The sequence below is a fragment of the Benincasa hispida genome, chromosome 6 (assembly GCF_027475165.1).
Source record: "Benincasa hispida cultivar pf3 chromosome 6, pf3_genome.v1.1, whole genome shotgun sequence".
Taxonomy (NCBI): domain Eukaryota; kingdom Viridiplantae; phylum Streptophyta; class Magnoliopsida; order Cucurbitales; family Cucurbitaceae; genus Benincasa; species Benincasa hispida.
Genome location: NC_143483.1, coordinates 47,774,399 through 47,846,487, shown reverse-complemented (window position 1 = coordinate 47,846,487; position 72,089 = coordinate 47,774,399). Strand labels below are relative to the sequence as shown.

Here is a 72,089-nt window from a genome sequence, read left to right as displayed (position 1 = left end):
TTAAATGGTAATTAGACTCTGATTTTTTATGTAAATTTTTTAAAAAATTGAACATTCTTGTAAATAATAAAAACTTAGATATTAATGAAATATAGGACCCTTCTTAAGGTCTTATGTGTTATTATCTCTAAATTTAATTGTGGGATTTTTGATAAATGGTTGAACATCTTTGTTATTATTGGATATATGACCCAGTGTAATATTTAATATGAAATCAAATTTACTAAACGATAAAGATATGTACGGAAGTGATTTTAAAATGATTAAAAATATTTTTGTTATTTTTAGTGTCACTCTAATACATGTTTTTAATCATACAAAACAAATTTTGAACTTGTATTTAAGAGTGTAAAATTAAATATTAAATTAAATTAATGATTAAATACATGTTTTTAAGTGATTTTAAACTTGACAAAAGTGACCAAACATGCATTAAAATTGTCCGAATTAAATGAAGTCTTGCCCAGGGAGTTATAATTAGAGAGTCATTGATTTAAGGCCATGTATACCAATCCGTAATGAAAATTGGTATAATCATAATGAGATTCCATTTATGGATCAATCGTAATGGATCTCAACAATTGAATTGTTTTTTATCACGTTTACTTAGGCAATTTGGAAACATAATCTGGTTATGATTGTTTGATTGAGGTTGTTTACTTTGCAATGTCTTGTATCATTTACTATTACCATTACCATTTAGGACCAATCTATAACGGTATGGTAACAATAATTATGATAAATTCATAATGCTCATATTATAACAATAACAACATTTGTAATGATAACGATAGCTGTAACAATATTGACTAGTGAGTCCCGCATAATTTTCAAATGTAATAAGATTGATCACCTTCTACTCCGCAATCTGAATTGTGTTTGTTGATTATAGACTTGAGAGTGAGCCTCATATTTAATTACATAGAAAGCATTGGTAATAACAAATCCATTTGAAGGGTCTTTTTTATTTAAATTTTTTTTTTTTAAATGACTGAAAATCGAATTTTTAACTTTTTAAAGAAAAACGTGTAATTGTCTTTAACATTGAGCTATACTCAAATTGGTAAGAACAAATCTTTTTATTTTTATTATTATTATTATTTGAGATTAACATGTGTGAATGGAGGATAGAATCTTTGACCTCTTACTCGACGAAATATGTCTAACGTTGAATTATACTTAAATTGGTAATAACAAATCCATTTAGTCCAAATGTCTTAGCATTGAGCTATAGTTATTATTATTATTACTACTACTATTATTATTTGAGATCAATAACATGTGTGAAATGGAGAATTAAATCTTTAACTTTTTAACTAACGATATATGTCTTAAGTTGTTTGAATATGTTTAGATTGGTAATAATAATAATAAATTTGAGTAAAAAGCTCGTGTTTATTGGTATATTTGATAACTTTATGTTTGATTTTATGCGTAACAAGTTAAACATGTATCTTAATCATGATTAGTGAAATTATGAAAAAAAATATGTGCAAAAAATTAGTAGATACATTTTCTACTAATTTTCTAATTTAAGCTCGTTAAATCAAAATGTGACAAATGCAGTTCATTAGTATTTGTGTAGATACATAGATATGTATGTTTGTATGCATGTTTACTACATACATAATATTTCACAATTGTTTAGTTTACGAATTTCGATCAGTTTTAACATTAATCTTTTTCGCTCAATTACAAGTTATACGTACGTTATTATTTTCAAAACAAAATAATTTTAAAATGAAACAATAAATAAAATATTTTTTATGTTTTTAATTAAATAAATCAGGTTAAATTAAAAAAAAAATTTGACCACATCTTAACTAAAATTTAAAAATAAAAATATGAGTTCTAAAAAAACCCATTTATCTTTTCAAATTAACTATTATTTAATAAATAATAATAATTTAAACGCATAAATTTATGATTAAGTAAACTTTTTAAATGGATAATTCAAACTTTTTAAATCGGTAAATGTATTTGTCTATATTAGGGGTGGAAATGGTTCGGTTCGATTCAGTTTGGTGGTTGAATCGAACCGAATTTTCTAATATGTGAAATCGAACCAAACCGATTTATTGGTTGAAACCAAACTACATATATGCTGTTCGGTTTCGGTTTCGGTTTCAAATTTGGTTTTGGCATTTTTAAAAAATCTATGTTATATTTTTTTAAATTAAAAATGGTTCGGTTCGGTTTGGTTTTAAATTCGGTTTTATTCTTTAAATTAAAAACGGTTCGGTTTTAAATACGGTTTTACTCTTTTTTAAATATATAAATATATACATAAATAAATATATTAGTTAAAAACGATTCGGTTCGTTTCAAAATCGGTTTTCGAAATTGAAAACGAACCGAACTGAATTAATTCGGTTTAAAAAATTTCTTCAAACTGAATCGAACCATATTTTTCAGTTTCACTGAATTATTGGTTCGGTTTTTAAAAACGGTTCGATTTTTGCTATGCGAATGACCACCCTAGTCTATATGTATAATAAAATTCACTAATTTTTTTTGAAGTATATGTATTAAGTTAGAAAATTTTATATGATAATAGTGGAATTGAACCCATGTTGACTCACTCATTCATTCACATCGATAAAATTGGATTACAGAAGATTCCATGTCTCACCTCACTAGTTATCAACTTTGACGAATTTATTTTTATAATTTTTGGTATACCTTTTTCCTTTTGATTCCACGAGTCAACTCGGGCATTTGGGGATTGACTGATTTAGTTATGAAATTACTATACCAAATTAAATTAATTGATTTGAAAATATAAAATATTTAAATAACTCAAATTAACATTGAAGTAATGCAATGGACTGAATAATGGGACACAAAAATAAAATTACGTATATATTTATCTTCTAGATAATAATATAACTATGTGTAACCCTTTTTTTGTGTAACTTCATAGTGCTTAAAGTTGCATTTAGTAGTTCGAAAATTTGATTTTACCGAATTTATTCAATTTGTTAGTAAAATATATTAAACAGATTTTGTTATAAGCATCCTCTTTATCATTCAAAAGAAAGAAAACATTCATTTTACCAACATTTTGTTACTATGCCAAGCGCAATGCATTGGAATTGACATTAGTACTTGTCCACTCCAAAAATAACACATTAGATTTTAATTTTAATTTTTTAAACAAACACATCAAAGTTAGATTTTTACATATTTTAAATGTGACATATATAGTTGACATGTATATAGGTAAAAACAAATATGTATCGACATGTCGATATTTTTAACGATATTTTTATGTTTTCATGGTTTCGATATCGACATGAGGGGAATTGATATTTTCATTATATCGTAAAAAAGTCCACGAAACATAAAAAAAAATAAAAAATAAATAAGCATCAAAATGTCACTTATATATATACAACATAAATAATAGATATGTTAAACTTGTTTGAAATTCATAAATGTTTATTTAGATATCAGTTGGTAATGTTTTTGTTTTTTATTTTTGCTATTGAAAATTAAGCATATAGACATTATTTTCCCCTCCAAATTTCTTCTTACTCTTATTCATTGCCATTTTTTATGATTATGAAATCTGGAAAATGGATGTCAAGATAACTTTTTTGAATGACCATCTTGAAGAGAGTATCTATATGTCTCAAGCAAGGGAGTTTATTGAACAGAGTCAAAAGCAAAATATAACAGTTTAAGAAATCAAGTCAAATTTTGAGGGAAAAAAAAAAGTAGCTCTCAAAAAGCTGCATTTGGTTTTGGAATTTGGTTAAGAATTCAACTATTGTACTTAAAAAAAATGAAAATCATCGTAGGTAAATGTGGATGAAATATGATTAATTTTTAAAACAAAAAACCAAATGGTTAGGCCTTAATAATCCAAATTTATTTTTAAAATATTTTATTTTATAATTTTTAAAAATATCCATCAAAATCGACATTTTGTCAATATTTTTATCAAAATTTCTATAAAATCAAAATTCTTATATTTCCGTCGCTATCAACATTTTAAAGCTTGCATACATATGTATGTATTTCTAAAAAGTAAAAACATATGTATGTATATATGTATGTATGTATAATAATATATATTTATGTTACATACAGAATATTTTACAATCGTCAAATGTATGAATTTTCAATTAATTTTAATATTAATTTTTCCTCCTTTTGAACCGTGATTATTTTTTAAATAAAATAAATTACAAATGAAACAATAAATTAAATATTTTAATATTTTTTATTCAAATAAATCATGTAAATAAAAAAGTATTGATCACTATCTTAACTAAAATTTAAAAATGAAAAATATGGGTTCGAAAAAAATAAATTCGCTTGTTGTATGAAGTCTTAATCTAAATTCTTTCAAACTTAGATTAGCTTTAGTTAGAACAATTTCTCAATTGATTCAGGCAACAAATATAAACAAATATAAAACAAGTTGATCGCATGATTCCTCCAGTTATTTAGTCTGTTAGCTACAATCTTCTCAACCCATAAAGTGATTTAGCTACGCATGATGTTGGTCAAAAAGATAGACAAGATATATAACAAATACGTATTCATACTGCCAATTTGAATTTGGTCAATACAATAAATACAATACAAATATACAAAACAAAGAGAAAGGGTCAGAGAGTCAAGCTGTGGTTCGCAATGTCTTGCTTCCTCTGGCTCGTTTTACAGTTGCTTCACTTAGATGATTGAACAGTATTATCTTTTTCTCTCCCTAGAATCCTAAACTCTCACTAAGGAGTTTCTATCGAAAATTGATAGGGATTTCTAGTAGAATCTCTTCTCAAGGTATTCTTCTCATCTCTCACAATGTATCCCTCGATATATGTCATGATGTATATTAACGTCTCTTTTGCATGGCATTTTCATGGGTATTTATAAGCGTTCGCGAGCACTTCTTTTCTCAAACTCATGATTGCGTTGATGGGGCGCATTAAATTCCATATCCTACCGCGTTGTTTGCAACGTGTCAGTGGTTCATTGAATCTTCAACAAAGTTTTCCTGTCAAACACCAATGCAACTTGTGATGTGACACCCACCACCCATGTCATGTCTGTTGGGATTGGTGTCCTAATTCTCCCGGTGGTCTCATAGTTTGTAAACATTTTGTACACATTGTTATTAATAAAATAAGTGTTATTTTATTTGCATTTACTCATATCTAATAAACTAAAATTCATGATTATTTCATGTAACTTAAGTATGTATGTGAGACATACAAGTGGATTATGCCTTAAGTAATAACCTAAATGGTCTGTAGTATAAGGATAAAGGAGGGATACCTTATTCTAGTGACACTACGAAGACGACCCGCTTTGTAGATATTTACAAGTGTTGTAAAGTGCTACAAATGGTATAATCCTGACTATTCTTATGGAGACATGCGAGCGGGGATGTTCTATACAAAGAGTTTGTATAAGACCAGGCCACGAGATGATTAGTCTCTTTATATAACGTTGTTGATTATTGAGACTTACATTTCACTAAAATGACCATAGGTGACATGACCTTAATCTTAAGTGAGTTGGGAACTCTTGCCTATGAGGGCGGTCCTTTGATTAGTATGGATAAGAGTGGCCAGATTGTCAACTCAACAAGCCTACCTTTTTGGGGATTTGGGAGCTGGGAACTCAGCTATACAGACGGAATTCACTTCTTCCCCAAAGTAGGGTTAAGTAGATAAATTGTTCCCTTAAGGGCTGATTCTGGATCTTGAACATAGTGGCTACACCCTCTATGTGGAAGAGAGAACTCAGTCATAGTAGGACTATGACTTATTATTCATTAGAGGAATCAGTGGTACTTAAGAAGTTAGATGTATCTACAGGGGTAAAATGGTAAATTGGTCCAATTGTACTTACAAGCGATTTGTGAAGGATTATCGCACTGTTGATTGGTCATATGGACACAGAAATATATCTGTAGTGCGAAGAGTGCAGTTGTCGATCTTTAGTGGAGTCACCAACAATTAATGGATGATGGATCTTGTGACTAAAGAGTTTAGTCAGTTGTTCACATACCGTTGGAGCTTCAAGCAACAGGTCCATGAGTCCCCTTAGTAGCTTAATTGGTTCGAGTTGAGAATAAAATTTTGGGTTAGTTTGAAGTGTTCAAATTAACAAGAAGAAATTCAATTATATATGATAATTGATATGATGTATTAGATACATTAATTGGAGGAATTAATATAAATATGATTATATTAAGTACCATAAAATAGAAAAGAACTATGGTTTATATGTTTCATATGATGAAATATTAAAACTATAGGTTATAAATATAATATGATAAGTTGGTTATCATATTTATTTATAATATATTAATTATATGATAATTAATTATTTTTCTCTTATAACCGAATTAAGTGGGAGGCTATTGAAAGTTTTATGGTAACTGTGAGATAAAAGGAAAATTGTTTTCCAAAATTAGTAGTTGATTCATTTCGGAAAATTCTCACGAAGAAGGCTATCAAGTAAAAAGAGTTTTTACTAAGCGATAGCCATTGAAAGCATAGACGATCGAGCTAAGAGTTGACTATACGATAGTTACTCGTTGATCGTTGCTACACGATTGAGTAGCAAAGTCTATATGATAGGCTTCCATTTTCTAAACGATCAAGTACATCGTCTATACGATAGACAGTCTTTATCTCCCACTTACTCGATCGCCTACTCGATCGTATACCTCCTGTCTTCCTCAATCCAAGATCATACAGAGTCCACAACTTTTGCATTCTCACATCAAGAATACCAAGGTAACACTTGTGGTAGTGTCTAACTCAGTTCGTGGGTCGAGTTGGACTCAATTGGGTTCGAGGTGCATTCAGACGTTCGTGAAGGCCGTGTTCTGTTCATTGTGTTCGAGTGCTATTTTGGACGCATTGGAAACTGATCGAGGGATATTTGAAGAATAGTTCTTCAAAGGTATGCATACTCTATCCCCTGTATCTTCTTGTAGCGTGCTGTAATTTCTGTTTATGCATAATTTGTTGGTTTCTGGTTAGATTGTAATTATTGTGTTCATTCTGAACAGAATTTGGAACGATCCACTTTCGTTGTTCATGGAAATCTTTGTTTTTGATTTCCTTCAATGTCATGTCTCAACACTTGCAGCTTATGTGATCGTCTTTCTTTTTCTTATCTGGCAAGTTTTGCTTTGAACGCATCAGTGGGTATGCGATCGCACGATCATCAGACTGCTGAAGGATATTTTGCACAGACGTAGCGAAATTAGTCTAAAATTTAAATATGTTATACATTAGAAGTATGTGATCGCATGCTTCGCTTTTTATATAAATTTATTGGTAAAAATTATCTAATTTCATGTCTTTGCTTTATTATTTTAAATGAAAAATATACAATAACTTGTATTTCTACAAGTTATCAGTAACTTTTATAAACTTGTTTTTGTTTTTTGAATTGGCTAAGAATTCAATTATTTTATTCAAGAACGATGCAAATATTGTAAGAAATGGAAAGAAAATAGGCTTAATTTTTAAAAACTAAAAACAAAAAACGAAGTCCCCATTTGATAACTATTTGGTTTTTAGTTTTCATTTTTGAAAATTAGCTTATTTCATCCACATTTCTTAGAATGATTTGCATCTTTCTTAAGTATAGTGGCTGAATTCATGGCCAAAAAACAAAAACAACTTTTTGAAAGCTATTTTTTTTAGTTATCAAAATTTAGCTTAGTTTTTTAAACCGTTGGGGGAAAAGTAATAATAAAGGAAGAAGTTTGGAGGTAGAAGTGGTCTCCATAGGCTTAATTTTCAAAAACAAAAACAAAATGGTTACCAAACGTGGCCAAAATAGTTATTATTAAGGGTGTATAAGGGCATTGTTGTATTTTCACTACTTGTATTCACGTAGGCTGTATACTTGGTTGTATTCTACATTATTCACACTCGGCCTATATATATTATTTAGGTTGTTTAATAAAAGTATAGAAACCCAGTTTCATTTACTTCGTCGGATGCAAAATGGTATCAGAGCAAAACCCCTGCCTTCGTGATTCGCGCTTCTACTTTCTTTGAAGTCTTCCAATGGCGGATGAAGATCTCCTTAATCCTACTGCTTCTTCTTCATTTTTTTCCCAATCAACCATCAACAATTATATGGATCCATATTATCTTCATCATACAGATAATACTAGTCTTGTTCATGTTTCGGATCTACTCACGAAGAACAACTATGTATCATGGAGTCGATCAATGGTTATAGCCCCAACCGTCAAGAACAAGATCGGATTTGTTGATGGTACGATTTCTAAGCTGAAAAATGATTCTGCTCCTTCATTCATGGATTATATACAACCATGTCGTAATAGCTTGGATTCTCAATTCGATTTCTAAGGAAATTTCTGTGAGTGTGTTATATTTTGATAATGCTCATGATATATGGAAAGAACTTCAAGAACAATATCAGAGGAAGAATCGACCTCGAATCTTCCAATTATGACGTGATCTATCCAATTTATCACAAGAGCAACAATCTATCACTGGATATTTTACTCAATTAAAGACGCTTTGGCATGAATTAGCCTCTTATCGTCCATCATGTACTTGTAACAAGTGTACTTGCGGTGGAGTTGCAGATCTGGTAGATTTCTATCAAACAAAATATGTTATGTGTTTTCTCATGGGATTAAATGACTCTTTTGCTCAAGTTCGAACTCGATTATTGTTAATGGAACCAAAACCTTCAATTAACAAAGCTTTTGCTCTTGTTTCTCAAGAAGTTGAGCAAAGATTTGTTCCTTTATCTTCGAGTCCTGCTACCGCTTTTGCTGTTCGAAGTACTATTTTATCTACACCGAGCAATCAATCTTCAAAGTCACAAAATACTTCAGGACAGAACAAACGCCATAACCACTCTCTTTGCATCTATTGTAACATTTTGGGTCATACCAAAGACAAATGTTATAAGCTTCATGGTTATCCTCTAGGTTATCATGAAAGAGGACAACAATCTTTAACTGGTTCTTTTACTTCGACGAATTCCTCTACTTCCTATGTTTCGACATTAACATCCTCTTCTCCTATTTTTGCTAATCTATTGTCTTCAATCAGCAATGAACAGTGCCTGAATCTTCTAAATCTCTTACAAAGTCATCTAAATAAGGCAAATTCTCCTGATTCATCCACATCTACATCTCATGTGGCAGGTATTTGCCTTTCTATTTCTCATTTTGAGTTTATAACCAATAGGTGGATTTTTTTTATTCTGGTGCTTCATCTCATGTTTGTCGAACATGGAGTTATTTTCCAATGTGAGATGTTGATTTATGCAGATATTTCCTATAGATTCTGCACTAATCTGAGATCCATCAGGTAAAGAAACATACATGCCATCAGTGCCTTGACTCGTCAGTTGCATATTGATGTTAAGTTTGATGGTGATTTTTGTGTCATTCAGGACAAGTGCTCTTTGAGAACGATTGGCAAAGCTAGCTTGAATCATGGATTGTACATTCTGAATAATGAGTCCTTTTCAATGGTTGTTAGTTCTTCAAAATTGCATTGCTTGTCTTACCGTGACTCTTGATACATGGCATTGTTGGCTTGGTCATCCCTCTAGGAACCTATGAAGGCTCTGAGCGGAAACATAGATTGTCCAAATTTTTTTTTTCACATAATCGAATTTTACAATAACAAATTTATGTAATAAAAAAAAATACAACATGCCAAAAATAATAAGAAAATAGAGATTATGGTTTTTTTTTTAAAAAAAAATTGCCAATTTGATCATGATCAAATCGAAAATGGCCACCATCAATTAGAGCCTCATGTATTCTCTTTTGGGATGAGAATTACTAAACAGTGTGTGGGCTTTTAGCTTTTGGAAGGGAGGGAGAAAAATTGAGAGGAGAAGAGAGAATGAGAGCCTATGTTAATTTTTCCCAGAGAATACTCCTCTGAATTCTATAAAACTACAAGAAGAAGAAGAAGTGTCCCCTTCACAACCACCCACTTTGATTGTGAGACGAAGAAAAAATTAAAGGCAGGAAAGTTATTTCCCTCCCTTTAAAATTCAAAATTAAAATTAATAAAATAATAAATTAATTTTAATTTTATATATATATACACACACATATAACTATTGTTATATCATATATAACATATAACCTATGGTTTAATATTGTATCATATACAACATAATCTATAGTTTTAATTTCTCATTAGTGGTATTTAATATAAATCACATTTATATTAAATTCAATTATATGAATCTAATTCACATAATTATATTTGAATCATGTTTAAATATTTATTTCTTCTCAAATAAATTTTATATAATGTATCAAATACATTATAGTAATTATATCATATATAATAATATAACTAAATTAAATATATCACATATAATTAATTCTCTCATTTAATTTGAACAATTCAAATTAATTCAAAATTGATTCTCATTAAATCCCCGTTGAGCTACAGAGGGGACCTTTTGGACCTGTAGACTGAAGCCCTAATGGTACTTTAATAGTTAATTAAACTCCTTTAATTAAATTATTTAATATCCATTAACTATCGAGCACTCCACTAAAGACCGACAGTTGCACTCTTCGCGCTATAGATATATTTCTATGTCCATAGATATAATCAGTCAATAAGATGATGACCCTACACAAATTGCTCGTAAGTATAACAGGCCAAAAATACCATTTTGCCCAATTAGTTACATCTAACTTCTTAGGTACCACTGATCCCTCTAATGAACAATAAGTCATAGTCCAACTATGACCAAACCCCTCTCGGGCCAAGAGAGAGTGTGGCACTACATTGTTCAAGCACCGAATCAGCCCTTAAGGAAGCAATTTATCTACTTACCTCGACATTGAGAAAGAAATGAATTTCGTCTTGTGTAGCTGTGTTCCCAATTCCCCAATCAGACGAATCCCTAAAATGGTAGGCTTATTAAGTCCGCAATCTGGCCACTCTCACTCATACAAATCAAAGGACTGCCTTCATAGGCAAGAGTTCACAACTCATTCAGGATTCAGTTCATGTCACTTATGATTATCCTGGTGAAATATAAGTCTCTATTATGAACAGTGTTATTGTTGGGATTGGTATCCTAATTCTCCTGGAATCTCGTTGTTTGTAATGATACACATTGTTTGATGAATAAAATAAATGTTATTTCATTCTAGCATTTACTCATATTCAATAAACAAAGCTCCTTGGTTATCTTATTTGAACGCATGTATATGTGATATACAAGTTGATCATGCCTTAAGTGATAACCTAAATAGGTCTGTAGTACAAGGATTAAGGTGAGATACCTGATCCTGGTGACACTACGGATACGACCTTCTTTGTAGAGGTTTACAAGTGTTGTAAACTACTACAGATGGTAGATCCTAACCATTCATGTGGAGACGTGCGAGTAGGGGTGTTCTATACAAAAAGTTTGTATAAGACTGGATTATGAGATGACTAGACTTTGTATATAACGCTGTTGATACTAGAGACTTACATCTCACTTAAATGACCATAGGTGACACGATCTCAATCCTGAGTGTTTTAGGAACTCTTATCTTTGAAGACGGTCCTTTAATTAGTATGAGTGATAGTGGCCAGATTGCCAACTCAACACGCCTACCTTTTTGGGGACTTGTCTGATCTGGGAGCTAGGAACTCAATCCACAAGATCGAATTCACTTCTTTTCCGAAGCAGGGATAAATAGAGAGATTTCTTCTTAAGGGCTGATTATGGGGCTTGAACATAGTAGTCACAGCTTCTCTTCAGAAGAGAGGACTCAATCATAGTAGAACTATGATTTATGTTCATTGGAGGGATTAGTGGTACTTAAGGAGTTAGATGTAACTACAGGGGCATAACGGTTATTGGCTGAGCTGTACTTACGAGCGATCTATGAAGGGTTGTCGCACTGCTGATTGGTTAAGATGGACACATAATATATTTATGGTAAGGAGAGTTTAGCTGTCGGTCTTTAGTGGAGTGTCTAGCAGTTAACAGATGGTGGATCTTGTGACTAAAGATTTTAGTCAATTATTCACGTACCATTGGAACTTAGAGCTATAGATCCAAAAGGTCCCTTTGGTAGCTCAATGGATTCAGTTGAGGATCAGTTCTTGGTGTTGATTTGAAATGTTCAAATTGACAAGAGGTAATTCAATTATATATGATATGATCGGTATGATGTATGAGATACATCTAGTGGAGGATATGTAAATGAGATTTACATTAAATACCATGGAATAGAAAAAGAGTTATGGTTTATATGTTTCATGAGATAAAATATTAAAACTATAGGTTATAAATATAGTATGATAAGTTGGTTATCATTTATATTTATAATAATATTAATTATTGGATAATTAAATCTTTTTCTCTAATAACCAATTGAGTGGGAGGTTATTGGTGGTTTCATGATAACCGTGAGATAAAATTTTTTTTGTTAATTTTGGTAATGTTGAAGTTTGATATTTTGTGAATTCTCTCTCGGAAATTAATCTCACGGAAGTTGTCAAGTAAATGGGATTTACTAAGTGACAGCTTGACTAAGGTCAACGATCGTATAGTGTTTGTAGGCGACAAACACATAGCTAAGCGATGAGCTAAACAATCACTTAGTTTTGCTAGACGGTCGCTTAGCTTTTGCTAAACGATTGGGTATCGACCTATACGATAGGTTTAGCCATCTTCTACTTGCTCAATCATTTACACAATTATTGTTTCCTCCATCTTCTACCTCAAACCAAATCCACACAGAGCTCACCTTCTGGATTCTCACACCGAGAATACCAAGGTAGCCTTCTTGGTGGTGTCATACTTAACTCGACACTGTCGAGGTTCTGTGGAGGCCGTTCGTGTTATTGGGGGTGTTCGTGACCGAGGCGATCGCTGAGTTCGAGTGCGCGGTGTTCATGCAGTGTAGCGGTCATGTTGGACGAGCATTCGAGGTTGTTGTGTTCGAGCGTTCGTGATCAAGGACCTTGGCGATGAATCTACAATTGTGTGTAGATTTCTCCTTGATTATTTGTTGTATCACGTTGTAATTTCTGTAATGAATGCATAACCGTTTGTTTCTGTTTATGACTGTAATTGTAATGTTCATACATGATTGTAATTTAGAATGATCTTTCCGTTTCTCATGGAAATCCTCGTGATTGATTTCCTTTAGTTATATAATGAGACTAGTCATTTTGTGGTCCTATCTTATACAAACTCCTTTGTATAAAATAATCCCACATACATGTTTTACATGAATGACCAGGATCAGATCATTTGTAGCACTTTACAATAATTATAACATCTACAAAGCGAGTCATATTCATGGTGTTACCAGGATAAGGTACCTAGCCTTATCCAGCTACTATAGACTATTTGGGTTATCACTTAAACATGATCCACTTGTATGTCTCTGTATACATGTTTAAGCTACAGATGATAATCTTGGGTATTAATTTATTGGTTATTGGTTTAATGCTACTAAATGTCAAATAAAACATCTCATATTTTATTAAATAAATAAAATGTTAGTACAATAAAATTACAAACTACAGGGTCCTACGAGATTTAGGGCATCAATCCCAACAGACATATGACTTCTCTTAAAGATTTCATTCATGTTGATACTAAACATTTTAGTTCAAAATCACGATATTTTGTTTGTCCATTAGCTAAACAAAAGAAATAGTCTTTTGTTTCAAATAATAATGTTGCTTCACATAGTTTTGAACTAATACAATGTGATATTTGGGGTTCTCATCAATATCCTTCTCATAATGGTTATCCTTATTTCTGGACTATTGTGGATGATTTTTCATGTTTTACAGGGACATTTATGATGAGAACAAAAAGTGAAGCCTTAGTCATTGTTCCTTGTTTTTTTTACCATGTTTCAACCACAATTTGGTGTGACTATTAAGCAGTTTAGATCCGATAATGCACCTAAATTAGCCTTTACAGAGTTTTTTTAATTCAAAAGAAGTTCATCATTTGTCATGTGTTCCTCGTCCTGAACAAAACTCTCTTGTTGAGAGAAAACATCAACATTTGTTAAATGTTGTTAGATCTTTGTGTTTTCAATCTCATGTTCTTATAAAGTTTTAGGCTGACCGTGTCCTAACTGCTGCTTTTTTTTATCAACCATACACCTTCTTCACTTCTAAAATGGCAAACTTCTTATTATAGACTGTATGGAAAATCTCTTGACTATTCTTTGATGAGGTCTTTTGGATGTTTATGCTTTGCCTCCACTTTATCTTCTAAGAGAACAAAATTTGATCCTCGAGCCATACCAGCTGTGTTCATTAGATATCTTGCCGGAATGAAGGGTTACAAATTATATGATATTGAACATCAATGTTTCTTTGTATCTAGAGATTATATTTTTCATGAACAGATTTATCCATTTCATTCCATTGTTGATAATTATAAACTGAGCATGCCTTTAAGGATATAGTCCTACCTAATGCCAGAATGCCTAATGTTTCTTCTACAACTAATACTGAGGTACCTATGGTTGATAATGAACATGTTCAAGTCAGTGATGAATGTGGCTACAGTCGGACTAATGGTAATTTTGTTGATAGAACTTCACAATACTATGATTCACTTAATGATTTTATTGCTGTAAATGACATTGAGTTACGGGTTTTCAAATCTTCTGGTGTTCCTAATCAAGTTGCAGAACAAGTTGCTGGTCTTAGAAGGTCTTTTAGAACCTTGAAACCTCCTTCTTATCTAAGGGATTATCATTGCACTCTTTTACTCTCACGTGACAATGTTGCCTTGAATGCAACTCAGAATACTAAATATCCTCTACATGATTGTTTATCCTTTGATCAGTTATCTAACTCTTATCAAAGTTTCATATTACCCTTTCTGCTTCTTATGAACCTCAGTTTTTTCATCAAGCAATTAAACATGAACATTGGTGACAAGCTGGATTCTGAACTGCAGGCTATGGAATTTAATCATACTTGGGATATAGTTTCTCTTCCATCAGGACAACATTCCATCAACTGTAAATGGATCTATAAGGTGAAGCATAAGTCAGATGGTACAATAAAGTGTTACAAAGCTCGTTTGGTTATCAAAGGATACACTCAGTAGGAAGGCCTTGATTATATTGAAACTTTTCCTCGGTTGCCAAAATGGTTAGTGTGAAATTCTTACTTATTATGGAAGTTTCTTATAATTGGACTTTAGTTCAACTTGATGTTAATAATGCATTTTTGTATGGTGATCTATTAAAGGAGGTTTATATGGATTTACCACTTGGTTATAAACATAACTCTATTGCACCTAAAGGGGAACGTTTAGTTTTTCGATTGCATAAGTCTATCTATGATCTTAAACAAGCTTCTAAGCAACGGTTTGATAAGTTTTCTCATACCTTATTTTTGCTAGATTTCAAGCAATCAAAGTCAGACTATTCGAGTTTAGTTCTTCTTTCATAGCCTTGCTTGTCTATGTTGATGATATAATAATAATTGGTGCATCTATTGAGGTATTCAAGCTCTTAAAGTTCATTTAAACGATGTTTTTAAGCTCAAAGGACCTAGGAGATCTTCACTATTTCTTGGGTTTAGAACTTGCTCGTTCTTTTCAATATATTTTTCTATCTCAACGACATTATGTACTACAGTTACTTGAAGATGCATTGTTGTTAACTTGTAAGCCTTTAAACGGTCCCATGGATCCAAATCTTTGGTATCTTTTTATGGTGGTGATTTGTTAAAGGATCCAACGACTTATAGGTGCTTAATTGGTAAACTTCTATATCTCACTATATCTAGGCCTGATATTGTGTTTGTTATTCGTAAGCTCAATCAGTATGTTTCTAAGCCTTGTCAAAGTCATCTTGATGTTGCTCATCATCTTCTTAGATATTTAAAAAATTCTCCTGGACAAGGTATTCTTCTTCGGCCATGTACTAATTTTCAACTTAAGGCTTATTTAGATTCTGATTGGACCTATTGTATTGACTATCGTAATTCTATTATTGGCTTTTTTGTTTTTCTTGGAGACTCCCTTGTATCTTGGAAAGCTAAGAAGCAAACAACTATTTCTCGATCATCTGCTGAGGCTGTGTATCGAGCTTTAGCTGCTATTACATGTGAGATTATTTGGATTTCACAACTTTTGAATAAGTTACAGGTACCTCTTACGATTTCTTATCTCATTTATTGTGATAATGATGTTGCTTTACACATTGCTTCAAATCCTATATTTCATGAGCGTTTGAAGCATATCGAGTTGGACTACCATTTCATTCGAGAGAAGATTGTCAATGGATTTGTTAAGCTTCTTTCAGTTCACTCTCAATAACAACTTGATGATGTTTTTACCAAGGCCTTATCATCTAAAGTCTTTATTCCTTTGTTGTCCAAGATGGGTGTGATGGATATTCACTCTCCATCTTGAAGAGGAGTATTAAGGGTGTATAAGGGCATTGTTGTATTTTCACTATTTATATTTATGTAGGCTATATTCTTGATTGTATTCTTCATTCTTCACATTGGACCTATATATATTATTTGAGTTGTTTAATAAAAATACAGATTTACTTCATTGGATGCAAAAGTTATAAAACGAGGTCAAAGTAACATGATTTTTTTTTTTTAAAAAAAAAATTAAAATAAACAACCAAATAATTAAGGAAGAATGTGTAACAGCGACCATAACTAATTATGAATCAAGTGGAGATTTCTAATAGTCAAATGGCTGCTAACCATAGAAGCTTTTATCATCATAAATAGTTTTTTTTAAGATAATATCATCATAACACATATTCAACCTTTTTTTTCTTCTTTTCTTTTATGATTAAAGAGCAAACATTCAACTTTTTTTTCTTTTCTTTTATGATTAAAGGGTATAATTTGTTTTATTACATTCTCCACCTCCAAAATGATTGGCTTTCTTTTCATCCTTAATCTACTTCTCCTAATCTTAGAAACAACTTGTGACAATCTTTGAAAAAATTTATCCTATATCATTTTAGCCTAGAATTTATTCAATTGAGAACATAAATTACCCTTCCCACTCTACCAATATATTTGTAAGTCAACATTTTCATAAGATAAATTTGTTGGATGTACTAAAAACACATATGATACAATTAAAAACTCATTAAAGAAAATAATTATTGCACACCAATAAATATTTAGCTTGTTTGAGAGATGTTTTTGTTTGGGTTTTATGGACTCTGATTCTATATTAGATAATACAAGTTCCATTTTAAAATCCATTGATAATTATTAATGAAAGGAGTTATTAAAAATCTGATGAAACAAATACTCGATAACTAAAAAATAAATCAGAAAATAAGTTACCTCATCACTTTTTTGTTGAAGATCTAAAATATTAACTCGTACATTATATATAAATGAAGAGCAAGTTAGAAATTAAGATGATGAGAATGCTGAGAAATTTTACTTTGTAAAAGTTGAAAGAGAAATCTGTTTGAGAGTTCATACCTCTATGTTTCATAAAGCCTTGATAAATAAAAAGTTTGTTGTTGCCTTCTTGAGGGTAGTGTAGGTAAAAAAGTACTAAACCACTATAATTCCTCTGTGTATTCTTCTTCTTCCCTTCATCTTCCTACTTGTATTCTTGCTTGATTGATTTTCTGCTTAAAGAATTATTCTCTATTGTTGTCTTTGCAAGTTTTTAGTTCCCTATCTGTTTTTCTTTCCTTGCAATCTAAGAGTAAATACAAAACAAATGAGTAAAGTTCTTTTTTATATGTTTTTTTATGTGACTTGCACAATGTTGAAAACGGCATGGTCTTCAGAACGACGAATTGTAAACCGTCAAGGCACGGCGGTCAAGCGAAGAGTAAAACCTGCAAAACAGAAACTCATTATAGGCTGAGTCGCGGAGCTCGCTCTCTTTAAGACGTTTCGCGGCTTTGCCCAAGTGTGCAAGCACATCTGAAAGTTGCCACGTCATTTCCAGGATAAAACAGCCAAATAAAAATCGATCGGAAATGCATCGTTACCGATCGAAACGTACACTATTTCTAAACTCACTGCTCAAAAAGCTAAGATGGGGGAGGAGAGGAAAATGAAGTGGGTATTTAGAAAATGAATTCCGTCTTTTACAAACTGTTGAAGGCCTCGCCTTTTATAGGCCTTCAGCATCAAAACGGATCGTTTTAAAATTAATCAACGAACCGTTTTAAAAATAATCAATGGACCGTTTTAAAAATAATCAATGGATCATTTTAAAATTAAATTTGTACCCAACACACCAAAAACGTGAAAGAAAAGCAAGTTGTAAAAATGGGCAGAAAAGTTATAAGGGAGAGAGAATTTCTTGATTGACAGTTCATTTTTCACAAACAAAAATAGCCTTTATGTATCTTATAAACATTTAAGGTTGATGAAGGAGGAATAAAGTGTTGAATTCTTTCCAATCACCAACTAAATTTATAAGCTTCAAACCTAACCAAAACTGTAGTATGAATAGGTTAGATCGAACCACAGAGGGCAACTGTGTTTTCTTTTAATTAGTTATCAAAATTCTTAAAGTAACCAAGGGGGTTTGTTTGTTTGTTTTGCAAGATGAATGTCAATAGCATAAAAAGTAAATAATGTAGAAAGTAAAAGCAAGCGTTGAAACTGAAGTCTTGCTTTGGTATTCAAATACACCCATTAGTTAATTTGTTCATTGGACACGAAAATTAATCGTCAAAATGATGCAAGTGTTTAGTCAACTTGCCTGCAGGTAGTGTCATGACAAGTGCGTTAAGACATTATTTAAAGACGCGTAATTAATTAAGTGCTTAATGTATTGGGTTCAATGTGTTCCATAAACATCTCATGCTCACATTAAGATTAAAGAGAAAGTTAAGACAATTGGTTATCTAAGTAGTACTTTAGTAGCCTAACCAATTTTATTTTTGAAGTAACCAATCATGCAATGTTATAAAATGACCATATAAATAGCCAATAAATCTACACACAAATATATTTTGATTGATATTATGAAGAACTGACACACAACTAAATGTCTCAACTTGTGAATCAATTACTAATTAACAAAGCAATGAAAATATGCAAGAGTAATCAATCCAAACATAGTTCAAAGACATAGAAATTCAACTACATTCAAGAATCACAAATATTTATGAGCTGATATTTTGAAATACAAATCCTCATGACATAATACAATGAGTTTCTTCCTCAATCTAAGCCAAAGAGCACTTATCATAGCCACTAAATATCGAGATCACGCTCTTCATGGCCAAGATATGAATCTCCACAACATTATTAGTAAAAAAAATAAAGGGAGAAAGTTGAAGCTCGAAGGTCGGATGTGTGTCTTAAACTAAAGCAAAACTTTCATTTTCATAGAACTACGACAACATTGCGATATTAGGTTAAAACTTGCTGCACAAATTCTTTCCAGATCGTTGTAGGGCAATTTTTGTAATTTTGATACCACTTTGACCTAGACACTTCGTTTGTACTCTAAATATTCCGTTCAATGTCAGTTTTCATCCCATGCTCAAATCTACCTCTCTAGTCCTCGATCCTACAAAATCATTAATTAAACACATTAAACTACATAATAAAGATGAATTAAGTTGAGCAAGAAAGAACATTTCAAGTGCTATCAGAGGTCCCTTGATTTTTCTAATATGAGGTTCTCAACAGTCAAGCTAACTTTATTAAGAAGTGGTTTTAGTTCAATTGATGTAAAATATTTCAGTAGTAACAACAAAATAGAGGAATGAAAAATTTTCTATTAGAATAGTATATATACTATTTTCATTTAGCATTTTATAGGTCATAGATAAATTATTATACTATTTTATAGATCTCACACCTTTCTTAAATAATTCTTATGCAAACAAACAAGGAATAAAAGTGGTAGAGAAGTTTTATGGAGAAGGAACAAAGACTTGAAGATGTTGGAGTCAACTAAAAGCCGCCCAAGAAATTGGTGGTTAAGGTAAAAAGAATGCCCATGATTTCATTTTGGGGTCAAATCACGATGGCTCTTCTCTTATAACTGACTTCAGGGGGCAACATTTACATCCCAACAAATTAAATAAAACAATGACATACCATGATACTGCATAGACAAAGTCCTAACATTGTCGATGTTGATGGGTTTTTGTAGAAAATTACTAAAGCTAAAATTTTTAAACATATATTGGTTACAATATAAATAAAATGTCATATTTCAACAAAAATTTAATAATATGAATAGAAGTAACAAAATTGCTTTTTTCTCTCTATTTCTACATTATCCAAATGTCGATTCACTTTTATATCGATATCAACTTGTCGACGTGTCAACAAAAGTTTAATATCATGATTAGAGGTAACAATTTTTTTTTCTTTTTTCATTATTCAAATGTCGATTTATTTCTCATATTGATATAAAAAAATATAAAATTATCAACATGTCAACAAAAGTTTAATATCATGAGTAGAGGTAACAATTTTACTTTTTTTTTTCTTTCTTTTTCTTCTTCACCCAAATGTCTATCCATTTCTCGTATCAATTGTTTATCATATCAACGAAAGTTTAGTACCATGAGTAGAGGTAACAAATTTATTTTTTTCCTCTCTTTCTTCATTATCTAGATATTGATTCATTTCTTATAGGATATTATTGATATACCAATGAAAATTTAATAGCATCAATAGAGTTAACAAAATTACTCTTTTTTTTTCTCTCTCTCTCTCTTTCTTCATTATCCAAATTTATAAAATAGCCCAAGATGATGAGGCTACATATTCAAAGCATAAAATAATATAAAAGGCCAATTACTTTTTGATCCTTACAGTAACTTTCCCACATGTCTCTGGAAAACCCTGTCTACAACATTTCTCTCTGAATCAGCTATCTCTTTATTCTCTCTCTCTCTCTCTCTAATCCATTTCTCCACAGCCATGGAAGGAGGAAGAAAAAAAAGAAAATTGCAGAATAATGAGAAAGAAGAAGAAGAATATGATGAAGAAGATGAAGATGAAGAGGAAAATATGAAGTTGTTCTATGCTCTGATTCAAAACACAAAGGCTATGAGAGACAGAATGAAATCAAAAGAATCAACAGAAGGAGAGAAATCAAAAGGGGTTTGGAATCCAAAGTTCCAACCAGAAGATTTCATTGAAGATGGATATTACAACAATAAATCCAACATCACTCTTCAATTACCAGCTGCTTCATCTTCAACAACAAAACAGAGCAATGCAAAAAAAGAACAAGAAGAGGAACAAGAAGATGTAGACAAGGTAGGAAAAGGGGAAACAGGGCTTGACCTTAATCTTTCTCTTTGAGTTTTGTGTGTGTGTGTGTGTGTGTTTATTAACACTTCTTTATAATGGGTTGCTTTTGGTTTTTCTTCATTCTAATTTCTTTGCTCACCTCTTGGCCATTTTTGTTTATGCTTTTAAGCTTGTTCTGTTTCTTGTGTTCTGTTTCCATTGAGCATTTGAACTACCTTTTCTTTGATATTTTGAGTGGCAAATTTAAGAAAAGTGAGAAATCACATCATTAATTTTAAGGGGAAAGGGGAAAGTTGATTAAGATAGGAAAATACTTAGGTGTAGTCTCACCCTCTATAATTGTGAAGTTCGTACTGCATTAATCTGGACTTACAGTACGTACTACGTCTAATTAAAAATTATCACATATCATTTAAAAAAATTGGTGTGGAAAGAAATGGAGCGTGAAATTAGATGCAATTCTAATCTTTATTCTCGAAAATAATCAATCATGATGAGAATGAATTATTATTTTAGTTTTTAATCCAATTTCATTGTTGTTATCACATTCACTTACATGTAAATAATAATGAGTAGGGTTAATGCATATGTTAATTGAGCTATGCTTGTTTTGATTTATTATTTTATACTTTAGGCGATTTCTTATTTCACATTGGAAAAATCACAAACCTTTTAACTTGTTTGATTTTAAATTAATTTTTTATTTTTAAAAAATTAAACTTATAAAAATATTAGTTCTAGATCTTGTTTTATTGTATTAGAGATCTAAAAGTCAAATTTTATTTTTAGAATTTAGTTAAAACTCTTATTTAAGAAATGTAAAAAACGATGGTAAAATAATTGGATGGAAAAATTAAAAAAAAAAAAAACAAAATTCTTATCAAATATGAAAACTAATATAGACATTGACTTGTTTAAGCATTAAATTAGGGTTAGTTGTAAAATTCATATTCTAAAATGAAACTGGTTAGAAAAGGATCTGATGTTCACACATAAGATATTGACACCACTTTTTCCATTTATGTTTTTGCATGTTGATAGGTGTATTAAGGTAGAGACTTTCACAATCCAAAAATGACCCTTTTTTATGTAGTTATTTTCCCAACTAATTGCTTTTATTTCTCTAAATTATGCATTGAATTTGAGTTGTTATTCAGAAAAAAAAATGTTCATCAAGATGAAAATACTTTGGTGGGTTAGAAACTTGAGAGAAAATTTTGCAAAGAATATATTTTAGGCCTCCAAAATTGTTTCAAGTGAAACAACAAGAACACAACAATTAATGGCAAAAACAATTTGTGGTTTCTTAATGATATGAAATGAAATCAATTGTGGCAAAAGAAATCAAAAGGCAATGGTGGAGTTGAATAAGCTGTTGAAAGTACTTTTGAAGCCACAATCTTGTTTGCTTCTTCACTATAATGAATTCCATCCCAACTGATGAACTTTGAATCTTCAGTACAAACTTGATATCCTGGTTGACCACATGTCACTCTGATGTTGTAATTGTATGGAGGTCCGCCGGCACCACAACATGCCATTAGAGGATCAGGAAACCCTGTAAAAATGATCGCTTATGTGAGTGTTTGTTTGGTAAATGTACGACGAGTGAATGTTATTTGATCCTACCGTATAATGAGGAGTTGGCAATGAGATCATATTTGATAGAGTAAATATCGACGTAGACAATACTTGCATCTTTCAATTCATATCTCATGTCCTGACATAAACGTCTTAACACCATGTTGAACAATGTTGCTGCGGCGTTGAAGCTCGAAATGCATCCATGTCGGTCGAGATCTTTCGTGTGAAACAACGACAGTTTCTGAGGCAAACAACCTAATGGCCCTGTGTTGTGTATCCAGAACTTCCTTCCACCTTGATCATACAATGCCTAGAAAAGCATTGGTTTCATTAGAAGAAGAATTAATCAGAAATGGAAAATCACAACTGATCACTCTCACCTTCACGGCATTCTTGATTTCAGCAATGATTGATGGAATTTGCTTGATCACTTGGGAGTAAGAAAGATTTTTGGAGAAAGAATCAGCTATGTCATTTTGGCCAATGTCGATCATGTACAAAGCGTTCCTAAAACCGTTATCGTCAATCAAGTTACCCTGACCTAAAATGAGACAAGAAATCTCATTTGACTTTGCTTTATCTATGGAAATGGAAAAAGTAACAATGACACAACATCTCTATTGATATAAAGTTCATAATAATACCGGGATTAGCGTTAAGCAGTTCGAGTGTGCGGGTTCTAAAGTGAAGGAACTGCATGACTTGAATGTTGAGAGAAAAAGGAACGTATTTTGGGAGGGTGGAAGATCCTACAATTGCAAAGTTTGCTCCATTTTTGAAATTTGATCCTGCTAATGAATCCATGTAAGGGTTTAGCAAGTTTGTGTTCAAGCTCTCACCTGTAAAAACCCAAATGAAACAGAATTCCAAAATCATATAATAGTATGGTAACAATTTCGTTTTTAGTTTTTTACTTTAAACGTTTTGATGGTTTCTAATTCAAAATCACAGACAAACGTAGGAAATAAAAGGAGGTTACTTTTACAATTTACGTATTTTTTTTTCCTTTAATCAAAATCATTATAAATGGGGCTTAAAAGTTAGGTACAACTATTCCATTCAAAATATCTAGATTCCATTTTAAGATTGATTGAAGTGATAATTTATTTTTGGGGTTTGTTCCCAATTAAAATTATTCAATTTACAACCACGGCTGGTTTTTTTTTTTTTTTTTTTTTGTTTGTTTTTAATGATTTGACAATAAGCAACGGAACTCTATCTTCTTTATTCTATGGGGACATCACATATAAAGACAAATGATAATGAGTAGATAAAATCAAATAGCTAAGGCAAACTATTTAGGTCTCGTTGAGTAATCATTTTGATTATTTATTTTTTTAAAAAAATAGTTAAGTTTATTTCATCTACATTTTTTTACAATGATTTGCATATTTTTTAAGTATAATAGTTGAAATCTTAGCCAAATTTAAAAATAAGCACAACTTTTTTAAAGCTGTTTTTTAATTCTCAAATTTTGGCTTGGTTTTTTAAACCACTGGTGAAAAATAAATAACAAATGAAAAAATTTAGAGGTAGAAGTAGTGTTCACAGGTTTAATTTTCAAAAACAAAAACAAAAAACAAAATGGTTACCAAATGAGGCCTTAATTTTTTGTTTTTATTTTTTAAAATTAAGTCTATATCATCCACGTTTCTTATAATAGTTTGCATCTTTCTTAAGCACAAAGGTTGAATTCTTAACTAAATTTCAAAAACAAAAACAACTTTCTGAAAGCTACTTTTTTTAGTAATTAAAATTTGGTTTTATTTTTTAAACCACTAATGAAAAGTAGATAAGAAAGAAAGAAATTTAGGGCTCGTTTGATAACGTTTCCGTTTTCTGTTTCTTGTTTCCACTTTTTTCAGATAAAGAAACAGGAATATGTCTGATAACTATTCTCAATTCCTATTTCTTGAAAAAAAGAAATAAAAAAATAAACTTGTTGATAATTATTCTGGTTTCTCATTTCTTACATTTTTTTCTTGACATTTTTTTTCCACTTTTTATAGTTTAAAATATAATCTAATTATAGAAAATTTAAAAATATATATAGCATGCATTAAAATATAAAAAATAATTATCAAATATACATAAGTCTCGATGTAAAATTAATAACAATAATACAATTGTTTCTATCATTCATATGTTGCTAAAATTTGATTTACAATATTATTTCTCACTCAAGTCATTTGTTTTAAATTTTAAATGATGTAGACTCAAATTTAACTCAATTATATTATTATGTAAATGTCATGGTTGTAAAAATATTAAAATGAACGTAAATGAATATCTAGTAAACAAAATTTATGTATTGTAAAATTATAACTAATTTCATATGTAAGAAAAATTAAAAAATGAAATAAATTTAAAAAATATAAAAAAAATTCCTATTGCAAATTTTAAAATTCAAAATTAAAAAAAATCTATATATACATATCGAAAAGGATTTTAAACAACAAAACTGTTAAATATATTTACAAATAATAGCAAAATATCACAGTCTATCTGCGATAAACTACTATATGTGTCTATCATGACACTGATAGACACAAATACTAGTCTATCGCGGTTTATCGTAGATAGACAGTGAAATTTTACTATATTTGTAAATATTTTAGTTCATTTTCTTATATTTGAAAATAACCTTATTGAAAATTCGAAAATTGAAAATCATGATAATATATAAATCTAAAGTTGAAAATTCAAAATTAAATTTGCTATATTTGTAAATATTTTGATTCATTTTCCTAAATTTGAAAACAACTCTATTAAAAACCTGAAATTTGAAAATCAAAATAATATCTAAATTTAAATATTTAAAAATTCAAAATTCAAAATTAAATTAGCATATGTATTTAAAAAAACAATAAAGAAAATAAATACAGATAAAAGAAAGAAATAATTATAAAAGAAAATATATATATATATAAACAAAAGAGGAAATATATAAGAAAGAAAGAAAAATAAAATAAAAAAGTCTCCCCTAGATTTGATCCTAGACCATGAAGTTAATGAATGCTTTTTAAAAACAATGCTAAACAAAATAGAAACGGAACAGAAAAAACTACTTTTTATAATTCTTCAATTTTGGTCCCATTTTTGTCAACAATTCTCAAATTTTAGGAACATAAAACAGTAATGGTTACCAAACAGATCAATTTCTTAAAAATGAAAAACAGAAACAAAAAACATGAAACGGGAACTTATCTAACGGGCTCTTAGTAGTAGAAGTAGTGTCCATAGACTTAAATTTAAAAAAAAAAAAAAAAAAAAAAAAAAAAAAAAAAAAATGGTTAGTAAACGGAGAAAAAATAAATATTAACTCTAGAAAATTACTAAAATTTAACTCAATTTGTTAACACATTAGTAACCTTTTAGCATTATATTAGAAAAAAAATATTCTATAAATATTTTACATTTTTTTATTGAGTTCTACTTGTGTGAAAATTGAATCTGAATATCTCCAGCTTTACACTTTATAAGTTTATAATTCATAATAACATTAAAAAAACAAAAACCAACAAATGTAGTAACAGTTCATACTAAAATTAATGGCCATCTTAATCCAAATAACCATGCATTTTAAAGTAAATTCAATTATTTTTCTATAGATTTAATATTAGGTAAATTTTCTCTCAATCAAATCATTTCATAAAAGAGAATGTTAAGAAAAAGTTCATGCATACTTGATTTTGTTATTTTATTAATATTTTAAAATTTAAATCACATAAATATTTTGCATAAAATCCACCCGCCTCATTTTTAAAAACTAATTTTCTTAATTTTGAGAATCTGACTTGATTTTAAAAAATATTGATAAAACATAGATAATAAAGCAAAAAATTAGAGGTAGAATGAGTATTTATAGACTTAACTTTTAAAAACAATGCACGAAAAACTAAATAGTTACCAAATGTCAGACGAGATCTTAGTTTTTTATTTTTGAAAAATTGTAAACATTGCCCATAAAGTATGATGATAGCAGAAATTACAATCTCAAACTTTTCGTTATAAAAATTGAACTTTAAAACTTATACAAGTGTTAAATTTAGACCCTCAAACTTATAATAGAAGAAGAATTTGGACTTTCAAATGATACAACTTAAATCCTCAAACTTATACAATTGTTACAATTTCTACAATTATGTAAGTTTAAGGATCCAATTTTAATATTTATATAAATCGATAACTCATTCGTTCACATTTAAAAGTTTAAAAGTATATTGCAATTACAACCATATTTTAATGTTGGTTTTTGCAAATTGCCCATGATTTTTTGTTTTTAAAAACTTTGTTTCTCACACCTTCTTTAGAAAGTTTTTCATCTTTATTAGGTTCACATTTCAATTTTCTTTCAAATTCCAAAACTGAAATTTGACCAAGAATACAAATATTTTAAAAAGATAAATAAAACCATACTCAAATAAAAATATCAAGAAAATTAAAATAAAATATTCTCAAATAAGACCTTAATGATACATTAACTTCTCGTTAATAAACTTTAATAGTATTTCAAAAAAGTTAAATTACAAATTTAATTTTTATAATTAGAAAATATAATTAAAATTTTGTCTGTTTGAGGACTAAATTTTTAATTATAAATGTCCAAATGTATAATTTAACCTCCTTCTTATACATAAAGAGGAAAAAAATAACTTAAAAATTAGATACCATTCAATATAATATATTTAACGCTGAACTTGAATAAAAAATTATAAAAGAAAGGAAGATAGGACCCACAGAGCACAGAGACGTGCCACGTCAACAAGAGATCACAAAAACTATATTATCAGTCGATTCCGACGCTAGACAAGCGTCAATAGAACGGGCCCGGGCCCGACACACATTTCAAATTTAACAAAATATCCCCAAAATTCTCATAAATTACAACAATACCAAAACAATTTCAGATCTAAAATCCCATTTTGTTAAAGACAATCAACGGTCAGATCCAACGCCACGTAACAATAACTTTTTTTTTAAAAAAAAAAGGGGCCCACTTACAGAGAAAGTCGATGACAAGGCGGCCGTCGGAGAGGCGGCCGGTAGAGCGGCGGAAGAAGGATCGGCCATTTGGGGGAAGAACTGGAAACCCAAGTCCGGCGACAAGGCCGCCGGTGTCGGAGTTGGAGTCGCCGAAGTTAAAAATAACAGGCGGCCGGCGAATGCATTGAGAACGAACCAGAGTAGAAAGAAGAAGAAGAAGAGTAAAGAGACCGACAAAGGCGGCCATTGCTACGGAACAGTTGAAAGCTCTTGAAGCTTTTCTTTTTCTTCTTCTTCTTCCTCTTTATGTTTTGTGTGAGCTTTATCTTGTTGGGTTTTATTTTGGGTATCAGATGCTTTTATTTCTTTTTTGTTTTGTTTTGGAGTTTGATTTTGTCCTTTGGGAGAAAGTAAAGCTCATGGAGTGTCGGTGGGAAGCATTTTGTTTGAGCTTTTGTTTTTTTTTACTTTATGGGGTCTGGATTTTTGTTAGTTGAAAATGGTCATGATTTGAGAAAAATCATTAAAGTTTGTACTTTGTAGATTAAAGAAAACTTTTTAGAAATAAAATTTGGAACATATAATTTTGAATTATTTGCAATGACAATGACAATTTAGAAGGGAAATTAGTATTGAGTTTTCAAACTCAATAAACATTAGAGGTATTTGGGCTCTCAATTTAAAGTTAGTAGAATGAGACTATTATAGTTCACTCTATGTTTAAAGTCCTAAATATAACGGTTATATTTACAACTATTCATAGTAACATTATTTGAAATCTCTCATTGTTTTCGTGTTTGTTAGCTCTTACCTATCATCTCTCTTTGTTACAGTGTGATGACAAGAACTTGTCATGGGTTCAATGATCAAATAAAATTTATAATTACTAATCAAGAGCTTCTACTACTAAGTTGTATTAGTAGCAAGAACGGATCGAAACGTAAGAAAACACAAATATAGTTTTAAACAAGTTAAGTGTTCTAACTAAGTGATAATTAGAGCGTAGAAAAATAACGTGCGAAAAAATAAAGTGCAAGAAATATAAAACATGTCTAACTTAGGAATTAGGATCCACTCAATTGTTTGATTGATCATAGGACTTCTATAAATAATTTCTTATTCCATGTTGTAATAAAAGTGAGTTACAAAATTACCTCAAAGTGAAGACAAAGCAGTTAGACTCGAGCTTCTCAAACACCTCACAAGAAAAACAAACTTTTTTTAAAGAGCTGATTATAACAAAATAACTAACTACTCTTTATTTCTTGTAAATATATATGTAATCTCATATATATATATATATATATAGATATATATATTAGAGTTTTTATAGAGTCACACCCATATGAGCTCTCTTATACACAATACTCTGCTTATTTTGTGTGACTCTGTAAAAACTCTAAAGAATATCTCAGAAAGCTTGAATACTATAAGAAAATCATACGTTGGAAGTGGATGTAGGTTTCTATGATTGAATCACTATAATCATTGTGTAGATCTTTTTATTTTCTCTTCACTCATTGTATTGCATGCTTCAATACTCTGCTTATTTCTCTTCAATCTACATAAAACATCAAGAACATTAGAGAGAACTTCAAAACCTAGAAAGAGAGGGTAAGTCTTGAATGAAACCAGATTCAGAAGGAAGAAAAGTTTTCTTTTTTTCTCCCATTTGCAACGTGGCTCAATGTGGATTACATATGGCACTTAATTCATTTTAAATTTGGGCCAAATAAAAGGTATCGTTTTCTTTTGGGCTTTTCTTGTTTTTTCTGAAGATCTACTCTGAAAAAGGCCCACTTCTACAACAACTGGTATCAGAGCTATACAGAAAACACTCAAGAAAGTTCCAAGATTCTTAAAGAAATTTTTCAAGAACAACAAGAAAGTTAGTGATGCCAGTAGCTCGATATGAGATAAAGAAATTCAAAGGGAATGAGGATTTTTCAACTCTGGATGAAGAGAATTCAAGCAGTATTAGCTTCACAGAAGGCTTTAAGAGCAATTGAGGATCCTACAATCTTGCCTGCTGGTAGGTTTAAGTCGGCGGCCTGGCCACTTGCACACATGGAAATCAAAGGACCGCCCTCAATGGCAGGAGTTCCTAACTCACTCAGGATTGAGGTCATGTTACCTATGGTCATCCCAGTAAGTGAAGTCTTTGTCATGAACGGCGTTATATAACAAGACGTTAACACTTTGTGGTTAGGTCTTATACAAACTCTTTGTATAGAACGCCTCTACTCGCATATCCCCTACACGAATGATCAGGATCAGACCATCTGTGATAAGTCACAATACTTGTAACTATTCCACAAAGCGGGCCGCGTCCGTAGCGTTACCAGGATAAGGTTTCCCTCCTATGTCCATATACTACAGACCATTTTGGTTATCACTTAAGACGTGATCCACTTGTATGTCACCACAAACATACTTAAGTTACACAAAGACTGTTGGGGTTGATGCCCTAAAGTCTCATGTCTTGTAGTTTGTAAATAGTTTGTACGAACGTTTGTGATATATAATATATGATATTTACTTCACTTCTTGATTTTGCTCATATGAATGTTTTATTTGCTTTACCACAAACCAATAAACTAAAATACTTGGTTATCTTTATATAACTTAAGCATGTATGTAGTGACATACAAGTGGATTATGTCTTAAGTGATAACTAAAATGGTCTATAGTATATGGATATAGGAGGGAAACCTTAACTTGGTAATACTACGGATGCGGCCCGCTTTGTGGAATAGTTACAAGTACTGTGACTTGTCACAGATGGTTTGATCATGATCATTCGTGTAAATGACATATGAATGGGGGCGTTCTATACAAATAGTTTGTATAAGACCTGACCATGAAATGTTAACGTCTCGTTATATAACACCGTTCATGACAGAGACTTCACTTTACTAGGATGACCATAGGTAACATGACCTCAATTCTGAGTGAGTTGGGAACTTCTACCATTAAGGGCGTTCATTTGATTTGCATGGTTGTGAGTGGCCAGACTGCCGACTCAAACCTACCACTTTGGGGATTTGTCTAATTTGAGAGTTGGGAATTCAGCTACACAAAATGGAATTCACTCCTTCCCGGAAGCGGGGGTAAGTAGATAGATAGCTCCCTTAAGGGCTGATTCCAAGGCTCGAACAATGTGACACCACACACCTTCTCATTGCCCGAGAGGTGTTCACACAAAGTTGGACTATATTGTATTATTCATTAGAGGAACCAGTGGTACTTAAGAAGTGCGATGTAACTACAGGGGCAAAGCGATAAATTGGCCCAGCTGTACTACAAGCATCTGTGAAGGGTTATCGAACTCATGATTAGTTATATTCGATAGACACAGAAATATATCTGTGGTAAGAAGAGTTTGACTGTCGATCTTTAGTGGAATGCCTGGCAGTTAACGAATGGTAGATCTTGTGGCTAAAGAATTTAGTCAGCTATTCACATACCGTTGGAGCTTCGAGCCATAGGTCTATAAGGTTCTCTTGGTAGCTTGGATAAAAGTTAAGAATCAGTTTTTGGATCAGTTTGGAATGTTCAAATTGACAAGCGGGACTTCGATTATATATGATATAATTGAAATGGTTAATTATATATGATATTGACTAAATGTATGAGATACATTATTTTAGAGGGAATTAGATATAAATATGATTTATATCAAGTAGAAGAGAAAACACTATAGTTGATATATTATATCAAACTATAGGTTATGAATATAATATGATTATATTGATTAATTTAATAATTGGGCGGTTATGAGATAATTGGTCGAAGTTTTTTCCGAATTCGTGTGAAAGTGAGAAGTTGAATTCAATTCTAGTAACTGAAGAATAAAATGAAAATAGTTTTCATTTACGCAAAAGATACGCTAATTCGCTCACGGTGTGATAGTCTTGTATCGCTTAGTGTTGAGAGCCTATATGATAGTGCCTGCCTTACTAAACGATCAGGCACCCTCGTTTCTAAACGACCATTCACGATTTCTTAAATGATCGCTTAGCGTGCTGAGCGTAACTAAACGATCGCTTACCTTTTGATAGACGATCGCTTAGAATTACTACACGATAGTGTACCCCGACCTAAACGATCAAACACCCAACTATATGATAGCCTTCTCCTTTCTCCCACTTGTTTGTTTGTAGTACAGGATTCTTTTTCCTCCTCCCTTCTACCAATTCCATCAAAGTCCACCCTTTGGATTTTCACTTCGAAAATACTGAGGGCTTCGAGTGGTGGTGTCGTCCCCGTTCGCTTATTGTTTGTGCGCTGCTAGACCGTGGTGCTACTAGGCGATTGCTTACTGGACAAGTAGGAACAAAAGGAGTTTGTTCATGGTGAGATCGAGGTTATTGAAGAAAGTCTTCAACTAGTACGTTCTCTCGGTCTTTTGTTTTTATCTTTATCGAAGTTATTGAAGAAAGTCTTCAACTAGTACGTTCTCTCGGTCTTTTGTTTTTATCTTTTAAAGCATGCTAGTAGTTAGTGTTTTCAATGCATATCTGTATGTTAGAATGTATGTGTGGAAATTCTGTCACAATGAATTAGAAAGATCCGCTTCCATTCATAGGTACTCTTGTATAAGAGTTCTTTCAAAGACAACTAGGGATTTTAGTGTATTGGTTTGTGGTAAAGCAAATAAAACATCCAAATGAGCAAAAACAAGAAGTGAAGTAAATATCATATATTATACATCACAAGCGTTTGTACAAACTGTTTACAAACTACAGGACACGAAACTTTAGGGCATCATCCCCAACACCTGCAATTGTCACTGATGAAGAAAAACAAAATATGGAAGAAGTAGCCTATGAATCACTGATCTTGAACATTTCAAACGGTGTTTTTAGGCAGGATATCAACGAAAACACAACTTATGATGTTTGAGAGAAATTGAAGAAGCTCTGCCTGAAGAAAGATGTGTCAAATAAGCTCTATGCAAGAGAAAAGTTGTTTTCTTTCAAGATGAATGCTTCAAAATCCTTGGATGCCAATCTTGATGAGTTCAAGAAACTCACCACTAAGTTTGCTCAAACGGGGGATAAGCTAAGGAAGGATAATGAAGCAGCCATCTTGATAAACTCTCTTCATGAGAGCTACAAATAAGTGAAGGCAGCCATGAAGTATGGCAGAGACTCAATTTCTGTTGATAATGTGATCTTAACTTTGAGGAGTAAAGAATTGCAGTTGAAGACTGAATCAAAAACCGGTGGTGATATTGAATCCTTATTCACAAAGAGGAAATCTTTTTCAAAGAAAGGAAAATCAGGTTTTTAGAAAGGGCATCGATCACAGAAAGATAAGTCTATCCTGAAATGCTTCATCTGTCACAAAGAAGGGTATTTCAAGAGAAATTGTCCTGAGAGAAAAAGGAATCCATATAGGAAGGACTTCAAAAGGTCAAAGGAACATGGGAGGGGAGATCTCTATTAGAGAAGATGGACTTGATTTTACAGAGATCCTAATTACCACTGAGAAAAAAGTACATGACCATTAAATAAAGGAGGACTGGATGTTAGACTCAGGATGTACTTACTACATGACATCATCAAAGGCATGGTTTATTTCTTACAAATCATGGGATGGTGTTTCTTACAAATCATGGGATGGTGGTTCTATTTTCATGGGAGACAATCATGGTTGCAAAGTGATTGGAATAGGCTCACTGGTACTCAAGTTTCAAGACAATAGGGATATACTTCTAAAGAAGGTGAGGCATGTTCCACAACAGAAGGAATCTAATTTCAATGGGAATGCTTGATGATCAGGGCTCTTCTTTTGTTGGAAAGAATAGAAACCTAGAGATCATAAAGGAAGGGAGGACTATCTTCATTGGAATAAAGTCCAACAAGCTTTATTTTATGAGAAATTTTACATTTCCAGCTCAACCTTTTGTCACACAGAAGGATAAAGGGGATGAGATTGACTTGTGACATAAAAGACTATCACATATAAGTGAGAAGGGCTTACAAGAGCTACAAAGACAGGGGTTGATCAAGTCTAGAGGCTCTAAGAGACTAAATTTTTGTGAGCACTGTGTATATGGAAAGTCAAAAAGGCAAAAATTTGTAAAGGGGACTAATTCAACCACTGAAATCCTTAGCTACATACATGTTATCTGTGGGGCCCTATGAGGACTCCCTCTTGGAGCGGCTCAAGGTATTTTCTCTCCCTAATAGATGACTTTTCAAGGAAAGTTTAGATATTTTTGCTAAAATCTAAAGACCAAACTTTTGAAAAATTTAAAAGCTAAAAATCTATTGTTGAAAATCAATCTAATAGGAGAGTTAAATATTTAAGGACAAACAATGGACTAGAGTTCCTAGGCAACGACTTTAATAGTTTTTATGATGAGAATGGAATAACTAGATACAAAACGATGACCTACACCCCACAACAGAATAGATAGCTGAAAGGATGAATAGAACTATCCTAGAGAGGTTAGGTGTATGATTTTAGAGGCTAAAGTGGCAGAATCCTTTTAGGCAGAAGCAGCAACTACAACTTGCTTTACTATCAATTGAAGTCCTTGTACAACGATGGATCTTAAAACACCTGAGGAATTTTGGTCAGGACATCCTCCAAACCTATCATTCCTAAAACCTTTTGGCTGTGTGGGTATATACATGTCAAACAAGGGAAGGTTTAACCTAGGGCAGTGAAGTGCATGTTCATTGGCTATCTTGAAGAAACTAAGGCTGTGGGATTTCAGAACTAATCGAAGTATAGTAAGTAGAGATGTCGTGTTTGAAGGAACCGATGAAGGTTCGGAGCGAAAGCGGGGGTCAATCCCAAATCCCAATTTTTAAAGAATCACAAATCCCAATTTGGCTTGGAGCTTCCAATCTTCACTTCGGATCCTGATTAATCCAAGAATCTTCCCTTTCTGCCTTCTCCCTATGAGATATTTCTCCAGCAAAATAACCTCAAAATTTAGGTTCTCCCAGCTTTCAAATGACACCGATCTCACTTAATTTGCTCAAGTCGTTTTCGAAAACCTAGCTTCTAAAGTTCCTATTCCTTTTATACTTCCTGCCGCCTCCCCTGTTCAATGGTCAAACCGCCACCTCATTCAACACTTAGTGCTTCTGACCCAATTCCAATTAGTGAGTTTCTTCAATTAATTTGTTTTTCCTTCCCTTCCTTCATAACCCACGTTAGGCCTTCGCCTCATAATATAAATTTAACGTGCATCGAGTTTCAATGCCTTGCGTACATCGCATAGCGCCTATCATCTAGCGCCCAACGTCCATCGTCTAGTGCCCAATATCTATCGTCTAGCACCCAACGTCCATCATCTAGTGCCCAATGTCTATCGTCTAGCGCCCAACGTCCATCGTCTAGCGCTCAATGTCTATCATCTAGCCCCCAACGTCCATCGTCTAGCGCCCAACATCCATCGTCTAGCGCCCAATATCTATCGTCTAGCGCTTGTCGTGCAACTCATCGTCTAGCGTTGATGCCGATCGTGCAGTGCCAATGCCCCATCGCTTAGCGCTATCATTTAGTTCCACGCAATTACTACACGATCACCCAGCGCCCGCCTACATGATCACCTACCTTATCGTGTAATGTCGTTCACTTACTAGACGATCGCATACCCAATCGTATAATGCCGCTCATATGCTACACGATCGTCCAGCGCCTTTACTCGCACACACTTGAGGCTGCCGCAAGCCTTATCAACGCATCATGCCTTTCAACCCATGCGTTCATCCTTAGTACCAATGCATAGTTTATCCTTGCCTTCAACACTTAACCTCTACAAGCCTTGGTTGCTACACACGCAACCCCATGCGTCTACACTTCTCTATCAACGCATGCCTACACTTTGCTTCCATACTTAGCCAATTTTCACTTGTTATATTATCTAAGACTCACATTTGACTAAGTATTTCTAACACTTAGAATTTTCTTCCTCCAACTGCCTACTTTCTTTACCTCCTTTCATAATTTTACTTAACATGCTTGTTACTCACTTATGTAGGAAAATGGAGTACGGGGTTGACTCCATCCTTTAACTTTAAGGATACTAAACCAACCCCTTTGATTTTGTTGGCTTCATTGTTCCCTATGTACACAGATTCTCCATCCATATCCTTGTAGGTATTAAACCAAGGTCTGAAGGGTGTAATATGATAGGTACAGCTAGAGTCAAGTACCCAGTCATGCTTCCCAGGAGAACTTATTTGGTTGGTTTTGTTTCTAGTAGAGGCTAAGGCATCAGAATAGAAGTAGGACCCTTTAACCACTGAAGCTTTTGGCTATTTTCCTTTCTGATCCTTTTCTTTTTCCTGATTTTTCCGTTTTAAGTTGTAGCAATCCCTCATCAAATGTCCTTTCTTCTTGCAGTAATTACATCTCAATTTGGTTTTTGGTTTATGCTCTTCACCAGACTGATTTTTAGTCCCTTTAGACTGATTCTGCTTGTTCTTGCCCTTGACAAACAACCGTTCTACACCAGGCTATTCCTTTTTTAACTGACCGAAGCTCCAACTCTCTAGTTCTTAATGTTGAAATAATGGCATCAGTGGTAATTGACTCTCTGCTATATTTCAAGGAATTCTTTACCTCCTTATAGGCTTTAGGTAGAGAGTTCAACAAAATAAAGGCTTCATTCTCATCGCCAATATTTTCGCTAAGGCTTTTGAACTTAGAAACTATCCTTTTAAACTCATTTAGACTGTCTGATAGTGGTTCAGCAAAATCCATCTTAAAAGTGAAGAACTTTTCCTTTAAGAATATCTTGTTGCGGAGATCCTCAGTTGCATAGAGACCTTCCAGCTTAACCCACATCTTGTAAGCCGTGTCTTGATCGATCACCTGTCTCAAGATGCTATCACTGAGATTAAGAACTAAAGTTCCATAAGTAGTAAGTTCCATATCTTCCCTTTCTTGAGCTGTTAATGTAGGTGGCAGAGTCGACGGGTCTAAAAGAGCTTTATGAGTTTTCTTTTGTCCAAGAATAGCTTTGATTTTGACATTCCACAGACCAAAATCACCCTTTCCATCTAACTTCTCTATTTCAAATCTAGCAACAACCATGAATGACCTAAAAGAATATCGAGAACGGTTTTCTTAAATATCTTGATGCTTCAAGAATATTGATCTTGATGATCTTCAAATGCTCTGATACCACAAATTGTTGGATTATTCAATTTTCTCTAGGCCTAATTACTCAAGATCAATACTAAGATGATGAAAAAATGGTTGAGAAAGGCTCTATCAAATCCTCAATGCTAGATACTCAATACTCAATTAGTTTCTACTTGATACTCGATGGGAATTTTCTTCTATCCTTGACGAATTTTTGTTCTTTGTTCGATGGAACACGATGTGTGCTGATCGATACTCGACTCTATACGATGAGTCTTATTCTTTACTCGAAGCAACTCGAAGACGAAAATGTTTGACTTGATGCTACTCGATAGAAGAAAATTGATACGCGATTGAATTCGATACTCTGGAATTCGATACGATTTGATAACAAGATTATATTTTTGTGACTCGCAGAAATATTGATGTTGATCGAAAGAATAAGATAAAGAGAAGAAGAAAAACACAGGATTACGTGGTTCAGCCAATATGCCTACGTCCACGGGAAGATTCACGTTCTTTTCACTTTGAAGATTGCTTACAATTTGTTTTGTTTACAGAAAAATAGAAATTATGCCAACAGACCATTACAAGATAAAGTTAGTTATAAACGAAGCTCAGAAGAAGACTAATCCTAAGTTTCTTATACTCTATGGATTTGGAGCCAACACAGTATGGCAATGGAACAAGTTCGTATTTTCACTGATTCGATTCTTCAACATATATATTCCTGACCTAACTTTCTTTGGCAATTCCTGAATAAGTTTTCTTGGGTTTCTTAAACCTAACTTTCTTTATTTATGGGTTCCTTAACAAGTTTGTATCATACAGTTATCGCAGTTCAATTTTTTGTGCCATAAGAGAAAGTGGTGCTCTGTCGTGCTGGAGTTTGCTTGGAAGAGAAAGATATGGCGGACGGGATGTTCATCGTGAAGAATGTTAGTGGGCTGCTAGCATTAAGCAAAGCTGAAAGCTCAAGGAACTCTTTCGCATCACCTTCGTCAAGCCTGCTGGAATTTTATCCACTTGTAAATTGGACGATTTCATCAATGTGGGTGATTATTATGGCTCTAAATTATTTTCTTGTTTACTCTTTTGGATTTCAACTGTTTGTCAATTGGGGAAATCGTCCTTACCAATCAAATTTCAAACTATTTTTCTGATTAGGATAGCAGAACTAATCATCTACTTTCAAGAACCATGATTGTAGTTTATTCAAACTTTGAAATTATTTCACACTTAAAAAATTAGCTCACAATATTGAACTAAATAGATTAAAAATGCAGTTACCTAACACTTTTTCATTGAATTTCAAATCGATAACTATTCAGAATCAGTTTTATATAAAAACCCATATGTTTTGTTTCTCTAAACATGATGTTGCATTTGGATATCTTCTTATAGCTAATGTGCACAAAGTACAAGCAATAAAAAGAAGAGTTGTTTAAAGAAATGCTCAATGACAGGAACTTATCTAATCTTCCCAAGATCAATAAGGTTTGAAATTTTTTGTAAGTTTTTGTTTGAATTGCTCTAGAAAATGGTTGTTTGGGTTTAATTTGGTAGGTTAGGTAGAAGGATAGAACAAAAATTGAATAGAATAAGCTATCTCTATATAAACTTCTAAAGAATTTGGTTCCTTCAAATCTTTCATAAAACTGTGAGATTCAGAATATAGCATCTAATTGATTTTTTTTGGTCAATTGAATTTTGAGCTCTTGTGTCTTGGGCAGTTTGTTTGTTTGGTTGTTTTATCTCTTAAGAGATCATCTCTCTGATGTTCCTTTTCTCATGTATGGTTTTAAATTATTATTCTTGATATCATGATCGTTGTCATCACTATGATTATAATTTTTGTTTACTACCACATTCTCATTATTGTTAGCGGTAGGAGGATAACTATTATGATGAGGCAGTGAAATCAACAGATCAAACTGTTCTTACATTTACACATTTTATAATATTTGATATCGAGATATGATTTCCTCTGTTATAGATATTTGAGATTCCAAATTTGATATCGGGTTGCACAGAGTTGATTGAATCTGCGGAACAGTTTTTGGAGAAGAGGAAGATGAACCAGATATTGCTAACATACATCACTATACTCTGCTTGAATTACTTGGAATTTCCTCAGCTCATGGACACGTATGTATTTGAATGTTTAACATATGCACTAAAAATATTACCTCGTGTCAATCAAATATGTGGTTAGATCGAATTGATGCATTTCTGCTATCTTATTGAATATGTGAATATGTAAAGTACTCCAAAATGGTTTGTTCCAGGCAATAATTTGTTTAAGAGTAAGCTATAGTAGGCATATGTTTATATCTGCAACAGGTAAATATTTGAATAATGTTTTGGTTTTCAAAGGGAATGAGTGTGGGAAAATGTGTCAATTGGGTTTCTATGGGTCAAAAGAAATGGATGTCTAAATTATTATAATAGAATGTCATCAAGGGATGAAGTAGGTAAGGCCTAATGACATAAACACATTTTGTATAAAGTGTGAACGGAAGTAGCATATAAATATTTTCGAATGGTTGATTGATGATAAATTCAAGACGTGTGTGTTGTGCTAGGAAATTTGGGAATGCAGATGAAAGGGGCACATCGTGGACACAATTAATCAGATGTACTTGAAGGGGTAAGTTTGTTTGTGATCAAGATGTGTGTTTAGTGGTAATAGATGAGAAAGTACATTTTTTAGGTTTTTTTAAGTACATTTCTTTTATTGGGTCATTTTCCATTGAAAAGAAGCTAAAGTTGAATCGATGTAGAATGTGGAGGTGTTTACGTTGACTTATGGAGCGACTGTCCATCAATTCTAGTTTGGAGTTTGTTTGATGCAAGGGGGAAAATAAAATAATTGATTTGACAAAATATTTAATAGCTTGTTTAGATGTATCCTGAAAATAGCTTAATAGAGTAGCAAGGTTTTGTTCTAAACTACATGAGTTTGGAAATCTTTGTCCGTGGAAAACGTGGAGTCCAATTTTTTTTCGATAGCCTTGTTTTTTCTTTCAAGTTTCACCTAAAGATATTATGCTATGTAATTGGATTGATGTGCACTGCTAGTTTTTTTTTTTTTTTTTTTTTTTTCTCTTCTTTTTCTTTTTCATCATAAATTAGACATAAGGGTAACAAATCAAAAGGTGTTCATTGCTTGGAATGATTAAAAACTAAAGTTGCTAAGATAAACAATAACAGTGAAAAAAGTTGTGGCTAAATCATTTTTTTGTTCCTAAACGTGAATACTAATTTAGTATATGAGAAGGCACTTTAAATCATTTAATGTTCCCTATTTTGTCGAGCTTTGTGCCAAGTAAGAACAATTGAGTTACTCTACATTTTGTAGTTCATTTTCTTTTTACAAAATGCTGATTGTTAATTTCTAATCCATTTTCTTTATTCAGTTTGAATCATAGTGATGATTCTTTGGAGAGAATCACTACAGCTGAAGCAATTCGAACACTTATCTACTTCTATATTCACCACAACATTGTTATGTAGCATTAAAAAAGGTTGAGGAGACCATGTCAAAATTTGTAAGTCTTCTACTAGCTAGTTTAATCCACTGCCAAATTATTCTCATTTCAATGATAATTCTTCTGGTTGAAATATTCCTGAAAATTCCATGAAAAATCCACTGGTATGGATTTTGTACTCCTTATGCTACAATTTATGTTATTTTTTATGATTGCAATATCACTTAAAGATTGAGTTTATGGTTGTTGTTTAGATCCAAAGGTGGTCTTATTTAAATTTTAGGAGCAGTGCTTCATTTCTCAACGATTTTTATGGTAACAATATCACTCAACGAGTAAGTAGCAATGCTTCATTTCTCAATCGAATTGCATGCCTATTACCAAACTTCAAAAAAGGATTGTATAGGAGTAAGTTCAAGCCTTGCTCAATTACAAGAAGTTTTCCACTTGCTCAGGACCTTCATGTTGGAAGCTGTTTGGATTTCTGGTTTTTTATTTTTGGATTCTCTGTTTTGAGTTATTTCTTTCAACTCTTTGGTAGATCTTTTTTTTTATTATTATTATTGTTTTAGCTTTCTCATTAGAAAAACCAACCTTAGCAAGTTTTTACACAGGATTACAATTGCATTTATTTTGTTATACATAGAAGATGTTTCAGAATGATTAATGGGCTATTAAATTATACTTGTTTTCTCTAGAAGAAAAAAGTTCACTATTTTGATTAAGCCATATTAGAACTCATTTCTACTAGAAAAGAAGGAAGGGAATGAGTCGTTAATTTTGTTAGCTTACTTTCATTTCTGAATTCTTCGTCTTTTCAACTTGTTTGTTTTTCTTTCTCCTCTATTTCTGATTAGTCATAAATGTAGAGATAGGGGTAGGAAGGTAGTATTGATGGACTGCGCTTTGGGATTTTAAGGTCTTTTTTAGTTTTGGAAATTTGTGTGTTATGTGAAAGCTTCTAGTTCCTTTACATGAGTGCTTATGACGACTACTACTGCTACAACTTCCATAGCAATTAGTTTTGTTGATAGCTTTGCTCGTTCTTCTTTCCATTCACCTTTTTTGGTGTGGAAGAGAGATTGAAAACAATAAATAAGTTGTTCCCATAAAAGAAAAAAAAAGTTTGAGGTTCTTTACTTTCATTGTTTATCTTTTCTAATCGCAGTATTTATGCCTTAGGATTGCGTAGTTACCTATTTTTTTTCTCTTTCCATGGTTAATTTCGTTAACCTTTGCTTTGATTAAAGAAGTTGAAGTGGAAATGCAATTACCAATTAGTGAAATGATTGAGAAGAAAGACAAAAACTTCATTGGAAAAATTAGAATTCCCAAATAAGATAGTTATAATTAACAAAATCTCATCCGTCCACTGTAACCCAATTTACTTGAATGGTTTGTGTCCTTTTATTGATGAAGATTTTGATTGCGAGGGAAATGAAAGAATGGATTCAATAGAAAATTTGGCATTTTTTTAGGGATTCATTGATGTACACACATTGATTTTGTTGGCTTACTTATATTTGTATTTTGCTAATTTTCTGTTGTTTCTTCTTGAAGGGTTTTAAAGTACTTGAAAATTTCTCCAATTGAAGCTTTGATTTCAGCTTTATGGTTGGAGATATATTGTGAGGTTTCCTTGTGCCTTAGTCTTCGAAAAAGATAAAAATGTAGATACGACTATAATAATCTACCATATTGTGTAGTGATTACAATGATCCTACAATGTTAAATACATTGTTAAAGTTTGTATTTTGAGAACTAAGTGATGTTGGATTACATTTAGTGAATATTTTATCTTGTATCGTTTGAATAACTTTTTTATTCTAGGAAATTACTTAATACTCTTTATTTATTAGTGCAAATAGATTATTCAATTTCAATTATGAATAGAAGTCATGTTATTTAATATATTATGAAGTATTTTATGTGTGTGCATTTAGTTCAAAAATGAGTACTTGAAATGAATTTTATCAAAATGTATTTAATTTGAGTGATATTTTCACAATAAAGTGAATTTATTTCTAGCACAAAATGTGAATATTATATAGTATTGTTAAATTAAAAGTTATACCTTTTATAGCTATTAGTGAAAGTTATAACAAATTTATATAGTGAGAAAGAAATGCTATCAAAAGGCTATTGAATAATATAGTAATTAGAAAAGACTAAATAACTTTGTTATAGCATCATATTAAAGCTGTAAATATTATATCATAGTGATAAAAAAATGCTATTACAAGTTATAGATAGCACATTATTTTAGCTATATAAACATATCATACTTTAACAAAAAGACTATAAAATATTTTCATAACAATAGATATAAACTATACGTTTATACTCTATTATAACATCCATTATAGTTGTCCAAAAATGTTATAAAAAATCACATACTTGTAATAACATGGGCTATCAAGACATTCATCGTTAGCTGTTGTATCTATTATTTTTTGTAGTGTATGAAATGACTTTTAATCATGATCATTTTTATTTGATTAATTCTTTGACAAGTTACATTTTTAGTGCTTTAGATTAAGGGTGTTCAAAAAACTCGATGACCCGAAAAAAATCGATCAACCCAACCCAACCCATAGGTTATCAACTCATTTGAGTTGGGTTAGGTTCAAATAAATGAAAATTTTATGGGTTTGTTAGTTCATGAGTTTACCTAATATAACCCAAACCAACCCGAATTTATTATTAACTTTTAAATATATTTTTTATTACTTATGACACAATTATTTATACATATATTGATTTTAATTTTATTTAATTCTAATATTTTTTTAATAATTTATTCTTCAACAACTCTTAAAAGTAGTTTATTTGAACTCTAGGAATAAAATTTTCACTATATAAACTGAAATTGAGTTGTTAATCTTAATTAAATAATTAAATAATATTTTTACATATTTACGTTGTGCTTCTTTTTATAACAAAATTTTAAACAAATGACCCAATTAACCCAAACCAACCCAATCCAAATATTTCATGGTTGGGTTGAGTTTGTTTATTTTTTAATAAGAGTTATTTGGGTTGAAGAAATTTACAACTCGAACAATTGGGTTAGATCTAAAAATTATTTCAACGCAATCCAACTCAATCCATGAACACCCCTACTTTAGATTTGGAGTTTGGTGCATATTTATTCTACCGTTAATGATATGACAATTAATTAAGTAACTCATTAAACTTTGGAAGTTGAGGTTCTAAACTTTTCTTACTCTTTCCTATATTTTCTCTTTTCCTTCGTCCTATCTCCTCCTTCATTCCTCTCCCTCGTTATCTCATTGGCTCACCATTGTCGCCTATCACCATCGTCTATAATCACCTTCCCTTTTATCTCTTTCTTTGGTGTCCTAAAATTGTGATTGGAAAAAAAAAAAGAAGTTTATCAAGAAATAAAATACTATAAGTACAAGAAGTTTGAATGTTTTTAAAATCTACAAACTAAAATGAATTAACATCGTCTTTACAACTCGAAATCAACCTATCAAGGAGATTACAAAGCCAATTAAACGATACTTCTGAAAAACCTCGACGAGCAACCTCATGAGCTAAAGTATTCCATTCACACCTCGTAAAATGAAAAGCACAAGATTGAAAGGATAAGGATCTACGCCAAACAGATAGATATAGTCCAGCGAAAGCATGCAAATAATTAGTAATCCACTTACATCTAAAATCAATCGAAGACTTAAAATTATCATAAACCTCTTTATTTTGATCCCTAAATAGACCAGGCTAAAAGTAAAAGAATTGAAATAGTATAAATCAATCCTAAGGAAATAAATTAGCAAATAAGCATCTAGTATTTTTTTAATTATAATTATTAATATTATATATCCATATTAGACAATGATAAATCAATAGAAATTTAATACTAAAATAAGTTTTAACTAAGCAATAATTAACCTACTCTCTATTTTAAAGTTAAAGGTTTGATCTTTCATCCATAATTATCATCTTAAACAAATAGAAATTCAATGCACACGAACTAAATTACATCCTAGAAAGAAATCCATATATATTCTCCAATCAAAGGAAAATTTCTCAACTATCTATATTCTTTGCTAAGCTTCCCCATTCATAAGTTGTTATGACATTGCCATAAATGGTTGCATTTTTGTAGGGTCTATCCCACTTCCCAAATATTATATATTTCCAATGCACAAAAGGCATATAATATTATAGGTATGGCTCATTTTCTCACATTAATTAACCCTTCTCTTGATCCAATCAAATTGCACCACTTGTCACTAATCCCAAGCTTCTTAAACTAATTCAGCCATGCAAAATCCCAAATGAGCTGTACTGTATGTGCAACCCAACAAAGACAACAAGAAGTAATGTTTGGCAAATGAAAAATCCCAAGAGGATTCTTATTATAATTAAATTGAGATATTATGGAAGAAGTGTTTTTTTGCTTCAAGTTCTTTTATTTTTCTCCAAATGTGCCCTTAAGAAACCAACTTTCTGGCCTAGTGGCAACTTTCTGTTCCATGCAAATGCTTAAATTGTGCCAACAATGTTGACCTATGTGTCTTTCTTTTCTTTCATTCTTGCCAAAAAAAAAAAAAAAAGAAAAATTCTTCCTTTCCATTTATATCTCGAAAAATTATTCAATCAAATCGTTACAATCGGTAGTAGTTTCATCGACCCATGAATCCTTTCCCTAGGTACAACTGTTTATCTTAAAAAAAAAAAAAATTCAATGTTTTTCTATCTCATACGTCTAATGTTGTAACATCAATTCCCCTCATATAGTTATTTCTCGAACCATTTTCAACTACACCATTTTTTAAATATTTATCAATGAGACTGCCACAATAATATAATTGCTTTGGTTATATATATATATATATATGTTTTTACTAAAATATAATTTTTGGTTCCTATACTTTTAATTTCACTTCATTTTAGTTCATATGCATACTCTTAATTTATCGTTAAAGCTTTCAAACAAAACTCAATTTTCATTATTTTTTTCTCGTTTGCATTAATGACGTTTATTATTTAACCCTTTTCAATAAAAAAAAAAAAAAAAAACATCAAATGACTAACTATTGATAGCATAAAAATAATGTAAAACAAAAATAAAATGAAATTTAACGAACAATAGACTAAAAAAGGTATTTTAATATTTTTTTTTCTGGAGTCCAACAACATGTGGGGTAGAGATTCAAACACTTCTAACCACTTATCGAGATTCGCTTGTATCCAATATTCACCTAGCCCACAAGCACATATCCTCGCGTGTGAAATATAATCCAAAAGTACTTAAAAGACTGAAACATAGTAAATCAAGAAGGGTGGTCAAATTGTAGCAGAGTTCCCCAACAACATAGAGATCAGCTCGGAAAGCTCGGGTTTTCGATCAAGATCCAAACCACTACTAGACTAGACTAGTCGTTGAGTGACGTAGTAGTTTTTTCTATTATTGTGTTCTAATGCGAACAAGCATTTATATTTAGACCATGTTTAATATTTCACAATCAAAACTACTGCAATTGTAATAGATTTTTTTTTATTATTCATAATTCACATAATATTGTTAATTAGTTTTTCGAAACTTATTTAAATGTACCGAATTAATTGATATTCTTTTAACTAACCAAAGTTGAGCCATACTCAAGTTAATTCAAAATTTGTTCTTTGTCTTAATTACCAATCTAGTTCAAATTCATTACATAACTTCCCACACGTAACTTCTCTCTTCAAGCCCCTCTCCTTCTTTCCTCTCACAAACGTCCACACACACATATATATACTTCTTCTAAATCTCTCTCTCTCTCCCTCATGCATGGATTCATTCTGTGAATACCTTTGATCTTCTCTCTCAAAAAGATCAAGAACATCTCAAGAAGAAGAAGAAGAAATGGAAGGAGATGATATTACAGCATTGATAGGAATGATTATATTGCAAATATGCTATGCTGGTATAAACATTATCTCAAAACTTGCCATGCAATCTGGAATGAACCCTCTTGTTCTTCTCACTTATAGACAGATTTTTGGCACTTTGGCCATTGCTCCTTTTGCCTTTTTTACTGAAAGGTACCCTATACCCATAATTTTTTAACCTCTTTTTTTCTTTTCTTTTTTCATATATATTCATATTTATCCATCCTTTCTTTGTTATGGGTTTCATTTTTTTTTCTTTTTACAATTTCTTTGAAGAGAGGAGTTCAAAAAATACTAAAAAAAAGAATCTTTCTTGGTTTTCTTGTTTGTTTATATGGAGATTGTTCTATTTAGTTTTTTCTATTTTTTGTTTGTCTTCTTGTAAAGATTCATGTAATATTTATTTATTTATTTATTATTTGTTATTATTTTTGGTGCAGGAAAACAAGGCCAAAGATCACTTTTACAGTTCTGATTCAAATCTTTGTGTGTTCCTTATCAGGGTGAGTAAAAAAATAAAAAGGGTCCATCTTCAAGTTTTCAACTTTACAACTTTATTAGAAATAATGAAAAACGTCCATTTGATAACTATAAGATTTTTATTATTCACTTTATACTAATGTTTTAAAAAATTAAACAAAAAAAAAAATTAATTTTTAAAATTTATTCTTGTCTTAAGAATTAATGGAAAAAAAAAACCTAAAAAATGAAATTGTTATTAAACGACCTAAATTTTAAATGTTTCGGGGCAGAGCAACAGGAAACCAGATATTCTTCTTTGTTGGGTTGAAATACACAAACCCAACAATTTCAAGTGCCATGGCCAATGTTCTTCCAGCTGCTACTTTTATTCTTGCTGTTATTTTCAGGTCAAATTTAATTCTCTCTCTTTCTAATTTATTAGTTTAAGCTTTCGAGTTCAGTGTTATACGTGTCATTTTCATTCTGTTTCGTATAATATATAGTCCACTTGCTATAAAAAGAAAGTCTTATATTAGTACTACGATGTAATAACAATTTTGATTCAGCATTTAACATGTCATCAGAGAAAATATATTATCGTATGTCATGGATCCCACACACACAAGTCCGTCAGTATTTCTTTCTATAAATTGAGGTAACATGTGGTACTAGAATTTGTAATCTAACTTAAGTTTTTGGATTAAGGGAATGTTGTTAAAGGTAAAATTAAGGGCTTCTTTTTAAATGGAAAGCTTTGATATAAATATATAATATGTAATATTTTGGCAGACAGGAGAGTGTGAGAATCAAGACCAAGTCTGGTTTTGCAAAGGTAACAGGGACAATTTTGTGTGTATGTGGGGCAATGCTGCTGTCTTTCTACCATGGACACACCATTGACTTAGGTGAATCAAAAATTCACTGGCCATATGTTGAGAGAATGATCAAGGAAACAAACCCGACGAACCGTCAAGGAAAATGCGTCCTCGGCTCGGTTTTGTTGCTCTTGAGCTCTTTTGCTTGGGCATTATGGTTTGTCATCCAAGTAAGTAATCATATAATCATAATCAGCTAAGAAGCATGAATATGAGACACAAATACAACGAAATACCACTTTTTTTTTTTTTTTTTTTTTAATTTAAGACATAGATACAAGGACACGTTTATTAAAATATACATTTTTAATAATATATATCATTTTACACCATAAGTAAATTTAAAGTAAATGGACTGATGCATGTGTATGCTTAAAAAATTAGTTTAATGTATTTTACACTTAAAATTTATTATTATATTGTCGTATATGTGTCATTTCAATCTACTCAACAGGTGTGATATAAATGTCCTAACACATTTGTTGCACTAATAATGTTCGATATGTATCCAACAAGCATCAGAGTGTCGGACAAGAACACGTTTATCAAACTAAAGTGTCTGTGTGTTTTAGATCATTAATTACCCTAATTTTGCTACACTTTAATTTCCAATCTAAAGATAGCTTGAGAAACTATTATACTTTGTAGGCAAGATTGAGTGTCAAGTTCAAAGCTCCCTATACAAGTACTACATTGTTGTGCTTCATGGCCTTTTTCCAATGTGGACTCATAGCTGTGATTTCAGAGCACAATGTTGCTGCTTGGTCTTTGAAAAGTACAATCCGACTCGTTGCAGCTCTTTATGCGGTACGTACCGTACTTAAATCTCTCGATACGTACGTACGTAGTGTCATTACGGAAAGTTTGAGAAACTCTCTTCTATGATATGTTGTTTATTCACAGGGAGTTGTGTGCTCTGCATTGACATTTAGCATAACTTCATGGATTATACAAAGGAAAGGCCCTCTCTATGTCTCCATTTTCTCTCCTTTATTGCTTATCATTGTGGCCATCCTTAGTTGGGCTCTACTCCACCAACAACTCTACATCGGAACGTACGTATCCATGCATTTCTTTGATTCAAAACATAATCGTTATCAAACGGTCATTTTAACCATATTAGTACTCTTCTTAAAAAAGTATATAAAACACTTACCATCTTAGCTTACATTGTTTTTTTGAAAAATTTAATCTTGATCTACGCCCTTTTCGTTTCATTTAGATTCCAGTTGAAAACCATTTGTTTTTTTGGAATTTAAGCTTATAAACACTATTTTCGTTCATTAATTTCTGTGTTTTGTTATCTATTTTCTCTTTAAAAGTCAATTCAAAATTTTAAAATTAAGAAGTAGTTTTAAAAAACTTGTTTATATTTTTTAAACTCAATTAGGAATTTAAGTGTTTCTTTAATAAAGATAAAAATTTCGATTGAAAATTTTGAAGAAAACAAGTATAAATTTAGAAAATAGAATCGTTATTATACGAGACCTTATCATTTTACTTATAGATTTTTGTGGTAATTTTGAGGAGTGTTGATATGTAATAAATGACTTTTTTTTTTCTGGTATTTTTCACTGTTTTTGTGGGATTCAACAGTGTTATTGGCTCTGTTTTGATAATCATTGGGCTTTATGCTGTGCTATGGGGGAAGTCCAAAGAGATGAAACTAGAAGATCATCACAACATGGAAAAACCAACAATAGAGAAGCCAGATGGGAGTCATATTATTGAGGAGAAGGATGACATGGAATTGCAAATCACAAACATCAAATAAAGGGGGAGAAAATGAGGCAAGAAAATCAAATAATGTGGAGAAAGTTTATATGATCCCAAAAATGGACTTGAAAAGTTCCTTTGAGGAGGAAGAACATCAAAATTTGGAATTGGGGATTGTATTGTTAAAATGTTTTCTTCTTCTACCTCTCAAAGCGTTTAAATTTTCAATGTGTATAAGTTTTTCTTTTGCAAATTTAATTCTTATGTATAACATGGTCTCAAGAATTTGTATGGTTGATTTTTTTTTTTTCTCAAAGGTATTGAATTAAATATGTAGGATGGGAAAATCAGACCTCTGACATTGAAGTTAATAGTATAAATACTATGTCAGTTGAATTACGCTTATTTTGGGTGAAAATTTTTCCAATGAAATTTATGTCTGTAAGTTTCACATTTTTTTCCATTTAGAGCTTTACTTGGTGATGTATATAACACTAAATACAGTTTGTCGATGTTTCTATCTCTCGATTTGGTAGTTATTGAACTAAAAAACAACTCTAAAAGTACACAACTATTATATTCTACTATGTTTTATCAGGATGTGTTTAGAATGCATCTTCAAATTTTCAATTTAAAAAATAAGTCATTTTAGAAAGAAAAAAAAACGGAGTGCCAAACTAGCTTTTAAAGAGTATTTTCAATTATTTTTGCCAAAAATATTTAAATAAAAATGAGTCTTTTTTTTAAACACACTTTTTTCTCATGTCAATCCAAAGAGACCTTTAGCAAGAATGTTCTAGTTCAATAAATGTGGGGTAGAAAAGGAATGATAACTCTTTACGCAAATGATAGTGTCATATTGACTAAGGCTACATTTGATATTCTACAATCTTAGCAAATGGTATCTAATTCATAGAAGTGGGATCCACCTTGTTGCTTTTGCGGTTGTTTACCCAATCCCCTAAAGGTAAAGCGTAGTGGTGCCCACATTTAACATTACCCCTATTTCTTGGGGTTCAATTGCTCCTATTTAAGGTGTAAATTTGATTACAATGATTTTGACCTACTTTGCCCACCTTCCATTAGTATATACATCTCAATTTGAGTATAAACACACTACTCTTCCTTTTTAATATTAAAAAAGCCCATATACATCAAACTTGATATCCATTCTTTTCTCTCCATCCTAGCAATTTTCCTGAGTCCCTCATTTTTCATTTGATCTCGCTCCCGCACTTTCTCCAACCCTTGCTATGTGGTCAAAACCAGATACACTAGGTATGTGATTTCATCAATAAATTCCTTTCTCGCTCTCGCTCCAACTCGTTCCATGGAAACCAAACACGCTAAGTATTTCTAGTTTTGGTTTAAGATTGTAGATTGAGATTATTCTTATTTTTCAAGACAAAAAAGAATATATTAAAGATTTTTCTTAAAATATATATATATATATTTATGATATCTAAAAAATATATATTAGAATTATTCTATCAATTAAGAAAAAAATATTTTGAAAAAAAAAATAAATCTACAATCAAATTAATATATGAAATAGATTCACGAAATTTAAAATAAATACTATTTCTTTTTTTAAAATCCTTGGTTTGGGTATTAAATTTTTAAAGATTTTGAGAGTTATGATAAAATATACACTTTTCAATTAACAATTACATAGGTTGGTAAATACAATCAAAAGTAATCCTCTTACAACCAAAAGTAATCTATTAACATTTCAATTACTTTATAACGCAATCTAAGTGATTGGGGGGTTTCGGGGAAAACCTATGTGGGGCACCTTTTGGATGTGAGATGCTCGTTTAACCTCTTTACAATTGTATCCAACTCTCAAATGGATAGTAAACGAGATCTAAATTATGTTTAGATGTTAGAAGTTCAAATATACTAATAATGTGAGACATTTATTAGAATATTTATGGTATAAATTTATATAATATTAATAAAAGTTAATATAACACAACAATAATTTTTTTACTAAAAAAATTCATAATTGATATGTATATTTACTTGTAATTTGATGTTCAAACGTCTATACCTCACTTATATTAAGATGAAAAAAATATATTTTAAGAGAAAAAAAAACTCTTAAAACTTTTAAGACTAAAGATTTGGATATTTTTCATCAATTAGTTTTTAACTTTCACTGTTTTATTTAGTATATAAAACTTCATTTGATATTCATTTTTGTTTAAACTTGTAACACTACTTTCACCCTATAATATTGGGTTGTTTTCAAATATATATATATATATATATATATATAAAAAAAAAACATGAATCAACTTATTTACAAATATAACAAAATTTCACTATCTATTAGTGATAGATCACGATAGACATCTATCAGTGTTAGTGATAAAAGTCTATCGCAGTTTATCACTAATAAACAACCATTTTGCTATACCTGAAAATATTTTCAACAATTTTACTATTTAAAACAATTACACTATAATTTTTCTATGTTTACTTAGCTAGTTAATTTCTGCATATGTTTTAAAAATGAAGCTAAATTGAAAAAATTTAAAAAAAAAAAAAAAAAAAGCTTTAAAGAACTTGTTTTTGTTTTTAGGATTTAATTAGAAATTCAAGTGTTTCTACAAAATTGGTGGAAACTATACTAGAAAAATTAAAAAGAAACAAGCATAAATTCAAAAACATAAAACTAAAAATAAAATCGTTATCAAATAAGATTTAAACTTTTTATTATTTATTTTAGTCTTTAATTTGTGAAAAAGCATTAGGGTGACTCAACACTCAAAATTCGGATGTTAAACAGAAAACGCCAACAAATATTATAATAACATAATTCTAACAACAATAAAGATAAATGAACACGGGAGTTGGTAACCTAGTTCGATGATAAACCTCCTACGTCTGGGGGGCTGTATACTCAGAAAAGATAATCCACTAATAATGATGGGTTAAACAATTTACAACATAATGCTTATCTGTAATATACCAATTACTATAATGGCTCACGTAGAGCTCAACTCCCATATCACCTAGGCTCCCTCTAGATGCGACACCCTTTCAAATGTATTTAGGCTCCCCCTTGTTGGAATATAAAGACAACATGCACAGCGGAAGCAAAGATCGATAATGTTCTAATTACATTAAGACTATGTATAAGCATGCAAAAAAAGAAAAAAATACAACCTTTGTACATAGAATCTACCGTAATCTTCCTCTTTGTACTCGATCGACACCCCCAACAGAAAATCCTCGCTATCCTCCGATTGAAAAACATGGTTGTGGGACCGTTTTGTTAGTGAAAGCTAGGAAATTTCACTCTAGTAAAAAGGACAGTAAATGAGGTTTTGTCGAAGAGGTAATTTCAATATTCAAGGAAACATTAGTTTTTCCACATTTGAAAAACAAGACTATTTAAAGACAAAATACATGCAAAATCCTATGTTGAATATCTTCTACCTCAAACTCGCATGAAATCTCTAGGTGTCAAACTTTGAAAGAGCCACTTAAAAAACCTCTTAGTTAGTAGAAAAATCCAACAATTGGATTTTTCCACTAACTAATTTTTTATTAAAATAAATTTTATAATAAAATAATTTTTGATAAAAATATGAAATACTATTTTCATATTTAGAAGTTATTTAATTAAATAAATAAACAAATTTAATATCACATATTAAATTGTCTTTGATACTTAGCTTTTAATTAATCACATTAATCAATTTTCAAACACTTTCCTGCTAAAATTTTATTTAAAACATACTCTCCAAGAATTTAATTATATAAATGTAAATTATATCTCATATAAAATACAATTTCCCCTAAAGACCGAATTTGAATATTTCAAATGCTCACTTCACCTAGTTCTTCAAATTTGTCCCTAGTGAGCTAACGAGGAGACTCGATGGATCTATAGATCATGGGCTCCAATGATCCGAGACTAATCGGTCAAACTCTTTAACCTAGTTAATGAACATTTGTTAACTAACAGGAATGTTCACTATATCCTATAGTTGCACTCCTCTCACTATAGATATATTATGCATTCATTTGATATAACTGTCATCGATGAGTTGATCCTTCATTGGTTGTTCGTAACCTCAACTACGTCAACTACCGTTTTATCTCTGAGTTACATCTTTTCTCCTTAAGTACCATTGTCTCTCTAATGAACAATTGATTTAGGATCTTAATCACTAAATCAATTCCCTCTCAGGCCAACGAGAGGATGAGGCCCCTTGTTCAAGACCGGGGTTCAGCCTTAGCGGAACAACCTTTCTACTATCCCTAAATGGGTAGGAGTGAATTCCATCTTGTAAATTCTATGTCCCCAACTATCTACCCTATCTTGTCTTTGAAATGAAAGGCATATTAACCAGTGTTGTTCAGCTTACCCTTACCTATGCAAAAAAGGGGACAATCCCCTATGCAAAAAAGGGACAATCCTGAATAAACAGAGACAACTCAGGATTCAGATTAAGTTATCTAGGTCATCAAGAAGTGAAATTAATCAATGTTAACAATAAACAGTGTTAATATGTAACAGTGATTATTTTGTGGTCAGTCTTACATAATCTCATTCTGTATAACACCCCGCTCACATGTCTCTACATGAACGAACTGATCACATCATTTATGATACTTTACAACATTTGTAACAATCATAAAGCGGGTTGTATTCAATAGTATCTTTAGAAATAGGTATCCAACCTAATCCAAGTACTATAGACTATTTAGGCTCACTACTATGAAATCTACAATACTTGACACTTGTAGTTTTTAATTACTTGACGTTTCTATGGAAAAAAACGTCAAGTAATATGATTTTGGACAAAAAAATGTCAACTAAAAGGATTAAAAAAGTGGAGATTGACGAAATATTTCGGATATTTTCACACGAACCTTTACTTGACACGATTTTCGTGTCAAGTAATATAAGGTCTTACTTGACATGTTTCACGTGCCAAGTATAAAAAGCTCTTACTTGACATTTTTTCGTGTCAAGTAAAAGGGTTAAAAAAGTGGAGATTGACGGAATATTTCAGATATTTTCACACGAACCTTTACTTGACATGATTCTCGTGTCAGGTAATATATGGTTTTACTTGACACGTTTCACGTGTCAAGTCTAAGAAGCTCTTACTTGACTTTTTTTCGTGTCAAGTAAAAGGATTAAAAAACGGAGATTGACAAAATATTTCGGATATTTGATAGGCCTCCAATTTGGTAGGCGATCATATAGCATTTTGTTACTCAGTGATCGTGTAGCAGAGCTAAGCGATCGTGTAGCCGAGCTCAGCGATCGTGTAACATTTGGTAGGCGATCGTATAGCAGCATTGGATAAGCGATCGTATACATTTTATTACTCAGCGATCGTCTAGTGTTACTCAGCGATCATGTAGCAGAGCTAAGTGATCGTGTAGAGACTTTATTTTTTACTTAGCGATCGTGTAAAGACTTTATTTTTTACTCAAATTTGGTTTCTCTCCTATAAAAATTATCAAATAAAATAACATTTCCCTCTCCCATTTTCATTTCCTTCTCTCAAATTAAAAACTTTTTCTCTCCTCCTTCACTATCTCACTCACAACCTTCCCCTTCCCCCTAACTTTTTTCTTCTTCCATGCGTCTGAGAGCCCTAGCCATCGTCAGCCTTCATTCTCCTCGCGCCTCCGTTCGAACTGCTGTTATTTAGTTTTTCATCCCGTCATCTGCTCAGCCACGCCAACCCTCTTCCTCGTCGTCTGCTTAGCGGCGCTAGCCGACCAGTTGTGCACGTCGTTCATGAGTCTTCAACCTCGCCTAGATTTGTAGCCAAATGCCCCCAACCGCTTCCATCGCTTTAGTCGCGCCCAGATTTGTAACCGAACGCTTCTGTCACTTCCGTCACTTCAGCTCTGCTCAGATCTGTAGCCGAACACCCCCAATCGCTTTCGTCGCTTCAGTCAAGTTGGTCCAGCCAAATTCACTTGTTATCGTCGAGGTCGTCCACGTCTTCGTTAAGGTCTAGCTTTGTAATAGATATGTTCAAGTGTGGGCTTCACTCTATCTTGTCAGATCTATACTCCATCTCACTGGAATCTTGTATTTTTGGATAAGGTTTTGGTTAGTTTGGTGAGTTTTGATTACTTTAGTGGGTTTCTTGGAAAATTTTGAATACCCATAAGTTTTTCTACCCAAATTGATTGATGCTTTGTGTGGTTTGGCTTTAGATTCAAGATTCGGAGAACATTAATGTGTTGTCCAACAAGTTGATATTGATTTCGGTAAGTATATGAGGTATATCTTGTTTGCTGTTTGATGGGTTTGTTCCATTGTTGCCCACAATATTTTGGTTAGTGTTGGTGGTTTTACTTGAAAATTTTTAAACACTCAATAAGTTTTGACATTAACTTAATAATATCTGTCACTTTTTTGGTGTTAGATTGAAGTGTTGAAAGGAGTTGGGTTGCTGTCCAATAGGTTTGAGACTGATCTTGGTAAAGTTTTGGTAAGTTTGGAGGTTAGTATTAATTGTTCTTTGTTACCCATTGAAGTATTGGTATTGAGTTATTTTCAATTTTTGATGTTCAATTCAAAGATTTCAAGGGATTGAAGCCACTATCCAACAAAGTTAACGATGTTTGGATGTTTTAATAAGTATTAAGGCCTTGAAACTCTTTTGGAATTATTACATAGTTGCTGGAATTTGCGTTTTGTAACCATTATTATTGAACTTTTCGTAGGTTGGATTACGTTGTTGTATTTTAACACTTATTTATATATTTTGAAATTTGATGTTATCGTCCTTTATTCTATTTTGCAAGTTGACTTGCTTAAACATGGCTTGCCTGATCCTTAGTTCTCGATCTTTAGACTTCAAAGCTCAATGTATAGATTAAATAATGTACTTTGTTGAGAGGTTATTTATTAAACAATTTGTCACTTTTATGTTTGTTGAAAGTTGAGTTTTTTATACAAAAGCAATAGTTGAGATTTTATTTTGTGCATGTACATGTGAAAGAGAAATATTGTTATAATTTGTGAGGAGTGTTCATTGTTGAATATATGGATTTTTAGTGAATATATTGAGTTGATAGATCTTAAATGTATAATGTTTATTTATTTGATGTCATTGTATTGTTGGAATACAAGGTAGAAAATAAGAATATCAATTGGGGCATTTAATTTGAAAACAAAAAGACATATACTTGACACATAAAAAACGTCAAAGAGTATCACACTATACTTGATACTCGAATAAACTTGACATTCCACCAATGTCAAGTGTATTATCTTACTTGACACAAAAATTGTATCAAGAAACATGTTACTTGACGTTTTTTCGGAGTCAAGTTATCACACTATACTTGACACTCAATAATTGACGCTTTTATAAGTGTCAAGTATGCCCTTTACTTGACACTGGAAAAACGTCAAGTAATCCAATTTTTGTAGTAGTGGCTATTTTACTCGTACTTGATCTAGTTTATGTCTCTACATAAAGTCTAAGTATTCATTACAATAGCCAAGGGTTCATAGTTTAATGGATTTAGAGTTATCAATTCATTTTCATTCAACAAAACTTGTCTGAACAAACTTCATATATGTTTACTATTTACAAATTACGAGTTTTAGACATACAACCCAACACCCCTAAGTTTGATATTAGTGATGAGACTCCTCTCACTACGATATCTTCCCCTCAAGTTAATGAACTCCTTTCACTGATGAATCTTAGGGTCTTAGGATCCCCCTAAGATGGAGAACTCTCTTCTCCAAAGCTAAGTCTTAGGCTCCCTCTAAGATTGAGAATCCTTTATGAATCTTAGGATCCCCCTAAGATGGAGAACTCTCTTCTCCAAAGCCGAGTCTTAGGTTCCCCCTAAGATTGAGAATCCTTTCTTTGACAGTTAAGGCTTAGGCTCCCCCTAAGTCGTGATAATCTTCAAAATGTTGCAATCAAAAGATGAAGAACTTGCATAGCGGAATGACGAGCAAACGAGCAAGAACATGATGTAGAATAGTTTGGTCGAAGTATAATAGTCATCTTACTCTTAAAAACTAAATTGGCGTAATAAACACTCTCCACCTTTTAAAAGCATGCCAAGACACCCTTTTTAATAGATGAATCCAGAAAAGTAAACTTCTCCCAAAAAGGAGAAAATAAGCTACGCCGTAACAAAGGAAAATGTCACATAAAACCAATCTGCCAAAATTTTCTAGATTAGGAAAAAATATTATGTAGAAAATATTTAGATGTATTTCATCCAAATGGTCATCTTGTTTATCGAGGGGATAATATAATTTATATGTATTTAATATTGACGTAGATATATATTTGAGCCGTTGATTGAAACCAATATTATATTATTATGAATTATTTAAAAACCTAAAAACAAACGTCCATTTGATAACTATCTGTTTGTTTTTTTATTAAAAAAATTATACTTGTTTTCTCGTAATTTCTTATTTAAAGTTTTCATATTCTTTATGTGGACATTTTAATTCTGAGCAAATTTTCAGAAAATACAAGTGGTTGAAAGCTATTTTGTAATCTTCAAAATTTAGTTTTGATTTTGAAAATACTCTAATATGTAAAAGACATAACATGTATATAATAAGTGAAAGAGATGTTTATAGACTTAAGTTTTCTTAAAAAAAAAAAACTCAAAATCAAATGATTACCAAATGGATCTTAAATTAAACAATTTAAAAAAAAAAAGACCAAAACCTCATTTGGTAACTATTTCGTTTTTTGTTTTTGGTTTTAGAAAATTAAGCCTATTTACTCACAGTTTCTTACAATAATTTATATCTTTTTAAGTATAAAAGTTATATTCTTTGCCAAATTTAGAAACAAAGACACGTTTGTAAAAACTATTTTTTAATTTTTTAATTTTGATTTGGGTTTTGAAAATATGGGTAAAAGGTAGATAAGAAATCGAGAAATTTAGAGGTAGAAAGGAAATTTGTAGACTTGATTTTTAAAATTTAAAAATTAAAAAAATCAAATAATTATCAAATAATTCCTAAAATAAACGATTTAATAGTTGAACTTCGAAATTTGTGAATTGTATTAGAATGATGTGTTTAGCCCTAAATTAAATGAAAATATTATTTACATAAAATAAGAATTTAGTTCCTAAATTTTTGAAGTTTTTGTCAAAACAAATCTCCGAGGCTTAAGAAGTTTCCAATAAAATCCGTTAAAGTCATTCAACTTTTAAAAACTATGTCGTGTTTAGTATAGATTTTTTACTCGATCAACCTTTTTTTTTTTTTTTTTTTTTTTTTTTTTTTTTTTTTAAAAATCTATTAGATATAAAATGGAAAGTTTGAAACTTTAAATTTTTTGTAATTTATTTTTAGGCAAAATTCAATTTATACCCTAAAACTTCAGGATTGTATCAATTTAAACCTTAAATTAATAATTGTGTCAATATAAACCTTGAATTTTTGGGTTGTATCAATTTAAATCTTAAATTTTGAGAATTGTATGAATTTAAATCCCAAACTAATAATTGTATCCATTTAACCCGTAAATTTTCATAAGTATATTAAACTCTAAATTTTCATAATTGTATCAATTTACACATTCCTTTATATTTAGTTTGAAAAATATCAGACAAAACATTTAATTTTTTCAATCAAACTTATGTAAATTTAGAGGTTTAATTGATGAAATTACAAGTCCTATCCATATGAAACATGATGATGAAGAGTTTAAATTGATACATTTATGAAAGTTCGAGGTTTAAATTGATACAACCCTTAAAATTCAGGGTTTAAATTGATACAATTATTAGTTTGGGGTTTAAATTGATACAATCTACAAAATTTAGAGTTTAAATTGATACATTTATGAAAGTTTGATGTTTAAATTGATACAATCCTTAAAATTAAGGGTTTAAATTGATACAATTCTAAAGTTTAGAGTATAAATTGATATTTGTTATTTTATTTTATTTTTTTTAAAAATAAAATAAATTTATCTACCAAGAAGATGTTTTCCAAATTACTTATCAAATAGAGCGACCATGTTCAAGTGCAACCGATAAAACCCTAGAAATCACCGAGCTCCCTCCAGAGTAAGCCTTAAGCGCCGCAACACTTCTTATATATAACACCAAATTTCCTTTCCGCTGCTTCCTAGTTTCTTCTACGAATGCTTATATTACGTTGATATTCTCTTTGATTTCAGTCCCCATTTTATGCGTTTCTATCAATTCCATGATTTCAAGCTCAATCTGCACCCCTTGTAGAAGTCATTATTTTCAGATTTTTGTTGGTGTTGTTGTTGTTGTTCTTATTGGGGTCTTCTGTGAACTCTGTATTTTTCTTTCATTTGTTTATTACATTGATAATGGTGGGAGATTGTTTTTGGTTTGTGATTTTCTTCTAGCTCCCAAATATCCATTGCTCTTTATGTCTAAAAAATCCAGTTTACTTGAAAATTTGATCTTAGCTGGTCTCCTATGAGATACCCTGATTAGTTTTGTTTTGTTTTGTATTTTTTAATTTCAATGTTGTGTGTATAATGTTTTCCCCTCAATTTGGTGCTGGGCCACATTAACTACATTGTGTGCATATGTACTTTTTAAGGGGTTTCACTCATCTAGTGGCTAAACCCAAGAGTTCTTAAGTTATCAAGTTGGGTAACCATTTGGTTCTTAGTTTTTAGTTTTTGAAAATTTAGCTTATAAACACTACTTCCACTTCAAATTTTGAAAATTGAAAAAGTAATTAAAAACTTTTTTTGTTTTTGAAATTTGGGTTCAGTATACAACTTCAAAATTTGAAAAAGTAATTAAAAACTTTTTTTGTTTTTGAAATTTGGGTTCAGTATACAACTTCTATGGTTAGAACCTAAGATCCATGATGGTCACCTATCTAGGACCCATGGATATAAAATTGAAAAACTTTTCAATCTGTGGTTTGATTCAGTTTTATATTTCTTATTAAAAGACATCTCTAAACTTTCCAACTTCCAAGTCCTTTCAACCAAGGTGCATCTTTAGGAGACATGTAATGTTGTGTATAGAATTTACCTTCTTGGCTATTTATGCTATTGGTATGGTGTGCTTATGGACGGTCTTGTGCTGATTAATTTACCGTCATCAGCACACAACATACACATAAGCTACATTCTTGCCATCTTTGTCTTTCAAGTTTTTCTTCAGTTTTTTTTTTGAGGAAAAGCTATCTATGTTATGGCAATATCTGAATCACAATATTGTGTGAATTTTTAATCATCTGGCTGTCAGTATTTGTGCTTATGGACGGTCTTGTACCGATTAATTTTCCGATATCGGTACATAACAAAAACCTAAGCTACACTCTTGCCATTGTGTCTTACAAGTTTCCCTCTAAAAATTGAGGTGAACTATCTATGCTATGGCATATATCTTTTGAACACACATCTCAAGCCTATTGATAATTTTGTGGTTGTCAATGTCTTTCTAGTTTTCATGCAGTTGTTCAGGTAAAGTGATTCATGGTGTGGAAGAAATCTGAATCACACCTCTTGCCTACTTCTATTTATGTGAAGACAGTTGCAATGTGCTTTTATGTTCCTGTGCTGATTAACTGGTTCTTTTCATGTCAGACGCATTAATATTCCTTGCCCGTATCAGACTCTTGCGTCTTGTTGGTCAAGTTCTTCCTTGTGGCATTTTAGGAATAGCTTCCATTAAGCATTGACAAATATTTGAAACTAAGCTGTTTGTAGTAACAGTTGTTTTTGCTCTTGTGCTTTTACTGATTGTCTTGGATTTAATTGATTTTTTAGATGATACTATTCATATACATTGTATGTTGTTTGAAGTCGATGTGCTTATGGACGGTCTTGTGCTGATTTGATTGTTGAGCCATCAGCACACAACAAAAACCTAAGCTATATGGATGCCACTTTGTTTCTTCAGTTTTTCCCAGACTTTCTATATGGGGAAGCTTTCTACACTGTGGCTACATGTATACACCCTTGGTTCACCCCTAAATTGTTGTTTTACGCTAAATAGCTGCATAAATGCCTCCTTACTCCAGCCATTCAATAAAATTAAATAGAGGACGAACTTGCACATTCAACAGTCAGATTATAATTTGTTGGGATTTGATACTTATTGGAGTTTTCCCCTCTGCATCCCATTGTTTCTGAGTATGAATGTAGGTTTTGCTGAAATCACTGTTGAGCTTCGTCTTAGTTCGTCCTTCAGGGATTGTGCTTGTTTTCATTCTCGGATGAAATGCCTCCTCTCTTGTGTAGCCTATAAGGGGAAATGCGTTTGTTTGCAGGTAATACTCATAGTACCCTTTTGAAGAAGGGTTATCTGAGGCAGGTTTGTGCCTGTATGGTCATCAATCAAACTGGGTTCAGCAAGAAAATAGGTAAGAAAGTCCTTTTCGATCCGATGAAGAAGATGAAATGGACACCTTTCCTAATACATCCTTCCCAATTCAGGAAAGAAGAAACTAAGAAATTTGCATCTTTCTTAGAGTTGGAAGGATGTTACTCTTGATTTCAAAGGATGTCACTATCAATTCTTTGGAGTTAATCAAGTGACCAAGCATCACACAATCTTGTCAATATTTTTTCCCCCAAGAAATTTTACACCAAATACTTGATAACGTTCCAAGTCTTAGATGAGGAAATAGTTAGATTTGGAGTATTGGTTTCAAAGATTAGTTGAGGTGTGCGTGGACAGATTTGAATTGGATATATGTGAAAACCTATGTATCACATAAATGGACTATATTCTATAGTTTGCCAACATTTCTTTAGAATATGGTTTAGATTGCAATTATTGTTGTTATTATCATTTTGTGTAATCACTCATCCATAAATGACATAAAGAAGAATAGTTAATTTTCAGGGATTACATCACCTTGACCATAGCATTTGCAAATTATTAATTTGATTATATTAATGTTAAATTTTCAATTAAATCACTAGAATTTGGACTAAATTTTAGTTGGACTCCTTTAGTTTTATATATGTTATAGTTTCTATTAATTTCTTAAATCTCTTGAATCTAAATCATCAGTATTTTTTTTTAAATAATCTACATAACTCATTAGTTATGGAGAATTTATATGGATGACCTCAATTTAGGAGTTTACTCGAAATTTGGCATTATTTTTACAAAATTTGTATGGATTGTTTCTATGAAAATCTTTTGTTTTCATTGGTTTTTTTTTTACAATTTCTGTTGTTTACGTTGCCTTTCGAATGTTTTCCTTTTTTCTTCTTCGATGATTTTTGTTTATGTTGTTGTCTTTTTTTTTTTTTTCTCTTTTCTTCATTTCGTAGTTTTTTCAAGGAGGTCGAATTTAAATTTTGAGTGACGTTTTTTTTAAAGTGAGGTCAAATTTGTATTTGTTGATGACTTTTTTTTTAATCATTTCTTACTCAATCTGTGGTTGTCAAAACCTAATATAATAATCTATAAAACATGGGAAATTGACACAACAATACAAGGGATTTAACAAATAAACATAAGGATGGAAAACTCCTACAATTGTTTTTTCTTCTTTTTTTTTTTAAATGAAACTTTTACCATTACAAGGATAAAAAAGTAAGTCAAATAATATAAATAAAATTGAAACTCTCATATCATTTCCATTTTTAATTGAAACTAATCCAAATGAGAGGTCAAATTTGATAATAATAAGGGATGAATCATATATTTAATTTCTATATTTTGTTTGTGTATTTTTAAAATTTACATTTATACTAGATATATAACTGAAAGTTCAAATTTTCATTAATTAAAAAGTTCAAATTTATATCTAATAGATTAATTAATTTTAAAATTTTCTAACTTATTAGAAATTTAAAATTTTAAAACTGAAAATCAAATAGACACGATATAGATTTTTTTTGTTATTAAAAAATAAGTAAGACCACAATGGTGAATAGTAAGTATTAAAGCCATAATTGTTTATCTATTGGTGACACTCCTTTCGCCCTTCCGGTAGGAGTGCAACTAAAAACCAAAAAGTATGTTCGAATCGCTTTTTATTAGAAAAACTAACTTTAAAAGTAACATCTTTTAGTATTTTAATTATGAAAGTGCATGTATATTTATTGTTTAGAAAAAAAACTAATTATTATGGAACATGTAAGTTTTTTATTTAAAAAATGTCAAGAAAAAAGAAACAAAAATATCATATTTAAAAATTAGAAGAAAAAAGAAAAGGTGAAAAATAGAGAACCAAATCGATAATAAACCGATCTAAACAAAACCAATTCAATGGGGTTTTTTTCTTTACTTGACATTGATTTGAATCTAGTAAAATGATTGGTTTAGTTTGATTTTTAGTTGGAACCGAACCCCTAGCCTTCACTCTCAAGCTCCCGAAACTCCCCCACTGGCTTAAGATCGGCGTTCATTGAAACTGGATTATGCGCCTTCAAATCTACGTTCTTCCCCACACTGATTATCACTATTCACAACCCCATTCATTCCATTTCTTTCGTAATACTTCAGAATCTTGATAGATCTAAAGACGATGGCAGCAATTTACAGCCTCTACATCATCAACAAATCTGGTGGTTTGATCTTCTACAAGGTAATCGACCAATACAAACTACTTGTTTATGAAATTAGAAACACAAATTTCTATTAATTCCCTCCTGGATTGAGAGTTTTGATGCCTTATTTTGTTTCTTAGAACCCCAAGTCAAGATTTCAGTTTTTTGATCTCATATAGAAAAGATATATAAATTGGCTGGGTTTGAGTGGAATTATTCTATTTATTCTTCATTGGGTATTCTCTGTGGATTGAATCTCTTATTGGGTTTGTTTGAAAATTTAGGATTATGGGTCTGCTGGACGAATGGATACAAATGATAGCTTGAGAGTGGCGAGTTTATGGCATTCTATGCATGCCATTTCCCAGCAGCTTTCGCCTATAGCCGGTTGTTCGGGTGTCGAACTTCTTGAAGCCGACACATTCGACCTCCATTGCTTCCAGTCACTTACTGGTACATTTTTCCTTCCTTTCCTTTGTTTACTTTTTTGCTTCAAACACGGATTCTGTCTCAAACTCTGTGATCCAAAGATAAGCAGTTAAGTAAGTTCCAGAATGGGAAAGCACAACTGAAGTTCTAGAAACTTTATTGATCTTTTTCTTTTCCTTCTTGTTTCGAGTTCAAGATTATATGAGATTGGGGATTCGAACATAACTTTTGGTTGAGATTATTATGCCTTAATTGGTTGAGTTATGCAGCTTATGCCTGATTGGTAGAAATGATATTGATCTTCTGTTAGAAAAATGTAGCTTTTCATAATCATATTATAGTTTCCTTCACAGATATGTTTGTGCTATCAAAGTTTTGGGGAAAAACTGGTATGTGGTGCAATAGAAACTGCAAAATTAGTTTTTCAAAACTCGACTCTGTAACTGTTTGTGTTTAATCTTTTGTCATTAAACTTTACTGCCTGCAGAGAGGGAGGAGAGATAAGGAGTGTTTCGATATAGATGTGAATGGCTTTTGATCTGGAGAATTAATAATTTCTCGATTATCAACCTGTGTAAGAAACAGAAATGCTTGCTTTGTAGATTTTGTATTTCCATGTTCAACAATTTGTCATGTTTGCAAAGTTTCACGACAGTAACTTTCATGTTATAGTCATGCTAGTTCTTAATAAAGAAGCTGAATCATGGATGGAAATTATCTGTTGCAGGGACAAAGTTTTTTGTTGTGTGTGAGCCTGGGACTCAGCACATGGAGAGTCTTCTGAAGTACATTTATGAGCTATACACAGATTTTGTCTTGAAGAATCCATTCTATGAGATGGAGATGCCTATACGGTGTGAGCTTTTTGACATCAACCTAGCACAGGCAGTGCAAAAAGATCGTGTTGCTTTGCTTGGCCGATGATCTTAGGACATCCTTCATTTTGTCAGTATTCATCCACAATTCAAGAAGGAAAGGCTCATGATATTATTGTGCAAAATACTTGATAATTTACCGTCCTTAATGCTAAATGTACGTCATTCCTAGTGAATCCTGTGTGAGATTTGGTGGAAATAGAATGTTTCGTTTCAGTGTTCAGCAGAAAGTCGGTTAATTTTATACCCAAATTTTGTCAATTGTATACAGATCTGGATCCAGTTAAATGACAGAGCTTTTGGGACATGGTGAACTTAAGCAGTCAAAGTATTTACGTTTTACTTCAACCAATTTAGATAAATGAAAGCATCAATTTCATGATGTTCATCATTGAATGCATAATTGCCAGCCAAATCTTCAGTTTTTATACATTGCACTGAACTAATTGTTATGATATTATCTCAATGCTAGTTCGTATTTGTGCATATAAGGGGTAGTTATAGCTCAAGCCTTTTCAACAGATGGAGTTTGTTTTAGCACAATGAACATGTTTTAGTAAATGTCAATATTTTGGTTAGGTATGCCCATTTATCTTCTACATAAACAAGCTATATCAGAGTTGTGTAATGAGGCTGTGTGCACTTGTTATCCACGAAAGAAATCTGACAGCGATGACTGGGTAGATCAAGTGGCGAGAATATGACCTGCAACCACAGCCATTGCAATGAGGATCCTCAATTCCCTCTTCCTCTCAATCAACGGGCTCTCTGGCGTTGGTGGTCTACAGAAAGCCTCTCCTCTTGGCGCTGCTCGTTCAACCTCAACCATATTGCCATAGTCTTTCTGATTGAAGTAAGAAATTGCCTGTACAAACGCCTGCCTGACCTGGCTGCAACCAATTCTGCAAGTCTCGAGAGCAGCTCTTGTTGCTGGATCATCAGTGCTGGCTTGAAGTTCCACAATGAACTGATAGGTATTGGAAGTGTTTCTCAGAACTTGGTCATTTGCTATCAAGGTCAGGGCAATATAATCTGCTGGAACTCTTAGGTTTTCATTGAAGGTTCTGTTGCAAAACCCATAATCCTCATTTTGACGGCATATTCGATCAATCCTTTGCTGTGTTGCCGGATCTCCCAAAGCAGGGTAAATGATGACGAGAATGAGGAACAAGGTTAGCAGTTGTGAAGAATATGCTGAGAAAGCCATAGTTACTTGGCTGCTAATGTTTGCAATTCTGAGAAAGCAGAATAAGGTGAGAGTGGCTTTTATAGGGTACTCTCTTCTGCTGTTTAATGCATTTTATTGCAGTTATTGGCATATTATCTCCTAATTTTCCCTTGATTTTCTGGTTCATGATTTCAGTTCAAATAACCCAAATTAAGTAAAAAGAAAGATATACATGAATTGCTGGTTTTATACTGAGCTAGAATAGATCTTTTGCACATGGTTTTGGAAAATATAAGTTGAGAGAGGCAAATCTGATCTGCATTCCATAGTGTGGTACATCCAAGAATTTCAATTCCTTCCTTACCTGTTATACCCTTTTTCTAAACTTCCATGATTCACATTTCTTTTCCATATATTCCCAAAAATTTCCAAGTATATCTCTCATCATGTACTTTTCTTTCTCTAGGGACAAATCATTACAATGCGTAGAAGAAAGATTCAACCAACAAACTTATTTAAACCTTGTTCATAAAGCAAACTCAAACAAAACAATAAGAACAATACAGGATAGAGCACAAAAGAAAAAAAAAAAAAAAAGAAAAGAAAACATCACTAGTGTTTTATTAGCTCTTGCTTTCATCAAAGATTTACTGAATGTGGCCATGAGCAGCAGCACATTGATTTACACTTATTGAAATATCACAGCATAGGATCATAAGTTTGTTCATGACTTCAATATGCAATGAGTTGATTCTGATGGCTTGACTACACATTAGAACAAGTTTCTTTGATGCTACTAACGGACCATTGTCTCTGAAGATCTTCTGCTGTGAGAACTGATAAGCTTTCTGGATATTTGCTTGAATTTCATGGTAATACTCTACACAATGCTCAAAACTTTTCTTCTGCTCAGGATCACTCTCATTCTTACTTAGTTTGGAGAAGGAATCAAGGTTTTGATCTGCTTGTTTCTTTGTCAGATTGCTGGATATAAGAGAGAGCTTAGGGAGGTCGGCCGAGACGGTACGGGAATCATTATTAAGGATTTTCTGGCAGAGTGATGGGTTGGAGGTTTTAGAGCAAATGATGACCAGATTTTCATGGGGGATTCCATGAGAAGGGAAAATGGTTAGGGAAAAAGCTGCGAAAAGAAGAGCAGGGATGAAAGAAGTAAGATTTTGAGAGCAATCCATTGCTGGTTTCTTAAAAGAACAGATTGTATGTATAGGCAGTGGCTTTCTTTGGAAAGTAAGAAGCTATTTAAATAACGAGATTAGGAGAAAAAGTAACTTTAAAAGTAACTGATTCTGCCTTGTAGGATGCCACTTTATTTTCTTAAAGTACCTTACAGGGAAAAGTTTAGGATGTTTGTTTTTTCTTGGAAAAACAGCCACATGGGCTACATGCAAATAAAACTCTTGAGAAACAACAAAGGGAAAAGCTTTACATCTCCTTCATTTTAGATTTGACTAAACTAGAATTTTGCCTTCATTTTTTTTCACCTTTGTCCTCCACCTAATGGTATTCATCTACTAGTAGACTTGATTTCTCATTACCAAAATCCTTTTCAAATCTTTACTAAACATTTTCAAATATTGGGACAATTTTGAAACTTCATAAAAAGAATGATCCACCTTTGTCTTTAGTTTTGCCGTGGGAACACATACCGCCTATTTTTAACAAAATAATTGACATGTATTCCATCCCTGAGATTGGAGGTTGACATTTTCATGCCTCCATTTGTTCTTAAAAAAATACGAAAATATATATATAAGATATTGTGACAAATATCCAAAGCAATCGAAGCATGTCAAATAAGATAACCATCAAAATGTGGTCATGTAAACCAAATGCACATGTTTTGTATTCATACTATATATATGAGTGTTTGAGCCAACCCACCTGATCTGACAACATTTGTGTGTCAAAATGTCAACGAAACTCATAGGTCACCATAGATTAAACTTGTTCTTTAGTAGACCATGACCCTTTTTGACCACAAAGTCAACCAATGAGATGATCAATCTAAAGTGTGTGTGTGTATATATATATATATTTTGGTAATCAATTGATGATCTTTATTTAAATGTAATGATCATATGGATTTCATCATAAAACCAGAGATGGTGAGATTTTATGAATCTAAGATTATGCAATGCAAGAACCAGATACTATAGCCATGGCAATGAGAATCCTCATCTCCCTATTCCTCTCAACCAATGGGCTTTGTTTTGCAGGTGGTGTGCTGAAAATGGAATCACAACTTGCTTGTGCTCTTGGTGCAATCCTCTCAGAGTTCAACATTCCTCTGTAATCTCCTTGTGAGAACAACCTAATCCCTTCACCAAATGCTTCCTTCACTATCCTATATGCATTTTCACATACTATCAAGTCGTTCTTCATTGCTAGATCACTTACGGTTGCCAAAAGCTGTTCAATATATCTTTTTAAACAATACAAAAACATTGTTAATTATATGATGAATTCATATTAATAAGTATGTGTTTAGATCATTTTAGTAGTATTTTTTTAACATACCCAAGTGTATTGGTTACATTGATATAGGCTTGATTGTTGGCTATTTGAGTTAGCCCTGTATAGTCTGTTGACCAACCTTTCAAATTTGCATGGAACGTTTGGCTGCAAAACCCAAATTCCTCCATTTGACGACACAATCTGTCGATTTTAGCTTCAGTTTCACTGTCAGCAGCCATAGTCGAGCGAGCAACGATGAAGACGATGAACAAGGCAAGCCACAACTGAGAAGACAAAAAACATATTGAGGAAGCCATATTTGAATTTTGGCAAAGTGAAAGGATGAATATGGGATTTGTAGGATCATCTTTATGAATGGTTAGTTCATGTTATTGAATTACACTCTCACTTCTTTCCATCTATTTCCTTCCATTTTCTTCAAATACCTTCAAATTTTGGATTAAATATTTTCGTTTTCATTGTGAGAAAGAGAGTCGGTAAGTGATGACTTATCTACCGAGTATGTTCAAATTGACATTCATAAATCCAGAAGAATCTCAAGGAAAATATTTATTTGTATGCCATTTTTATATGATAAGCACAAAACAACTCTAAATAAGATACGGACTAAAATTTGAAAGTAAATGTGTCATTAGATGCTTTATTTCTAAACATGTTAATCTGAATATATTACTCAATCATGTTATGTATTATAATTTTGATCACAAAGTTAAAGGTTTAAATGTTGGAACTCAAAAAAGAAAAAAAAAAAAAAGGAAAAAGTAAAGAAAACAAATATTAACATTTTTATAAACATTAATGTAAAATCCTATGAATTGAGATCATATCTAGTCATTCATCAGCTTATGTTATTCATCAACACTCCCACATCTTTCCATCCATTTTCCTTTAATACATTCCTAATTAGTTGAATTTTCTCGGGAAGGTATATTTATTTGACAGCCATTTTTCATATATGATAAGCACATAACAACTTTTTTTTTTGGTATTCATTAGTTTGATTAAAAAATCTTATTTATATTGTGAAAAGAAAAATGGATTTAAAAAATCGAGGTTCCGTTTGGTAATCATTTGGTTTTTGATTTTTGGTTTTTGTTTTTTAAAATTAAATTTATTTTATTCACATTTTTTATAATGATTTGCATCTTTTTTTAGTACAATGGTTGAATTTTCAGCCAAATTTTAAATATAAGAATAACCTTTTGAAAGTTATTTTTTTTTTTTAAATTTTCAAAATTTGACTTGGTTTTTTAAACCATTGGTGAAAAGTATATCACAAAGAAAGAAATTTGGAGGTGAAAGTAGTATTCATAGGCTACATTATAAAAAAAAAAAATTGAAAACAAAATGATTACTAAATGAGGCCTGAATTTACTGATTTTATTTTCTAGTTCAACAATTGTGGAGTGAGAATTTGAATCGTCAATTTTGAAATGGTAATTGACGCCTTGCATGTTCTTTAATCATTATTACACATACAAAATGTGGGAGATGAAGGAATTCAATTATCTATAAACCTATGACCAAGTTAGGTTTTTAAAAGAAAATACATATAGTCTAAGGGTTAGGATTTAAAAACAAAAAATTTATATGATTCAATGGGACTAACAAACATATAGTTCAAGAAGAATAAACTAATGTATATTAAATATATATAATTAGTTCGACTTTTACAATTCTCTAAACTATATGAACTCCAATTCTAAGTAAAATACGCCATTATAACATTTACTTGATGTAAAATCTTTTGAATTGGATTTGAAAATTGAAAGTATAGCTTTGATGATTATTCTATATTTGCTGCAAAATAGAGATATGTACAAGGAAATATCCAACTTTCAATTGACTTGGTTCTTCAATATATTTTTCTAGAGGAGTGTAGCACTTATAGGCAAGAAATTTTTAGTTTTTTTTTTCTTTGGGCGGTGTACACCAAAGGTAGGGGATTTGAATCATGAAATTCTAAATTGTTAGCTCATCTTGTTTGAAATTTGGTGTTGGCTATATTTTCTTAAAGATTGTTGTGGTTAGTGGTAACCTTATGCTTCATCTTGTTGTGCAAGATGTTCGTCATCCTATCTCGTGTAATGTCCTACAAGATTTCTATCTTAATGCAATTTCTACTTGAATAGTTTTTCCAGATCTAAAAAATTCTGGGTGTTTATGCTTAAGAATTTTTAGTTTCCTTTTCTAGGCTCGACATGCTATGCCTTTTGTGTGATTATCCTCTTTTATCGTGGCTGTTGGGGTTAATGCCCTAAATTTCGTAGGGACCTATAGTTTGTAAATGTATCAAACTCATTGTCTATTTAATAAAATATATGATATTTTATTCTTTTTTTTGTTGCATTAACCACAAACCAATAAACTAATATCCAAGGTTATCTTGTAACTTAAATATGTATGTAGAGACATACAGGTGGATCATATTTAAGTGATAACCTAAATGGTCTATAGTAGATGGTTAACCTAAATGGTCTATAGTAGATGGTTAAGGTTGGGTATCTTATCCTAGTGACACTACGAGTATGGCCCGCTTTGTAGGTGTTATAATTATTGTAAAGTGCTATAAATGATCCAATCCCAATCATTCATGTATAGACATGTGAATAGAGATTTTCTATGCAAAAGAGTTTGTATAAGAACAGATCATGAAATGTTTAGTCTCATTATATAACATCATTCATAATAGAGACTTACATTTCATCAGGATGACCATAGATAATATGACTTGAATCTTGAGTGAGTTGTGAACTCTTGCCTATGAGAGCGGTCCTTTGATTTGTATGGGTGAGAATGGCTAGATCGCCGATTCAATAAGTCTACTATTTTAAGGATTCGTTTGATTGGGGAGTTGGAAACACAACTACATAAGAAGGAATTCACTTCTTCTCCGAAGTTGGGGTAAGTAGATAAATTGTTCCCTTAAGGGCTAATTTTAGGGCTTGAACAATGTGGTGCCACACCCTCTCCTGGCCCGAGAGGGGTTTAGTCATAGTTGGACTATGTTATATTATTCATTAGAGGGATCGGTGGTACTTAAGAAGTTAGATGTAACTACAGGGGAAAAACGGTAATTTTGGCCTAACTGTACCAATTTGTGAAGGGTCATCATACTGTTGATTGGGTATATCCCATGGACACAGAAATATATCTTGACAGTTAACAGATAGTAAATAATTTAATTAAAGAGTTTAATTAATTATTCATGTATCGTTGGAGCTTCAAACTACAAGTTCACGATGTCCCCTTAGT

At 31.6% G+C, this 72,089-nt stretch overlaps 5 protein-coding genes and 2 long non-coding RNA genes across 11 annotated transcripts; 4 read left to right on the top strand and 3 right to left on the bottom strand.

Moving 5' to 3' along the window:
- Nucleotides 1-22,434: 22,434 nt before the first annotated feature.
- Nucleotides 22,435-28,177, bottom strand: LOC120080485 (GDSL esterase/lipase At1g09390). 2 transcript variants are annotated; one of them, XM_039035154.2, is made up of 5 exons: nt 27,819-28,177; nt 23,459-23,653; nt 23,195-23,355; nt 22,860-23,124; nt 22,435-22,788 (listed from the first exon to the last, which is right to left on the bottom strand). In XM_039035154.2, the coding sequence occupies exons 1-5, from the start codon at nt 28,045-28,047 to the stop codon at nt 22,556-22,558; spliced, it is 1,083 nt and encodes a 360-aa protein (XP_038891082.1). In that variant the 5' UTR covers nt 28,048-28,177; the 3' UTR covers nt 22,435-22,555. The 2 variants fall into 2 exon arrangements, with proteins under 2 accessions (XP_038891082.1, XP_038891083.1); XM_039035155.2 differs by having other exon boundaries at nt 23,459-23,605; nt 27,819-28,176.
- A 9,326-nt stretch (nt 28,178-37,503) lies between these two features.
- Nucleotides 37,504-42,256, top strand: LOC120079402 (uncharacterized). Of its 4 annotated transcripts, none has more exons than XR_005482237.2 (5): nt 37,504-37,603; nt 37,746-37,965; nt 38,911-39,062; nt 39,500-39,564; nt 40,334-42,256. It is a non-coding gene; the product is annotated as an uncharacterized LOC120079402 (long non-coding RNA). The 4 variants fall into 4 exon arrangements; XR_005482239.2 differs by lacking the exon at nt 37,504-37,603 and having other exon boundaries at nt 37,615-37,965; nt 40,334-40,465; nt 41,966-42,256; XR_005482238.2 differs by lacking the exon at nt 37,504-37,603 and having other exon boundaries at nt 37,611-37,965; nt 39,482-39,564.
- A 3,871-nt stretch (nt 42,257-46,127) lies between these two features.
- UMAMIT25 (nodulin MtN21 /EamA-like transporter family protein) lies at nt 46,128-49,710 on the top strand. Its single transcript, XM_039035317.2, has 7 exons — nt 46,128-46,465; nt 46,753-46,815; nt 47,065-47,181; nt 47,564-47,819; nt 48,298-48,456; nt 48,553-48,704; nt 49,246-49,710. The coding sequence occupies exons 1-7, from the start codon at nt 46,287-46,289 to the stop codon at nt 49,421-49,423; spliced, it is 1,104 nt and encodes a 367-aa protein (XP_038891245.2). The 5' UTR covers nt 46,128-46,286; the 3' UTR covers nt 49,424-49,710.
- A 10,183-nt stretch (nt 49,711-59,893) lies between these two features.
- Nucleotides 59,894-62,211, top strand: LOC120079958 (uncharacterized). The gene is made up of 3 exons (XR_016530024.1): nt 59,894-60,818; nt 61,628-61,720; nt 61,794-62,211. It is a non-coding gene; the product is annotated as an uncharacterized LOC120079958 (long non-coding RNA).
- A 1,376-nt stretch (nt 62,212-63,587) lies between these two features.
- On the top strand, nt 63,588-65,566 carry LOC120079055 (SNARE-like superfamily protein). Its single transcript, XM_039033245.2, has 3 exons — nt 63,588-63,904; nt 64,151-64,319; nt 65,023-65,566. The coding sequence occupies exons 1-3, from the start codon at nt 63,845-63,847 to the stop codon at nt 65,217-65,219; spliced, it is 426 nt and encodes a 141-aa protein (XP_038889173.1). The 5' UTR covers nt 63,588-63,844; the 3' UTR covers nt 65,220-65,566.
- Nucleotides 65,567-65,661: 95 nt separating this feature from the next.
- LOC120079054 (uncharacterized) lies at nt 65,662-66,932 on the bottom strand. The gene has a single exon (XM_039033244.2). It carries the CDS (start codon nt 66,375-66,377, stop codon nt 65,856-65,858), a length of 522 nt encoding a protein of 173 aa, XP_038889172.1. The 5' UTR covers nt 66,378-66,932; the 3' UTR covers nt 65,662-65,855.
- Nucleotides 66,933-68,486: 1,554 nt separating this feature from the next.
- LOC120079261 (uncharacterized) lies at nt 68,487-69,052 on the bottom strand. Its single transcript, XM_039033419.1, has 2 exons — nt 68,877-69,052; nt 68,487-68,781 (listed from the first exon to the last, which is right to left on the bottom strand). The coding sequence occupies exons 1-2, from the start codon at nt 69,050-69,052 to the stop codon at nt 68,487-68,489; spliced, it is 471 nt and encodes a 156-aa protein (XP_038889347.1).
- Between the last annotated feature and the right edge of the window lie 3,037 nt (nt 69,053-72,089).

Coding starts and splice junctions, on each gene's coding strand:
- LOC120080485 (XM_039035154.2), bottom strand. CDS start 28,047: ATGGCCGCCTTTGTCGGTCTCTTTACTCTTCTTCTTCTTCTTTCTACT. Junction 23,356..23,458: donor ACTGCTTAACGCTAATCCCG/GTATTATTATGA, acceptor GTCTCATTTTAG/GTCAGGGTAACTTGATTGAC. Junction 23,125..23,194: donor AAATCAAGAATGCCGTGAAG/GTGAGAGTGATC, acceptor ATGCTTTTCTAG/GCATTGTATGATCAAGGTGG.
- UMAMIT25 (XM_039035317.2), top strand. CDS start 46,287: ATGGAAGGAGATGATATTACAGCATTGATAGGAATGATTATATTGCAA. Junction 47,182..47,563: donor ATTCTTGCTGTTATTTTCAG/GTCAAATTTAAT, acceptor ATATTTTGGCAG/ACAGGAGAGTGTGAGAATCA. Junction 47,820..48,297: donor CATTATGGTTTGTCATCCAA/GTAAGTAATCAT, acceptor TATACTTTGTAG/GCAAGATTGAGTGTCAAGTT.
- LOC120079055 (XM_039033245.2), top strand. CDS start 63,845: ATGGCAGCAATTTACAGCCTCTACATCATCAACAAATCTGGTGGTTTG. Junction 63,905..64,150: donor GTGGTTTGATCTTCTACAAG/GTAATCGACCAA, acceptor TTGAAAATTTAG/GATTATGGGTCTGCTGGACG. Junction 64,320..65,022: donor TTGCTTCCAGTCACTTACTG/GTACATTTTTCC, acceptor TATCTGTTGCAG/GGACAAAGTTTTTTGTTGTG.
- LOC120079054 (XM_039033244.2), bottom strand. CDS start 66,377: ATGGCTTTCTCAGCATATTCTTCACAACTGCTAACCTTGTTCCTCATT.
- LOC120079261 (XM_039033419.1), bottom strand. CDS start 69,052: ATGGCTGCTGACAGTGAAACTGAAGCTAAAATCGACAGATTGTGTCGT. Junction 68,782..68,876: donor AATGTAACCAATACACTTGG/GTATGTTAAAAA, acceptor TTGTTTAAAAAG/ATATATTGAACAGCTTTTGG.